Source organism: Lepidochelys kempii, chromosome 13 (genome assembly GCF_965140285.1).
Source record: "Lepidochelys kempii isolate rLepKem1 chromosome 13, rLepKem1.hap1, whole genome shotgun sequence".
Lineage (NCBI taxonomy): Eukaryota > Metazoa > Chordata > Testudines > Cheloniidae > Lepidochelys > Lepidochelys kempii.
In genome coordinates this window covers 1,782,930-1,851,880 of record NC_136392.1, presented here as the reverse complement: position 1 = coordinate 1,851,880, position 68,951 = coordinate 1,782,930, and the positions used below count along the sequence as shown (strand labels likewise).

The window sequence follows — 68,951 nt, the reverse complement described above, 5'->3', positions numbered from 1 at the left end:
AGGAGATGTACTTGATGGTGGAGTAGGTGTCCCTATAGGTGGAGAAACACTCAGTGGGGTAGCAGGTGTCCCTATGGTTGGGGACACACTCAGTGGGGTAGCAGATCTCCCTATAGGTGGAGACACACTCAGTGGGGTAGCCGTTGTCCCAATAGATGGAGATGTCCTCGGAGGGGTAGCAGGTGTCCCTATAGGTGGGGATCCTCTCAGTGGGGTAGCAGGTGTCCCTACGGTTGTGGAAACACTCAGTGGAGTACCAGGTGTCCCTATGGTTGGGGTTACACTCAGTGGGGTAGCAGGTGTCCCTATACTTGATGGCGGAGTAGTTGTCCCTATAGGTGGAGAGACGCTCAATGGGGTAGCAGATCTCCCTATAGGTAGAGAGACACTCAGTGGGGTAGCAGGTGTCCCTATAGAAGAAGATGTACTTGATGGTGGAGTAGGTGTCCCTATAGGTGGAGAGACACTCAGTGGGGTAGTAGGTGTCCCTACAGTTGGGGATACACTCAGTGGGGTAGCAGGTGTCCCTAAAGGTGGAGATATACTTGGAGGGGCAGCAGGTGTCCCCCTAGGTGGAGATCCACTCAGTGGAGGAGTAGGCATTCCTATAGGTGGAAACAGACACAGTGGGGTAGCAGGTGTCCCTATAGGAGGAGATGTACTTGATGGTGGAGTAGGTGTCCCTATAGGTGGAGAAACACTCAGTGGGGTAGCAGGTGTCCCTATGGTTGGGGACACACTCAGTGGGGTAGCAGATCTCCCTATAGGTGGAGACACACTCAGTGGGGTAGTCGTTGTCCCAATAGATGGAGATGTCCTCGGAGGGGTAGCAGGTGTCCCTATAGGTGGGGATCCTCTCAGTGGGGTAGCAGGTGTCCCTATGGTTGGGGTTACACTCAGTGGGGTACCAGGTGTCCCTATGGTTGGGGTTACACTCAGTGGGGTAGCAGGTGTCCCTATACTTGATGGCGGAGTAGTTGTCCCTATAGGTGGAGAGACACTCAGTGGGGTAGCAGGTGTCCCTACAGTTGGGGATACACTCAGTGGGGTAGCAGGTGTCCCTAAAGGTGGAGATATACTCAGAGGGGCAGCAGGTGTCCCCTTAGGTGGAGATCCACTCAGTGGGGGAGTAGGCATCCCTATAGGTGGAAACACACTCAGTGGGGTAGCGGGTGTCCCTATAGGAGGAGATGTACTTGATGGTGGAGTAGGTGTCCCTATAGGTGGAGAGACACTCAGTGGGGTAGCAGGTGTCCCTATACTTGATGGCGGAGTAGTTGTCCCTATAGGTGGAGAGACACTCAGTGGGGTAGCAGGTGTCCCTACAGTTGGGGATACACTCAGTGGGGTAGCAGGTGTCCCTAAAGGTGGAGATATACTCAGAGGGGCAGCAGGTGTCCCCTTAGGTGGAGATCCACTCAGTGGGGGAGTAGGCATCCCTATAGGTGGAAACACACTCAGTGGGGTAGCGGGTGTCCCTATAGGAGGAGATGTACTTGATGGTGGAGTAGGTGTCCCTATAGGTGGAGAGACACTCAGTGGGGTAGCAGGTGTCCCTACGGTTGCGGAAACACTCAGTGGGGTAGCAGGTGTCCCTATGGTTGGGGACACACTCAGTGGGGTAGCAGATCTCCCTATAGGTGGAGACACACTCAGTGGGGTAGCCGTTGTCCCAATAGATGGAGATGTACTCGGAGGGGTAGTAGGTGGGGATCCTCTCAGTGGGGTAGCAGGTGTCCCTATAGGTGGAGAGACACTCAGTGGGGTAGCAGGTGTCCCTATAGGTGGAGAGACACTCAGTGGGGTAGCAGGTGTCCCTAGAGGAGGAGCGATACTTGATGGTGGAGTAGGTGTCCTTATAGGTGGAGATGTACTCGGAGGGGCAGTAGGTGTCCCCTTAGGTGGAGATCCACTCAGTGGGGGAGTAGGCATCCCTATAGGTGGAGATCCTCTCAGTGGGGGAGCAGGTGTCTCTATAGGTGAAGGTACGCTGGATGGGGGAGCAGGAGATACAGTCAGTGCTGTAGCCAGTGTCCCTATAGATGAAGGTGTGTTGGGAGAGAGATCAGGGGCCCCTGTAGGTGGAGATCTGCTCAGTGCAGGAACAGATGTCGCTCTTGAGGGAGGGACACTCAGTGTGACAGCAGGCCTCCCCGTCGGTGGAGGTTTGTCTGTGGGAGAAGATCTGCCTGTCTTTGGAGATTCGCTTCTCAGGAGATATCAGAGAGCTGTCCCACCTGGTGGAGATCTACCTGTCACGGGACCAATTCCCGGGCGAGACATCGGCAGTGCAGGCCGGCTGGGCGCCGAGCTAACCAGAGTGGTAGGGTAAGTTGAATCCCAAATGATGAAACATAAGTAGGATGAAATTCAATCAGGGCAAATGCAAAATACTCCACTTAGGAAGGAACAATAAACGGCGCAAGGACTGCCTAGGCAGGAGTCCCGAAGAGAATAATCTGCGGTGATAGTGGATCACAACCTAAATATGTGTCACTAATGTTACTCTGCTGCAAAGAAAGCAAACATGGTTCTGGGCTGTTTTAGCAGCAGTGTTGTAAGCAAGACCAAGAAGTAATTCTTCTGCTCTACTCCGCGCTGATACAGCCTCAGCCAGGGCACCATGCCCAGTTCTGGGCACCACACTTCGGGACAGATGTGGACAAACTGGAGAAAGTCCAGAGGAGAGGAACAAAAATGATTAAAGGCCTAGAAAACATGACCTATGAGGGATGATTGAAACAATTGTGTAGTCTGGAAAGAGAAGACTGAGGGGACATTAGACAACAGGGTTCAAGTACCTCTAAGGTTGTTATGAAGAGGAGGGTGATAAATTGTTCTCCTTATCCACTGAGGACAGGACAAGAAGCAATGGGCTTATATGGCAGAGAGGGTGGTTTAAGTTGGACACTAGGAAAAACTTCCCAACTGTCAGGGTGGTTAAGCAAAGGAACAAATTACTTAGGGAGGTTGTGGAATCTCTGTTACTGGAGGTTTTTAAGAGCACATGTCAAGGATGGTCTAGATTGAAGCCTCTAGATAATACTTAGTGTGCCTCAGTGCAGGGCACCAGCCTAGATGACCTACTGAGGTCCTTTCCAGGCCAAGGTTTCTATGATTCTAGGAAGCCAGCAGGACAGAGCCATGCAGGCTGTGTCAAGGTGCAGGGAGGGGTCAGTGTGAGAGCTGTGGTTTAACAGATAGTGTGGATTAGAGATTCTGTCCTACTAGAACAATTATGAGGCCCTCTCAAGCCACAGTAGCCACTATGCTGCTCACTACAGCTGCACAAAACATCTTGGGAATGGTGAGGCTGCAGCCCAGATCTTCCTGCTCCAGAAATACAGGACCCAGTCACAGGAGTTTCTTTTACAGGCTGAGAATCGAAGAAGTCACTGCCCCTAACGTAACAGTGGACGTCTTATCTAACAGTGTATTGGAAATTACCTTAAAATTGAAACTACACATTGCAGTTAAGAGGTCAGTAAATATCTGGCATTTTCTTTTGTTGTTCATTAGCAGAAAGACTCCAGAATGGAGCAGGTTGCTCTGTAGATCTATGCTCTTAAGCAAAGTTACATCTACTTTATTTGATATTTGAGGGAAAGGGCCAAATTCTTCATTGATGTTAATGGGTGCAGCTCCACTGAAACCAATCAAGATGTTCCAGTTTACACCACCAAGAATTTAGCATAAAATGTCCACTACTTTAGGAAGAGGTGTTCCAGGCACATAGTCAAAGTTTTGCATGCCAAAGATGGAGTAAAGACATCAATGCAGAGAGACAGCAAACGGTTTTCATACAGACCCTTTTAGTTTCTTGCAAGGAGGTAGCCATGGGTTTGCCATTCTTTTCCGAACCATTTCCTTCTGCACCAAAGGCTGCTGGGAATGCTACTACTGCACCAGAAATCCTAACTGTCCAGTGGTTTAAGGGAGCAATTTCGTAAAATACAGGAGCAATGGAGACAGGCTGCTTTACTCCAGCTGAGGACCTGGCTCTGTATATTCATGGATGGCATTTCTGGGACTCATCTCAACTAGCAGAGAGGGGAAAAACTAGGTTATTGACAGTTGCTTCTTAAAGAGCCCCAGGTTGTGATGAAGCCAGGTAGGCAAATAGGGTTTCCCCCAGTAAAGAAATTTGGCCTGGGGCACCTGGTTGCTAATGAGTTGCCCAGGGTGATATATTCTCCCAGTAGGGCGCTGCCTAGCAAATGTCTAGGGTTGGCAAATGCCAGAGCTGCTCTCAGACCATGGCGTTTGGCTCCATGCAAACAGGTCATGGATGTTGGGCCCTGGATTCCTTTCGATGCTGGATGTCTAGCATGAGACTACAGGCCGTGAGGCACTTTCACTCCCAGCACTCTTTGTGAGGCATTGCATCTGCAGCTGGAGGGGCACGTCGTGAGGGCACCTGCCCCTCACTTATGGGTCATTGTATGGCACTCCACATTTAGTGCCCATTAAATTATCTAGATGCTTTGCCCATCATTGTTCTTAGAGGAGCTTTGGTGAACTGTACTTTTTATGGGGACCTTTCAGTGCTTATGGGTCACTTGGGATATGGCTACACTGAGAAGGAAAAAAAAAAAAAAAAAGACCCAGGATAGCAAGTCTCAGAGCCAGGGGCAACTGACTCAGGCTCACACTATGGGGTTAAAAATAACAATGTGGGCTGTCAGGCTTGGGCTGGATCTGGGCTCTGAGACCCACCCCCATCACTGGGGGGTTTCAGAGCCAGGGTTCCAAGTTCCCAAGTGGGAAGTCTGCAAGCTGCTATTTTTAGTTCTGTAGTGCAAGCTCAAGTCAGCTGACCCGAGGAGCTCTCAGGCTTGCTGCTGTGGGTTTATTTTTGCAGTGTTGTCCTGACCTGTGAGGTACAATTTCCAGTGCTGCATAGGGAAGGCAGCTTGTGGGCCATGTGAAAGCCAACACATGGCAGGTAGGGAAGCACATGCATTTTCGTTTGGATTCATACTTTGAGTGTTGTGACAAACTTATAAAAACCCTTTGTGGGGTCAGTGACAGCCAGTTTTCGGCACGTCCTCGTGCTAGGCCATGACCCAACAGTCTCTCTTTGGAAGAGTCGGATTGCAAGACTGTATGAAGGGCATGAGTTAGGGATTAGTTTAACCCTAGCATGTTTCTTTAGTCCCCTTGACCTCTTAGGTGAAATAATTGAAGTTGAAGTGCTCAGGAACGTCACCATTGCAATCAGAAGGGGAGATACCAGCCTCGTCCTTGAGGACTGCAAAACCCCTCTTGGTTACATGGACATCAAAGTTCTGGAAGCGTAAGTAACAGCTACCTGTCTGGACTCTAGCCGCATTGCTCAGTAAACAGCTGGGGTACACTGCGCTGCAGGGCACCCATCCCGCTTGCGACATCTGACCCTGAAATATTGAGTGACGGACGATTCTTACGCTTAAGGAGGGTTTGATTTCTAGTCAATATTCAGCTGCATCCTGAACTATGGAGACAGTCAGCCTTTCACCCTGGTGTGCGCGTGGAATGAAGGGGAGTCTCAATCGCGGGCCCATGGGAATGCCTTGCCAGACTTGATGCTGCTCACTGCTTTAGGATGAACACATCTCTCCTGTATTGTGACTCCTAACTCCACTGCTAAGCAAGCTGCCGCTATTAACCATTGAATGTTTAACCTACGCAGATCTTCCCTGCCATTGGAGAATGAAATCCTGACCCTCGTAACGTGTGTACTGGACAGAACCCTGCCTCAGATCCTGCAAAAGATTGTAAGTCTAAAAAGAGTTTCCGCTCCAGGTTGAGCTGAATAAGGACACCTCTTAAAAATGCATTGATGGATGACTAGCCTTTCAGTTAGTTCCAGCTGTCACTGACTGCCCAGAGAGAGCTGGCAGGGAATCAAAAGTTTCTTTTCAGGTGTTAAGTGTTTTTCTCTGAATCTCTTCAGAACAACTGATCTGTGCTGAGGTTTTGACCATTCAAGATGGCAGAACTATTGTAATATCAGCAAAGCTCATGAGATTTCCACTAGTTCGACATGAAGTCTCATGGGAGCAGTTGATCTCACAGGATGTCAGCAGCTCTCCAGAATGTAAACGTACCCATCCCAGGACGAGTGCCCGACTGCACATGCATGATGCTGGGGTCATGTGTGAACTATGTCAGAGTATTTGTGACTAGGCACAATTCTTATCTTAAATCCTGAACAATGGCTGCTTGCATCTGTTGCAGCAGTTGTGTGCAGGGCTTGACCAGGAGACAGCCACAATTAGACCCTAATAGCACCTCACTGGTGGAAAAACCTAAGTGAGACCCAGGGTGGGAGGGGATTCCCAGGAGGAAACGCAGCAGAACCCCCAAAGCACCAGAAGAGCAGAGCTGCTGTGGCGATGGGAACATCAGGTCAATGACAGCAACCTACAGGAGGGGCGCACTGCGAAGAAGCTCAGTCTGATTTCATGGTTTGAAGTCAGAGCTGGTCAGCCTGCCGGGATGCCCCATATCAAGTCAGCTTCCTAGGTCATCCCGCCTGTCCCCGGGCCCGGGCCAGCTTGTGCCCTAAATTGCACCCCATGAACATCGTCAGGGTCACAGATTTATTAAGAAAAAGGCAGTTGTGAAGGAGCTGACTGGCACCTTCCCAGGCTTAACTTAAGAAAGCTTTGGTTATGACGTGCCAGTGAAAACACATTGGGAAATACAGACTCAGAGGCTCTCCAAACTGCCTGCCTGGGCCACTGCCCTTTAACCCGAGTTACCTGAGGCTTCGGAAGCAGTGCAGACTCCGAGTTGTATTCCTTTTGTTTAATCAGTCCCTTGATTAAACATCTCAGTGATAAAAACAATGGCAACATTACTAAACCGCCCCAGTGTCATGTCCGCACTGCTGTCTGGGCACCATGACTGATTAGCGGTGGCTACGCTTGTGTTACTTTGTGTTACAGCTGTGCCCAGTGATAAATGCTGTCGTGTCCGGCTTGTATGACGCATCCTTAAGCACAGCAAGACGTAAGTTCCTTCTTTGCTACTTCTCCCTCTTTCTTTTCAGGGCCCAGATTCTGCCCCCCCTCCCCATCCCTCACCGCTTGGGCAGTAAGGTATTACCCCAAAACTGGTACCCCAGAGACATTTACAGTCTCCTACTCCTGGGAGAAACAGTACCAGGGCCTGAAGAGCAAAATCCTTCAGTGGATCAGGTGTTTGGGGGCGGGCTCTGAAGGGGGCAATAGTTTCTCATCTCCCTCTCTCAGGTCACTGCTGAAGCCCAAACCAATCTGCTAACCTGCACTAGGACTTTCATTTCTTTATGCCTCCGAGAGTTCAGCAGCTGCCAGGCCGCTTGGCCACATTCATTGCTCCTGTGCGCTTTGTGTCTCTGCAGGTGTGACGTCCCCTCCTGCAGGAAACAGCCCATCTTCCGTCTTTAAAATGTCGTTTGACCCTGACATCATCGTGCTAGAACTGACGGTAAGTGCTTCCACCTTGCCTAGGCAAAGGTGTGGTGGGCACCTCTTGCTGCAGGGCTCGGGCTTTATGAGCTCCTCATGAGGGGTCTGTTGGACTCGCATAGGACTTCCTGGCCCAGAAGGAATCAGCTAATTATGGAGGGGCAGATCCAGAGCTGTTGTCAATTCGCTCAGCTCCACTGAAGTCAACAGAGCTACAGCAGTGGAGGATCTGGCCCATATGCTAGGGACTGGAGACCGAGCGTCTGGGGACTCCCAGCTACCCTGTCAATGGATTTGCTGTCCCAGAGAGGCTGGGCTAGGAATAACATGTGTTTGCTCCGATGCAGACACAGCGAGGATGTTTCCTGACCCAAGAGAGTCTTCTGTTTCTTGGAGGTGCTGCCTTGTTCCCTGTGGCTTAGAGGCAGAGAAGTCCCAGGAACAAGTAGCTTCTCCTTGGCTGCCGTTGTGCTCAGTGCATCACTTTCCAAAGACTGAAGACTTGATCCAAGGCGCACTGAGTTTTTCCACCAGTGTCTGGGCATTGGCTCCGGCCCAGTACAACTCTGTCCTGAAGCTCAGGCAGAACCGCACACCAGCTGCTCCCCTCTCACAGCGTTAGTGGTTTTATGATCTGGGGAGAGGACCCCAGGCGGGGTGTCTCACACCTGGCAAGGAATTGCCCCAAACTCACTATGTTTGTAGCAAATAAAACACTCCCTTAGGGGGTTTCTTTTCAGCAAAACACTTTCCCTCTTCTGCCTGCTGTTTTCTTTTTAATATGAGCTGTGGCTCCCAGGGGAACGCGCCCGTACGCTGCTCTTCCCAGGAGCTCTGGCCTGGCGTCTCATCCGCCACAGAGGAACAGCCCCACTGCTGACCTGGTGCTGCCCGAGAGAGTTAACAGAGCCATGTCTGGCTTGCACACCGCTGAGCTCCATAACAATCGCTCCCACGTACCTGGCGGGGAAGCGCGCGGCCACTGAGCGTCCCTGTTATCATTCACTCCCCTCTGGAGATGCCTGAGCATGCAGTGACCCCTTCCCTGTGTGTAATTCGCTGTAGGGGCCTCACTGGCCCTTTCTGTCAGCTTGCTGGATTGAGAAGAACTGCCTTGTGCCTCCACGTTCAGGGCTGGGTTCCGTTTCTCACGCCAGGCAGGGATACAGATGTAAGGCCCATTACCGGATCGCTGGCCCTTTAACGGGGGCTCTGGGTCGGCCCCACCTGTGCTACAACCAACGCTTCTCCCCGGGCGGGGAAATGAAGAAAGGCATGTGACCCAGGCAGGCCTGGGGAGAGACTCCGGACAGGAAGGCTGGCTGGGGGGCTGCAGGCCGTTAGAAGGGGCCCACAGGGTACCGTGAGACACCGGGGAGCAAAGACTCCAGGCAGGCAGGGCTGGGAGTGGCTGGCTGAAGCGTGCAGGCGGAAGAACTTACTTTTGCTCTGGACGTTGAGGACTTTATTTTGGAACCGTTTGCTCAATGAACCAGACCAAGCAAGTGGCTCATTGGCAACGAGACAGCCTCTGAGGCTTCAGTGCGGAACCCTAAGGAGAGGGGAGCTGAGGCATGGGTGCTGACGGCCATGAATTGGAGCTCGGGAGGCAGTGACTTGGTACAGGGCCAGCCTGCGGCCCAGTTCACCTGCACAGAGACCAGGCCAGGGAGGTGTGTCCAAGGGCGCGGTGCAGGGTCCTGCCCAGGAAGCTAAACAGAGCGCTAGCTTGTAACCACACGGTCTCTTTTATTTCACAGGGTCGCAGTCTTATTGAACAAATACTGCCGCTGCTTCCCGAAAATACCACTGAGGTGAGTGCGTTGCATTTGTATGCCACCCGCTCGCTCCTCTCTGGTGACAGGCTTTTCCCACGGCGTAACTGCTTCAACTTTCCCGTTCCCTACCATGGAAACACAGAAAACCTTTCAGAACCGCTGTGGACAGGTGGCACTCCTAGAAACCAAAGCAGCTGGAGAACCATGTCTGACCAGTTGAAATCTAACCTGTGTTATGTATTGGGAGGGGAACACTTAAGCGGGACCTACTGTAGAGTTGCTTCCAGTGGTTGCAGGATGAATGTCGGCCGGATGAAGTGGTAGGTGTCCTGAGCAAAGTACAGCTGCTAAAAGAGAACTGCCAGAATCCATGGCCATTGGTGTAACATAGTGTAACAAAGGGTGCGTTGGTCTAGCACAACAATACAACTCAGAGCTCCCTGAGTTTATTGTTTATTCGATGGCTAATTCTCCTGCAGTGCAGACACACACAGCCTAGCAACCATACCAGCATTAAATGTGCTTTCACAATCTGTATAAAGATATTTGCAGGTTCAGTTTGACACCATTAAGGACACAACCAAGGACTGAAATAAACACACAGCAGTCTAAGGATGTAGTGGCTCGGCTGCTGCCAGTCACTTTGTTGTCCTGGAAGCCTTGTCTTCTGTCCGTCCCTGTGCTGGAAAATCTGCCCAATGGGAATGGACATGTCTGATTGCGGGCAACACTTTAATAATGGTTCCCTTCCAATTTCCAGTCATCGGCAGAAAAGATCTATCAGGCTCATGAAACAATACAGCCAGCTTTCTTCCGCTGGGGCAGAAAGAAAAGCCGAACAATACAGCCAGCTTTCTTCCGCTGGGGCAGAAAGAAAAGCCGTATTTGTTCATTTCAGCTAAGCTAGATCAAGGGGTCCCACTGCCAATTGCAGAAGGCAGTAGCTCTGGCCAAGCAACGATTGATTTCCTCTCCCCTGGGAGGTGTTTGTAATTTTTATCTGTAACATTATCACTTGCGCCCTTTTTGTACTTTTTCATAATGAAAACAAAAATTACGAACACCCATTTCTGACTTGCGCCATCACCCAGGATGCTGTGTATCATAAAGGTGCCGTTGTCAAGAAGCTCCAAATGTCTCTGGCATGTGAAGTGATTGTGATTGTTCCTTGCTTTGCAGAATGCTGCCCTGCTGCCTGTCCCCCAAGACTGAGCCTCAGTACCAGGGCCACCATGTCTGGAGACTGCTGAGCTGTGTTTGTCCTGTTGCCTTAACATCGACTTAAGCCTTTCACGCCTCCAAAATGTTCCGCTGTTGTGAACCCTTAAGGGTATTTCTTGGAAACAAACATGCTTCTTTATCTTTTGAATCTTTGGAAATGTATGCTAAATGTGATCATGAATTCTATTCTGGTGTTTGATCCTATGAATTGTCTATATAAAATTACAGCATCGACTTCTACCCTGAACAGTAAATTGTCATATCATGGATGATGATACAGTATTTCTCCTTCAATAAAGAGGCTATTCCCTCTTCCTCTCTACTTACCTTTTCCAATGTTTCCCAAATTCCTAGAGTCTTATTATTAGGGCCTGAATCAAAATTCCAGATCCTAACTCCCCTGTTCAGACCTGTGTTCAGAGCTCAATTCCACCTCTGCCTTTTTCTCTATACGTGAGCGTAACTGAAACATGGGCCCTGGAATGCCTTAAACGTTCAGAAACATTTGCATCTGTATTCATTCAGGACTTTGTAGCTCTGCTCCTCTCTCATTGTCTCTTGCTGGTCACAGCAGTGTTTACACTGATGTCTGAAAACTGGCATGTAAATCACTCGTACGGAAGATGCCAGGAATATAATAAGGGATTCAATGCACTTGATTCTGAGTTTACTTACGCCAGTATTGCGAAGATATAGCAACTCCGTTGACTTCAGTGGCGGTACTCATGACTGAAGTATGATGAGAATCAGGTCCAATATATGGACACTGGGGCAAAAAGCAGCAACCATGGGTTTATTAGACACCGTTTGGGCCAGGCTAATCTAACACCTTTCAAAGCGACGACAGAGGGTGAGAGTCTCCAACCCATCGTTACAGTGAGCGGTGCTGACTCTCACAAGTAGTCTTATTGGCTTCACTGAGTCTACTCTGGTGAGTAATGTTGGCTGACCTACTGATTGTATATTGATTATATTACTACATTACTCCCCCTAATTAGCACTCTGAAAGTTGGTAGGTTCCTATCCCAAAAGCATGCCCAGTGTTATCAGAATTACTGTCCCAGTGTGCATGGCTGCAACCCTCACACTATCATTGTAATCGTTTTATTAGTACAGCCATCAAACTCCCAAACACTCCACCCCAGCCAGGCAGGCAGCACGGCGCATCCCCGGCCTTACCCCTTCCCCTGCCAAACAACCTGCAGTGTTCGTTCTCAGCATCCCCTCACCAGGGGTTGTCCTCCTGACATCTCCCCAGGGTGACACCTCCCGGCTCGCAGCACCGCGGGGATACATAGAATCATAGAAGATCAGGGTTGGAAGGGACCTCAGGAGGTCATCTAGTCCAACCCCCTGCTCAAAGCAGGGCCAATCCCCAACTAAATCATCTTCCCTCCACCCTGTTCTCTTCTTTGTAGTGCTGGGGTGTCCCCCTCCCATAGGTTACTCATCCTGTTACTTCCAGCTTATTAGCATTAACATCAGTCAGTTACCATTCTTGTGGGCAGACTTTCCTGATGTCCCTAACTAATTATATCCTAAGCTGCTAGAAACTAGCACTGAGGCCCCCCAAACTATGGGGCGTGCCCCCCAAAGGAGGCACACCAGAATCTTCAGTGGGGCCCAGGCCAGCCCCCATGGGGGACAGGGAGGGAGCATGACCCAGCCCCGCCCCGAGCTCTGCTCCGGCCATGGCCCCTGCACCTGGCCATGGCCCCAGCCTCGGCGTGACTCTGCACCCACGGGTGGCCTAGCTGCCAGCCCCCCACCATGGCCCAGCTGTGGCTCCGCTCCCGCCTCCTCAGCCCCTGGCCGCAGCTCTGTCCTTGGCCCCATCCCCAGCTGCAGTCACAGTCTCGGCCCCCTTACCCCTGGCCGAGTCTCCTCCTCCCCGAATCGCAGCCCCACTCTTGGCCTAACGGGTAGGGCATGTGGATGGGGTAAAGGGGAGCATGAGCCTCAAAAGTTTGGGGACCACTGAACTAGCCCCTTGTGATACCTCCCACCAGTCCAGTCACTGCAGCCGCAGTGGGGTAGCTGAGGAGCTAGGGTTACTCTGGGGTACAGTTACGCTAAGGGTTTTGGGGCCTTCTGCCTTGATGAGTTTGGCTAAACTAGTGTCTTACAGGCCTTGAGGCCCCACCTGTACCTCACCGAGCAAACACCTAGAGGGACAGTCATTGCTAGGCGTTGAAGGGGTAAAGCCTCCGGCCCGGGGTTAGGAGGTGACCTCGATGTGCTCTGTGTGTGTCAGCTCACACATTCGCTGCCTGCCCCTCGGCACAACGCTCTGCCCAAGCACAAGAGAGTGGGTCAGGCCCAGCAGAAGATGGCAGCCCTGAGATGACCCCCGCCCCCCCCACACACACTCAATTTTGCCAGGCAAACATTCTCCCAGCAATGTGCTGCACTGGGCAGCGGCCTGGGTGTGCCGATAGCAGCCCCCTGATTGCAAAACGGGGGCGGGGGTTGTCCAGGTGCAGAGTTAGAAGGAGACTGGTAGGGGCCCTGCTAAGACAGGGGGAGGGGGACCTGAGGTTTGGGAAGGTGAGAAGAGAGCTGAAGTGGGTGGGGTGGGGGGGATGTGAGAAAACCTGGATTTGTGCAGGAAATAGCCCAACTTGATTGTCATGCACATTGTGTAAAGAGTTGTCACTTTGGATGGGCTATCACCAGCAGGAGAGTGAATTTATGTAGGGGGGTGGAGGGTGAGAAAACCTGGATTTGTGCTGGAAATGGCCCACCTGATGATCACTTTAGATAAGCTATTACCAGCAGGACAGGGGGGTGGGAGGAGGTATTGGTTCATATTCTCTGTGTATATATAAAGTCTGCTGCAGTTTCCACGATATGCATCTGAGGAAGTGAGCTGTAGCTCACGAAAGCTTACGCTCTAATAAATTGGTTAGTCTCTAAGGTGCCACAAGTACTCCTTTTCTTTTTGCGAATACAGACTAACATGGCTGTTACTCTGAAACCTCCCCTTACTGTGTGCCAGACCTGGCTCCCTCCAGACAGGGCCTGAGCTTTGAGACATTGTCTTTTTCTCCAGACAAATTGCTCCATCTCAGCATCACAGAATTGCACCACTGAATTGTGCAGCTTTGGAAGAAATGGGGGAACCAGCCCAGGATTAGGGGAGTGCAAAGGAGGCCTGAAGTAATCACTCGCCGCAGCCCCGCGTTGCTGCAGGTCAGGCTGTGGCCATTATGTGCAAAGCTTTGAGCAGTGGCCGGTTATTACAAATTTCAGCCAACTGAGGGGGAAAAAGTCTTGCGAAAGCGTCTGCTAATTATTGTTTTACTGATGTTCCTGAATCTGCCAAACACATATCAACTAATGTCGCCTTGGGGCTCAGGCCCCAGCTTTAAATAACACAAAATACGAGCTAAATCAAACAGCTGGAAGAAGAAGAACAGCCCACAAAGCAATGGGCTGGCATCACTAAAGCGCTGGTGGGCCTGTCAGGCGCGCTGGGAAACACGCAGAGCGGGGGGGGGGGGTGGGGGGGTGGCATGCACGGGGATCCATCTGCGTGTCACACGCGTGTATAACGGAGCCTGGGAAGCCCAATGAGCTGGTCAATACCAGCAGTTTCTGCACGGCAAGTCAGTGCCCTGCGCGCGACATGTGCCGAGAGGCCACGGGCAGTTAGGAAAACCCCTTGTAATGGAAGACACTTCATGTGCGAATTCAAGGGCAGCTTTTTTCACCCTTATAGTGCGTAGCACTTACTCACTGGAGCAGGCTCAGCATAGCCAGCGAGCCTGAACCCTAGCACCGTGGGGCTGGCAGGGCCTTCGTGAGGGCCTGTAGCCCCCCCCCCCCCCCAGCGCCCCGCAAACACACACCATGCATTAAGTGCAAAAGGCTGGAAAACAGCTCAGGGTGCCCCCCCCCCCACGCCCCCTAGCTACCCCCTCCTTGCACCCTGAGCTACTCCCCTGCCCCCTACACATCGCCTCGCTACCCCCTCCCTGCACCATTCCTCGATACCAGCTATCTGAGATCCCTGAGCTCCCCCCCCCGGCCCCCACACAGGAAGCTCAGGGTGCAAGCAGGCTGTAGCTAGGGGCCGTGTGTGGGCAGGGGCATCACAGGGTGCAAGGCGAGGGCTAGCTCAGGGAGGAGGTAGCTAAGGGCTGTGCACGGGCAGGAGGGGCTAGCGAGGGGCTGTGTGCCCGGAGGGTTCCTCTGTTCTCTGCCAGCCCCGGAGCCATGGTGGGGGGGCAGGGAGTGGTGCTGTCCCCAATGCTACTCCCAGGGAGTCGCTCAGGGTGCGGGCAGGGGGGTAGCTGGGGGCGGGGGGGGGGGCTGTGTGCGGGCAGGGAGATAGCTCTGGGGGTAGCTGGGGGGGGGCGTGTGTGGGCAGGGGGTAGCTGGGGGGCTGTGTGTGGGCAGGGGGTTAGCTCAGAGTGCAGCTAGGGGCTGTGTGCGGGCAGGGGGATAGCTGTGGGCTGTGTGCGGGCAGGGGGATAGCTGTCTGGGGGCTGTGTGCGGGCAGGGGGTTAGCTCAGAGTGCAGCTAGGGGCTGTGTGCGGGCAGGGGGATAGCTGTGGGCTGTGTGCGGGCAGGGGGATAGCTGTCTGGGGGTTGTGTGCGGGCAGGGGGGTAGCTGGGGGCTGTGTGCGGGCAGGGTGTGTAGCTCAGGGTGCAGGTAGGGGGTAGCTGGAGGCTGGGGGCCCAGAGGGCTCCTCTGTGGTCCCTGTTCTCAGAGGGCTGCCAGCCCCAGAGCTGTCCCCAGTACTATCCTGTTCTTGCATTGCAATTTTTTTTGGGGGGGGCAACAGCCCCGTGCCCCTCAACTCTGCCCGTGGGCTCCGGGCTTCAGCCGCACACGAGTCCAGGGGATCACAGCTTCAACTCCCGACGAGGCGGGGAAACGGGACACTGGCAAGCAGATTTTGGGCTTCAGCCGGACCGCTGGTTGAGAACGGCTGACCTAGACCATCCCCGACAGGTGTTTGTCCAACCTGTTCTGAAAAACTTTCAATGACAGGATTCCACAACCTCCCTTGGAAGCCAATTCCAGAGTTTAACCGCCCTCAAAGTTAGAAAGTTTCTCCTAACATCTAACCTGAACCTCCCTCGCTTCAGATGATGCTGGTTATGGTTTGTCCGCCCTCCAGCTCAGATGTGTCAGAAGTTACCATTGTCTGAAGAGACAAGTATCTTCGCTGTCCCTTGGTGTGAGTACAGGGACGGGCTCTTGTCCTCTATCCAGTGATGAGCTGTCACAATCTTAACAACTGGTTCCCTATAAAAAGTTCTGATGTAAGGGATGTGCCCCAGTATGTATTTTTTGCACCCACAGGGTTACCATACGTCCATATGTTCCCGGGAGGAATTTTTAATATTTAAAAATTCCTCCCGGATGGCGATTTAAGAACCAAAAAGCCTGACCTGTCCAGGAAAATATGGGTGTGTGTTAACTCTGCCGAAAGCTCTTTTTTAAAAAGATGGGCCTGAGCTAGAAATGAGCTCCGTTTCCCATGTGTGGGGCCCTGCCACTCCTTGGGGCTGTGCTAGGGGGACCAGATGTCCCGGTTTTGGGTCTTTTTCTTATATAGGCTCCTATTACCCCCCACCCCTGTCCTGATTTTTCACACTTGCTGTCTGGTCACCCTAGGGTGTGCACATGTGGGTCCCAGCTGCTCCCTGCCCCCCTCCTTGAAGCAGGTGTGCAGGGTTACTGCCCTGGGAACTGCAGGACACCAGTGGACGTGGGGCCAGCTGTAGACAGGGGCATGGGGCAGGGCCAGCTGGAGGCAGGGGGTGTGGGACTGGCTGCGGGTAGGGCAGGGGGTGTGGGGGTGGCTGGAGGCAGGGGCTGGTGTGGGCAGGACAGGGGGTGAGGGGGTGGCTGGAGGCAGGGACTAGCTGCAAGCAGGGGGTGTGGGGGTGGCTGGATACGGGGCAGGGGGTGGCTGGAGATAGGCTGGCTGTGGGCAGGAGGTGCAGGGGTGGCTGGAGACAGGGGCTGGGTGCGGGGGTGGCTGGAGGCAGGGAGTGGCTGCGGGCAGGGGGAGCTGGAGACAGGGCAGGGGGTGGCTGGAGGCAGGGGGTGCAGAGCTGGCTGCGGGCAAGAGGTGCGGGGGGTGGCTGGAGGCACGGCAGGGGGTGCGGGGCTGGCTGCCGGCAGGGAAGAGGGTGCGGGGCTGGCTGCGGGCAGGAGGTGCAGGGGCTGGCTGCGGGCAGGAGGTGCAGGGGGTGCGGGGGTGGCTACAGGCAGGGCAGGGGGTGCAGGGCTGGCTACAGGCAGGGTGGGGGGCGCTCACAGGCAGAGTGGCTCAGAGCAGCCCAGGCCCAGCAGAGCAGCTGGGGACCCACTCGGCAGCAGCGGGAGCCCCAGGGCCAGGGGGCAGCCCACATGGCTCCCGCAGCGCAGCGCCCCCAGTGGCCAGAGGAGGAATCACATCACTTCCCAGCCAGAGCCCAGCGAAGCCTCAGCGCCCCCTGCAGGGAAGCGGGTTAACAACCGGTTCTAACCACCGGGTCGCGCGAACCGACTCCAGCTCCCCACCACCTCTGTCCCTCCTTTTACCAGCCTTGTTCTCACCCCAGCTGTGCGGCACACCAGGCCATCTGTTCCCGGCCTGGCTCTGCTCTGTGCGTCCGAGTCGGCCCCCCTGAAGTATGCCTGATGGCGACACTGAGCCCCGCCACCGCAATCGCCACCCAGGTGTTCGAAGCTCTGCTGGCCGCTGGCTCCCGATGCCTGTGGCTGTTGCAAGCACCGAGATCACTTGTTGGCCACGATCCAGTCTCTGGGGGAGCCTGCTGCCCTGGGACGGCAGCCTATGGCCTGCTCCCACTGCTGGGAAGCGACACGGGACAGGGTATGGGGCGTGTTACAGCTGAAGGAAACGTGCAAACCCCCTACCAGGAATACCGAGCTCCCATCACACACCCCAGACCGCGCCTGGTGAAACAGCTGCTCTGGGTAGTGCTGCCCGCCTCAGCTGCCAAGGGTCACCGTGGAAGCCTCCTAAATGCTTTAAAGCCCCAAAGGTCACCCACCAGGCCTTTAACACTAAGCACCCAAGCTGGGCGCTGAGCTGAGCGTCTGCGGGCGGAGAGACGATATACACCCAGCTCACCCCCTCTTCACATAGTTACAGCCAAAGAACCTCAGTGTCCAGCGTGACGGGGAGACAGCACCTTCCTGGCTGGCTCGCTCCTTGTGGGAGTGCTCAGTGCCGTGGGAGCAGGTGCTTCTGCTCCGAGGGGAAAGGCCATAGCCTGCATGGAAAGGAGGGTTCAATCCCCTTCCATGACGAGCAGCCCTAGTGGGACTCCTGCCCACAGCCAGCCCATCTCCAGGGCAGCCCGTCTGCCTCCTTTTTCACTGAGGAAATGAGGCAAAGAGCATGTTTTGGTTCGTTGAGAGAGGGGGGTGTTTGTTTAGATGCAGCAAGCAAAGAACCTGAGAACCCTGAGAACCCTGAGAGGAAACTGCTGCTGCTCCCCCCGAGTTTGGAAGCTGGGGCATGGCTGCCCCTTTCTGCAGAGAGAACATGGGGGCAGGAATGCGGGACGGACTCTGGGACATTCCCCTCTGTGATTTGCGCCTCAATTATTTGGAGGGAGAAGGAAGATTATTTGCCCATCCTCCAGCTGGCAGCATCTGTGGGTCAGGCCCTGGGATCCACCACAGACCTAGCCCCATGGCCAGTGAAGCTGTGGAGGCTCTGCCCCTCACTCACCCTTCCACCGCCCTGTCAAGGTGATTCCACACTCCGGCATGGTGCAGGCTCAAGCTCAGGGACGCGGAGCTCTGAATTCCCTGCAGCCCAGCCTGGGGCTCTCAGGTGGGGCCCAGTTATAGGGTCGATTCCTTCCTACTTTACAGGGAGATGAGCTGTTGAATTTTCCATACGAAGTTCGCTACAGTTTTTAGCTTGCCACAGAATTAAAAACACAACACATTTCATAGGCGGTGTGAATCTTTTATCAATGTCCTCACCTTCTGGTCATTATGCCCTGTGACCCACTGCAGGAATTAGCTCAGCCCCACCTAACAGGTACAGGTATTGATTTGATTTCAAAACCCTGCTCTGCCCCACAAACCAGCGGAGAACCAGCGAGGAATTCCCAAGTCAATCTGGGATTCCGATGGACGTTAACAATTCCTTGGGCACAGATTGCTGGGAATAATCTCCCAGCTAAGCGGCTCTGGCTGCCTCCGCACCCCCGTGAAATTGCCCAGTAGGATGGTGTGGTGTGTGAGCTGCCTCCAAGCCCAAGAAGGCGCAGCCAAGATAGCAAATGAAAAGCAGGAACAAAACACTTCCTGGCTGTGGCGATTCTCAAAGGACTCCAAGCAGCTCTGCCCAGGGCGGCGCGGGCGCACGTGTCCGTCGCCTTTTGCTCAGGAGTTTGCACGGCTCCAGCTGAGAGGGCATCTCTGGGAGTAAACACCAGGCCCATCTCCACCCCCATCCGGCCCGGGGAAGAGTCGCTTGCCCCTTGTGCGGCGTCAAAGGCGCGCTGCTGATTCTCTGAGGGTGGTGCGGCGAAGCAGAACTCCCTTCAGGGTCTGGGAGCTGGCGGAGGTAATCTGAAAGGCAGCAGCATGGGATGGTCACTAGACGAGCTGGGAGCGGGGGAGGGACGGCCCCCCCCTTGCAGTAGGGAGCAGGTCAGGAGAGCCGGCTGTGTGGGGCAGGGCAATGGCCCAGCTCTGCTGGTCAGAGACAGATTCACGACAGGGAATGCTGAAGGAGGACGTCTGCTGGAGTCCCAGCCCTGGAGCTGGCAGGAATGAACAGTGCACAGGCCGTGTGTGAACTTCCCAGCCTCACCCCACCAGGCACCGCAGGGAGCCGGGCAGCAGCGCTCGCAGTGGCGGGCGCTCCCAGCCATGCCAGAATCCCTGGGAGAGGGAACCCGCAGCACCCCCAGCACCAGGCAGGCGGCAGTGCAGCTCGTCTGCTCAGCTTTGAGCTCACTCTTGGTTTGCAAGCGCAAAAAAGCACACGCAAAAAGGGAGAGCTGGCCCCGGCCCTTTGAAAACCACCCTCCTGAACGCCGCTCCCTCCTGGAAACGAGAGCCACACGAACCTCACCTTCACCAGCACATAGTCCCCTGGCTGGGCTCTGACCAGAGCCCCTGAGCCAGTGCCGTCCTCCATCTCCGTGTCGGGGAAGACCACTCTGATGTTTCCGTCGTTCCGACCGCACAGCTGGGCGGCAGAGCGCTTGCTGGGCTGGGAGGGGGACAGGGAGCGTTATCTGCACAGCATCAGCCTCGACGCACGGCTGGACTCTACTGCCCGGGGGGTTGAGCGCTGCGGCCAGTATTAAAATCCACCTTCCGTGTCGTTAAGCAAGAGCTCTGGCTGCAGCAGCTGTGCTGGGAGAGGGACACCGAGGATGAGGCAGCCAAAAAGCCTCCACTGATTGTGGGTGCCCAACCTGAGACATGTTGCAGTGGGGGAGGTTTAGATTGGATATTAGGAAAAACTTTTTCACTAAGAGGGTGGTGAAACACTGGAATGCGTTACCTAGGGAGGTGGTAGAATCTCCTTCCTTAGAGGTTTTTAAGGTCAGGCTTGACAAAGCCCTGGCTGGGATGATTTAACTGGGAATTGGTCCTGCTTTGAGCAGGGGGTTGGACTAGATGACCTTCTGGGGTCCCTTCCAATCCTGATATTCTATGATTCTATGTCTAAACCCCACCCCCAGCGGGACTGTCAACTCTTCAGGGCAGGGACCCTGTCTTCACATCTGTCTGTAACGCATCCAACGGACAGACATATTATACCAACTCCTCCAGTCTGGGCTCTTGTCACCTGACAAGCATCCCCTGCAGCCACACCCTGAAAGAATTCTTCTGCAGCCTGCCAAAAGTCCTATTTCACGACCTCCCCAAAGCCAAGATTTTCCAAACCAAGTGCATGGAGTTATGTCCCTACAGAAAAGTGGCCTGATTTTTAATGGGTGCTTCTAAGTACTTTGCTCTGCCCTTCTGAAGAGCAGGGCACGTCTTTAGGTACGTATCGCTGGCCCTGGACTCGAGGGCGTATGTGCTGGGGAGGTCGAATGGCTTCAGAGCCTCTTGGGCCGGGGGTGGGAAGCAGACCCAGCGTGGTGTTAAAGTTCCACTCACCCCCTCCACCAGCACGAGCTGCGACCGGCCCACCATGGCCCCGTTCGCCCTGGTGGCCTCCTCCCGGAAGACGGAGATGAGTTCCTCCAGCCGCCTTCGCTTCACCTCAGCCGGTACGTCGTCCTGCAGCCGGTGATAAGCCCGGGTTTTCTGAAACAATAAACAGATTAAAAGCCCTTTCTCGGCCAGGTTGCCAGGGGTAGGAGCCCTGTCCTGTCTGAGCCAGCGGGGCTCAGATGCCACTCAAACCAGGAAAAAACTTTGCACAGGTGGCCAGTTAACTCCCACCCCGAGGAGGAGATTTATCTTCCTTTGTCCCCTTCAGCCACTGCTGACCTCCCGCCTTCTTTCCCACCACCTGGCACTCCTGGGACAGCCGCCAGGAGACCTCCTGCCTCTTCTGCCAAAAGCCGACCAGTTCCACGTGCAGAGGGCTGATACCTGGCTACGCACTGCATCTGCAAAATTCCCCTCCAGCAAAGCCAAATGTGCTGCGATCAGCCCCCGAAGCTCAGCTCGGGGGCCACACCTCATGCTGGGGTGCAAACTGGGCTGCAAAACCAGCTCCCCCAGCTGGCAGCCTGGATGCTCACATGGCGTTTCGCACGTGGACTGCGCTGAGCAAGGGCACAAATTGCTTCCGGGAAAGGCTGCCCCACGGGCTGCTTCGCTGAGCTGGACTGTATCAGCTCATGCTCCACAGCCATAATCCCCGTGGGCTGGGAACATCCTCACTTGGGCAGCACAGCCCCACGGATGCTGACAGTGGGACTGCACACAAGCCATTCACGTGCACGGTGCTGTCCAAGAGACTGGGACTCAGTAACACCGTCACTGCCATTCGCTTGAGGGGAGGGAGGGGGAAACAGGCAAGAGCTGACACGGACCAGGATGACCACGCGAGGGACAACGCAGGCTTCTCCCCCAGGCCCCGCACTCACCTGCCTCATGCTGTAGGCAAAGAGGAAACCCACGTTGTAGCGGACTTGCCTGAGCAAAGACACTGTCTGCTGGTGATCGCCCTCGGTCTCGCCGCAGAAGCCAGCGATGAAATCGCTGCTGAGACTCACTCCTGGCACCGAGAGGCACACGGTTACACAGCCAGGGAGTGGACCCTTCGCCCCACAAAGCACAGAGAAGAAGGGAATACCCAGGGCAGCTGTGAGCAGCTTTATTCCCCATCAGCCCTACCTGCCAGGACCCTTTCCCAGCATGCATAAGGACAGAGCGAGGCCAGGGGCTGGCTTTGGGTGCACAGTCACTGCCATGAGGAGAGGGTGAGGGTCGGGCAGGCCACCCCGCTGATCTCGTTTCATTTGGAGGAACATCCTGGTTCTTCCCTTGGGCCCCTTCAAATGCAAAGCCCAAACCTTGATCTAGCCAATCCCAGCACTGCTGCCCATGTGTGAGGATGAGCGAGGGATTCTAGCAGGGGAAGTGAGACACAGACAGGTCAGGTCCAGGCGAAAGGAAACCCTTACCTGGTATGGAATCCCGCACATGCTGTATGAGCTCTAAATACGCTTCTCTTGTGTAGCTGTCAGGAAACGCACAAGGACGGGTTGGTTATGAAGCTCTGATGTCATCAGGGAGACAGGAAACAAAAGCAGCATCTGCAGGGTCTCCCCCAAACCCGGGGATTCCTCTGGCTGGACCCGAAGCTCAAGAGGAATGGAGCGGGTGATTGCGTCTCCTCCATCTCCCTCCCTGCCGCACTGGGCCAGGCGGGCGACACGCCCATGACAAAGCTCAAGGCACCATTACCACAGCCCTGCAATCGCTTGGGGGCCACACAGAGGGGGGCACCGGCCTTTGCAAACACTGCGAGGGGAGGTGCTGAGGCAGAACCAAAAGGGCATGGAACAAAATCTGGCCGACGGAAGTGAACACTGCTTGGAGAGGCGTGACTGCAAGGCGTGTTCGCCACGTCAGGACTGAGACTCAGACAGAGCCGGAGAGGCGCTGCCGGAATCCCCCCCCCCCCAAAATGTCGGGGGGGGGGGGTCGTTAAACTGACAGGCAAAATGTTCCCCCGGGCCTCTGAACTAGCCTTTGCTGCCATCCCACGCCTGCCTGGCCAACGCACAGTCATTACACATGCCAACAGCCATGTCTGAGGAGCGTGCGGCTCCTCAAGCTGCGTCTGGCCGAGTCGGCGGCCCTGGAAGGCTCCCGCTCCCCCATCTCCGAGCCGAGGGGCAGGCTGCAGTGCAGCCAGGAGGGGAACGCGTCCCCTCAGTCAGACTCACCCTCGCCTCATGGCCTCCAGGATTCGGGAGCTCCCGCTCTGGGCCGGGAGGTGGAGCTGTTTGCAGATGTTGCGCCTCTCCTGGATGAGTTGCAGGACCTGCCGAGAGGAGAGCGGACGGGAGGTCACAGAGCTGCCAAGCTGCACACTGCTCTGGCCCAGATAAAGGGAACAACCTCCCTAAGCAACGGGGAGCAAACAGCAATTGCAAAGACACAGTTCCCGCTCGGCATCAGCCGCTGGGGATGATCTCAGCCTGGCTCCCTTTGAAGGGAGCTGCAGCTCCCATGGCGAGGAGGTGAAATCCCGCAGCTGTGTGCTCCACAGGGAGGGATCCGGGCAGTCCCTTCACACGCACCTCGTCAGGAAAGTCCTTGGGGTGCGGGGAGGTGAAACGGATCCGCATTTCCGGGTCGACTCTGGAGACCTGATCCAGCAGATGTGTGAAGCGCAAGCCCCCCTCTTTAGCCTTGTAGATGGTGCTAAAGCCGCGGCTCAGGCCAGGAGCGGCTGCCGAACGGAACTGGACCTCGGAGGTGTCTCGGAAGCTATTGACGTTTTGACCCAGGAGGGTCACTTCTTTCACCCCCTGTGGAGCCGTCAAGACGAGTCAAAAGGGAAATATAAGCCTAGCCAGCAAACCAAGACAAGCCTCCGGAAAAACCCCAGCTTTGCAAAGCCATCGCCAAGGGGGCAGGTTTGGTGCGCTGGTGGGAAGGGGCGGGGGCCGACGCCTGCACTTCACGCACAGACCTGCCAGAGCCCTGGGAGCAGCAGGACGAGCTCACCGCCCTGCCGGTGTGATGCCCTCGAGGGCCAAGGGGCAGCTCCCTCTCCACGGCCTTGTCAAGCCTTGGCCTCTCGGCCAAGACCGTCCAGCCTACAGGAGCACAGACCGGGAGGGAGGTTTTGTGACGTAGACGGCTCTGCACCCGGAACAAGCCGGGGACCATCCAACCTGTTCCCATGGGCCATCGAACAGATGGGAAGGATTCGGGGGCGCCACCGGCCTGGGCTGGATTTGAAGAGGTGACTGCTTCCGTACCCCATCACAGCACAACTCCCTGAGCCAGCTGGTCCCAGATCCTCTGCTCTGCAGCCAGCCCCCCTCTCACTGCCCAGGCCCAAGGGCCCCGCCCTGTAGGGGGGACAGGGAACCGCCTTTGGTCACTCCCTTCTGGGCTGTCCCGTAGGGAGAGCCATGGCTCTATGTTTATCTAAAGAACCAGCCCCAGTGAGCACTCGCCACTGATCCCCGAGCGGGGCTGGTCACCACACGCCTCCGGGGGCTTGGCTCAGTGCGGCGCTTGGGGCTGCTGGCGCAAAGATCAGCACTGCCAAGCAGCCTGCCCCAAGAGCTCCCACTGCCCCGGGGCTGGGCCGGGCAGGGTGCAAAGGGCAGCGCACCTGATCAGACAGCATCTGCACTTCCCGCAGGATGGAGGCCACGGGCCGGCTCCTCTCGCGGCCGCGGGTGAAGGGGACGATGCAGTAGCTACACATGTTGTCACAGCCGCGCATGATCGATCTGCGGAGGGGACACGCCAAAGAACGGGCGCCGGTCACGCTAGGAAAGCCACTGGCTGAGCACGCTCACCACACGGACCCACTGCCTCTGGGCAAACCTGCGCCACACGGGAGGTGCCCACATCTTCCTCCCTCCCTCCCAGGGCAGGGTGGTAACCACCCCGTCTGTACCCCGACGGCACATCCACACCTAGGACATGGCTTCACAGCTGGGCGGCTCCGTATCAGAAAGGGGGGCACTGCCCTGGAAGGAGCGATGTACAAGGCAGGATAAAATACGCACAACTTGGGTGCCCAGGACCGGGCAGGGAGGGCGAGGCAGCCGCCCACCTGGGAGAAGTGCAAATATCAGAGGCAGGGGAATCGCCTGGAGTGGTGCTGGGGTAGTGGGACCAAGCACTGGAAGGGAAACCAAGGCTGGCTATTTGGAAAAGCTCCCTGACAGTCAGAACTGTCGGGCAGCCTCACCAGGGCGGGTGGGAGTCCGATCACTGGGGATAAAGCAGGAGCGACTGTACAACAGGCTTGCATCAGCTGGGTGATGGCCTGGGTCCACGTCGCCAGGGACGAGCACGGTACAGAGATGAGCTGACAGATCTCTGCCATCTCTCACGTCTGTTTCCCCAAGACCCTCAGAAATCAGAGCCCTGCAGAGCAGGGCAGGTGGGAGAGAGAGACTCCTCGGCTCTTACACAAACGCAGAGGTGGCATCCGGGCTGGTCTGGACAGGCAGGACATCTGCATACGTCTCGTCTAAGGAGAGCAGGACGTTGGCAGCCTGCTGGCCCGATTCGGCCACAGTCAGCAGCCGGGGCAGGTCACGGTAAGCATCAGGGCCTGCCACGATATCCACCAGCTTCTCCTTGTGCAGGATCTCCTCCCTCAGCCTCTCAGCCATGCAGCCTGCGGCCAGAGGAGAATGGTCAGTGTCGAGAGGCCCCTCACCCTCACACCCTCCCGCCCCCCACAGCTGGCTCTTCCCCGTCAGAGAAGGCTCAGTGCCCCATGAAGCCAGCATCCTGGGATGTAGCTTTTTGTCCCCTCGACAGTGGATGTAACCCCCACCCACCTCTTGCCATGGCCACGCGGGAACTCTGTACATACGGCCACGTACCTAGAATCCCGATGCGGAGAGGTGCCTGGGACCGCAGCCGCTTGGATTTCAGAGCCGTGAGGTGCCGCAGGCGGTTCCAGATCGCCTGCTCAGCCTTCTCCCTGGGGAGCCATGAGAAACGGCAGTGAGTGACGCCTACGGCTCTTCCCATGCTCCGTCCAGCCACGGGCCCCAGGCACTGGTTGAACACTGGGAACTAGAGGCAGGGAAGGTTATCAGCCTCCTTCCACAAACAAGGCACCTGGCTGCCGAGTGACACACCCACGTGTGACACGGCCAGGGAAAGAGCTCAGCCCCCATCTCCGCAGCCTGGACCCTGAACCTCGTCCACTGTAATCACACCCCGGAGCCCTAGATTAGGCCAGAGGGACCCTTTCGATTAGCTGGCCTGTCACATGGGCCAGAGAACCTCACCTGTGCCCTTGGCATCCAGCCTGCAGCATGCGCTGAGCTGGAACAGATCTACTGGGCAAATATCCAGTCCTGACTTAGGGCATCCGAGAGACCAAGACCCCAGCACATGCCCAGGTCAGTTGTTCTGATGGTTAATCCCGCACCCCTGGTAAAAGCCTGCACCATCTCTCTAGGCCCAATGTGTCCAGCTTCATCTTCCAACCATTGAAACTCATGAGGTTTTGTTTTGCTAGATTAGAGAGCCATCTGCTATCAGAAACCGCTTCTCCATGTGGGTTACGTGGGACGTACCACGACGAAAGCACCCCGTACCCGCTCTTGGATACAATAAATAAACTGAGGAGCTTCTTAAATCACTCATTAGAAGGCCTGTTTTCCAGACCTCAGACTCTTCTTGTTGTTCTTTCCAGAACCCTTTCCAATTTTTCCCCATTCTGACCCCACGAAAATGAAGGAGGATACTTGTAGGGACGGAGTGCCATGGCCTGGGCCCGTTGTGCAGGGTGGGCACGGTTACAGCGCACAGACGGCATTATTTCGGCACCGCATCACCACGTGCTGTTTTGTTTGCTTGTACAGGTATTGCCAGTAGGCCGCAGCGACACGGCGGAAATTCTTCTGAATCAGCGAGACTGAGGTCTTTCAGAGGAAAAATCGGACTTTACTGGTGACACAAACTGCATCCCAGCTGACAATCAGCATTCTGCGATGCATTCAGAAACCGCATGCAATTTTACCACAAGCACTTACATCCCACGAGCTATTGTGACGAGAGGAGGAGATGGAGAAAAGAGGCGAGAAGCAGAGAAGCAAAAACAGATGCAGATTAAGTAGTAAAAAGAAAGTGGCTTCCTCCTGTAGAAGGCTGCTTTAAGTGTCTCTGCTGGTGAGTGTGTGTTGTGGGGCCCTCTCGTTACTGATTGGCAGAGGAGAAGAGTTGTCACAGGTCCCACCTACAGAACCTTCTCTCTTTAGCTCAGACTGTAGCAACTCGACTTCTAGCTCGGGAGCTCCTTGGTTCAGTCGCCAGCGTGTCAGCCAGGATGGCAGTCGTCACAGGGACACCCGTTATGTTAAGCACATAAGAGCGGCCAGGCTGGGTCAGACCAAGGGTCCATCCAGCCCAGCATCCTGTCTGCCAACACTGGCCAATGCCAGGTGCCCCAGAGGGAGTGAACCTAACAGGCAACGATGAAGTGATCTCTCTCCTGCCATTTCATGCTCACTTCGGGCCTGCGCGACAGCAGAGACCAGGGTGACCACGACGGGGAATGCTGACGTGCCACAAGGCTAGCACCGTAATAAGGTCAGTCCAGCTCTTTAGGTGGGCAGTTCCAGGTCTCCAAGCTCCTGGCTCTGATCTCCGACACCCAGGGACATTCACCCTCCACGGTTTCCAAATAACCCTTTCTAAGAAAGCAAAGTTCCTTACCTGACAGAGCAGGTGACCAGGAGAATCACGTCCGCCTACAGTGGAGAAGACAGCAGAAATGAGAGAAGGAAGATCAGGTCTCCACGCAAGCTGGAACCCAGGCACCACCAGCATCACAGCTCCCAGCTAGGTCAGCGATTGCTACGACTCCACCCAGGGATCCAGGAAACAGAGCGGAGAAAAAGCATAACGGAAAACAGGCAGCGTGCTCCACTGAATGGATGAGCGATAGCCCGGCCACCTGCTTCACGCTGGGCCCACTCCCCTTCGCAGCCAGGACAGACGCAACAGTTAAAAAATATAAATCAAGCTTTATTATTGTGCCCGGCACATCATTCCATTCCCGCTGCCGAGCAGGGCTTCCCACAGTTAGCACTTGAACCGGCAGGATGCTCTGCAGAGGAGACCCCACTGAGGGTACCTCAGCATCTCGCAGGATCAGACCCTTCATGTAAAGTGCTTCTCGACCCATGCTGGGAGACTTGGCCCCAGGGGTTCATGGTGCAGCACCATAGCAAGTCCTTGTGCAGAGCCTGGATGTCAGGATAGCTAGCACAGTGCCATACCTCCTCCAGCTGGCGTGTCCTCAGGTAGCCACTCTTCTGTAGGATGGCCCAGGCAATCTCGGTGTCATTAACGTTCATTTGGCAGCCATAGGTCTCCAGATACACTGCAACTAAACAGAAGGCAGCTCCCGGTCATGACCGGGACAGAGAGGGGAGGGTTCAGCTCCAGTTTCCTTGCCCAAAGTTCTGTAGCCATTCAGCCATTCAGGCTGGGGACAGCTATTAATATTTGCACTTCCTCCTTGAGGGGAGGGATACCTCAGTGGTTTGAGCACTGGCCTGCTAAACCCAGGGTTGAGAGTTCAATCCTTGAGGGGGCCATTTGGGATCTGGGGCAAAAATTGGGGATTGGTCCTGCTTTGAGCAGGGGGTTGGACTAGATGACGTCCTGAGGTCCCTTCCAACCCTGGTATTCTATGATAAACTCTCCAAATCCTGACCCCGCAGAGCAGGCAAAGCAAGGCTGCACCTGTCCCTGCTGATTGCAGGGGGCGTTCGGAGACTCACCCATTGGGCAAACCCGCTCAGTGGTCTGCCGAAAGATTCAGACAAGTTGTACCCTAACCTGGGTGCGCTGCATGAACCCAGAGAGCCAACGTAGCCTAATGACAGTGGCTTAGTGAGGATGGAAATCCTGCTGGAATGGCGAGGAGGCCAAGGATGTAACAAACTGGCCACGTGTGCTCAGACCCCAGCTGGGCCTGGACCTGCAGCCCTGAACACACGAGCCCCTTCCACCTGACCGACAGGCATAAAGTGGTTGGCTGCACAGAGGCAGCAGCTTCTGGGGCCAGATGCTGGAGGGAGACGGGATCCCATCACTCAGCCCGTCTGTCACATTTGGCTCTGCCTTGTGCCTCTCACAGCCAACCCGCTGCTCTCCCACCTGGGCTCAGATTCACGCAGACAGCACACCAATCGCCTCACCCTCCACGCTGGCTCCTTCCACCCCAAGACACAGGGGAAAGGGCAGTCACATTTTCCTAATTCCAGACAAAGAAATGAGCAGAACAGCCCCTGGCCGGGCACTTCCCAGCGAGTCTCAGCGCGGCCTAGCCCTGGGACTGATTACGCTAGCCCATCGGTCACTGGTTCGCAGGGCGAGACTCGCTAGCCCCCGATGACAGCCTAGCTCTAGGTCACTGACGGCTGGACTCTGGCACGACCGCGGCCTGTCACAACGTCCAGGATGTGGGGACAGGCGCACGGGAGAACCAGACAGCTGGTGCAATGAACAGGTGTGAGGCAGCCCTGAGGAAAGGGGTGAGTGGGGCCGAGAAGGGGCGCAGACAGGGCAGTAACACTGACCTTTCCTCCTGGCTTCCTCCAGGATGCTGGAGGTGAGATAGGGCGCTGGCTCCTCCGGCTCCTCCAGCTGATGGCGAGTTCCCTGAGCTGGGGACGCATTTCTTAAGAAGTGCCGCAGCGTTGGCCCCGCTGCCAGCCGGGCGCTGAAGTCCGCCAGGCCCCCGTCCCGCTCGCCCGGGCCCCGGGTGGACAGGCGAGCTCGGCCCTCGGAGCCAGCGGCCCAGGACAAGGGCCTCCCGGGGAACATCCCAGCTGCTCCCAAGACGCGTTGTAAGGGCTGGAGCATCGCGGCCGATGGGCGAGAGACCAGACACCCTGCAAAAGCCCAGAGAGCCGGGCATTCACTAGCCAGCCCCACTTCACTGACAGCCACCTGCGATGACCTGGGCGCAATCCCCGGCGTGCGGGTTTCAGGACACGGGCTGCGCTCCTGCCCCCGCATCTCGGCGGGGACGGGCTGGGGGCGCCAGTGGGGCGCCCCGGCCCCTGCCCAGGCGGAGCTCGCTGCAGAATCGGGGCCTGACAGCCTTTCCAGTGATGCAGAGACGCGCTTCCCTGGGGCCCGTGCAAACGGAGAGGGGGCCAACGGGGGGGGGCGGGGGCAGTGCTGGGGAGGCCTCCTTGCCAGTCGGGTCCCGGGTGGCCGCTGGCCTCGCCCCCAGCCCAGGCGGGCGCCGGTTCTCCCGGGGCGAGCTGCCGGGCCCCGGCCAAGCCTAGGCAGGGAACCCGGGGCGGGGGCGCGCCCTCTGCGCCCGGGGCGGAAAGGCTGCAGCGAGCCTGGGGGCGCCCCCGAACCAGCCCCGCCCCGGGGCCCGGCTGGGGCTGCGTCGCCCTGGCGAACGGGGGCCAGGCCCCCGAGCTCCCCAGCCCGGCGGCCCAGGCTGTACCTGGGCGAGCGGCGGCTCCGCGGCCCTGCTGCCGGCTCGCCCGCCCCGGCCCGGCGCTGCCCTGCCCGGGCGGCCGCCGGCCCCGGCTCGTGGCTGCGCAAAGGGCTCCCCGGCCGCCCGCCGGCCCCGGCTCGTGGCTGCGCAAAGGGCTCCCCGGGCGGCCGCCGGCCCCGGCTCGTGGCTGCGCAAAGGGCTCCCCGGCCGCCCGCCGGCCCCGGCTCGTGGCTGCGCAAAGGGCTCCCCGGGCGGCCGCCGGGCGAGCGCAGTTCCTGCCTGCCCGGCTCCGCCGAGCCCCGGCGAGGGGGCCGCCTGGTGGCACCTGGGAGGCGAGCACGCTGGCGGCGGGGGGGCGCTGACAGCTGTCCCCGCTGGGACCCGCTCTCGGGGCCGGCGCCCAACGCCTCGCTCAGGGTCTGCCCTGGCCCCTGTTCCGAAAACTCAGCCCGTGCCCCGCTCCCCCGGCTGTGGGGCAGACGGGAGGCCGAGCGCCCTGGGGCGCCGGCCAGCTCGGCCGTTCCCAGGAACAGAAACCTCCCCTGCTGCTGGGCGCCTGGCACAGGGGTTCTGCACTCCTGGGGCGGGCAGTGGGCTGACACTTGCTTACACGAAAGGGCCGTCCCCGGACCCCTAGCCTGGAGCTTCCCCCGGCCCAGCACGGCCCCCCAGAGTGAACATCCACCCCCAGAAACCACCCCCGCAGGAGAGCGTGGGGCGCAAACACCCAGCAGGCCAGGGCCCCTCCGCACAGGCAGGGTTCCCGCTGTTGGGTTGTAAGATGATCCTGAATTCAATGCCAAACGGCCAGCGCTGGCCCAGGGGCCCGGTTGAAAGGGAGGTGACTGTCAGTGAGGCGGGCCTCGCCTAGGGTGACCAGACAGCAAGGGTGAAAAATCAGAACGGGGTGGGGGTAATAGGAGACTATATAAGAAAAAGCCCCAAATATCAGGAGTGTCCCTATAAAATCGGGGCATCTGGTCACCCCAGCCTCGCCTGCTTCCCGGGATCCCAGTTCTCCCTAAGAACCAGGCACCTCCCCGCTTCGTGGCTCCACCGTCCCTCTCCTACCGGCTCTGCCCAGAGAGTCACCTCTCTAGGCTGGAAATGGGACTGTTCTGGATCACTGGAGTCGAGGTGAAAGCAGCCGGGGGCGGGGCGGGGTGGGGGCGGCACCATTTGGTTCCTGACCCTGGCAGTGGCCAGTTGCTGTGTTTGCCCCTCTACCCTGCAGCTCTCTGCCCAGGCTAGTGGCCATTTGGCAGAGCGTTCCACCGAGTGCACAGCTTTGCCTTTGTCTCCCTCTTGTACGTCCACACGTTGCTGCTCACAGCCGTCCCCCTGGGCTGGGCTGGGGCAGTGCAGAAGCCGAGGTGGGACCGGAACCAGTGGCCGGCCTGCCTCTTGCTGTGGCTAGTTCTCACGCTCCTCAGCTCCCCTTTGTTGATGTGCCAGGCCCCTGTGTTCTCGGTGCCTTTTCCCAGAGAGGCCGAGCCTGTCCGCATAGACTCTCCGTTGCTTCCAAATGTCTCTGTGTGCCGGAGCACGCAGCAGCTGGGCCAGAGAATCGGAGTGTGGGGCCAGCGGGGGCCATTGCCGTGGTTCAGACGCAGACCTCCACAGGGTTCACGCCTCACCCATCTCAGCTCCACAGCACCTGCCTCCAGGCCCCATGGCCTGAATCCCACCGCCAGCAAACTGGGCCCCTGAAACCTGCCTCTAAGCGCTGGCTGCAGCCTGGACAGCCGCACTGGAAACCATCTCGCTGCCTGTGACCTGCGGGCCTGATGTTCCAACGCAAGGTCTGTTCGTCCTGCTGTCGGCTTTTTCATGCCTCTGACACCCTGGCTGTGCCCACCTTCATCACTGCCTGCCAGGCAAACCTCCCTCAAGCCCTGCAGGACCAGTGTGGCCACAGGGGCATCCTTCTTCCTCCCCGGCATACTTCTGGCAGTGCGGGGTCTGTGTGGGCTGCTTTGCGGGAAGACAGGGCCCTGGTCTCCAGCATTGCCTACACCAAGAGCTCCCTGAACCGCCCCCTCTCCGAGAATTACAGAACAGGTCTCGGGAAATCAGTCCCTACCCTCCTCAAGAGACTCTCAGGCAGAAGTTACTGTCTCGGGACTGCTCTGAGCGACCCACGTAACACCAGAGTTCAGCAGTGGGTGGGAAGGTTAATCTGCGTTCAAACTACTAAAGAAAAAATATCCACTGAATGCGGGGTTAGTATTTCCTACAGATTTGTGTGTCGCCTGGCAGGTAGGGGAGGGGTCTGAGAGTCAGGACTCCGGCGTTTGATTTTTGGCTTTGCTCTAAAACCGAGCATGTGACTTAACCACTCCGTGCCTCAGTTTACTCACCTGTAAGGTGGCTGCCTACCCCCCAGACATTCTGAATCAGTCGTGCTGCTTGGACAATGATTCACCCCTCCCTTGACAAATTCTGAAGAAAATGATTTTTGTTGTTTTTCTTCTCATAAAAAGTCTTAATTTTTTTTGTTTTGTTGAAAACCTGATCATCAAAAATTTTCATTTTAAACAATAAATTAATTAATAAATGCACTTGGTTTTTCGTTACTGAAAACAGAAAATTTGTTGGATTTCATAGTTTCCCCCCCAAAATTTCCTGGATGTCAAAACATTGTTTTTCATTGGAAAAAAATGTTTTTTGACAGAATGTTTTCAGTCAGCTCTGTTCATTACTGTGTGTAATGGAGCTTTCAACTGCTTGGATGAAAGCCATTCTGGACCAGACGCAAAACCCACCGAAGGCAGCGGAAAATTTCCCAGTTGGCTCGTGTGTTACACGCAAACGCTGGCGTGGTGTATATGAGAGGCATGTAAGTGTAAAGTATTATTGTTACATCAGGTATTTCCGCTGAGTAAAAATTCTGCTGAGGGGCCACGGAAATAGATGACAAACCCCTTCTGCAACCTCTGCCTTTATCAGAGTGTTTTATTTTCCAACAACACAATAAAATGTGTGTTCCTCTTTCTAACATACTTTCGACTGGAGCACGTTGCACCGTGAATAAATAGCTTACAGCTGGTCGGAGCGAAAAGTGGATCGGGGGAGATGCGGGGCTGGGAGCCCTGTTCTGAGGAACTCACAATTCCAATGCGCCCTTTTCCCAGGATTTTCTCATCATTCCAAAATGTGCAGCAAGCTGGCAGGTCAGATGGTGCTAGTTCTCCTTCTCCCACCCCCCATCATTGCCAGCTGCTACACTGCATTAAAAAGGCAGCAACAGATACAGTAAATGTTTCCATGTGTTACTTATCCATGAAAAGAACAGGAGGACTTGTGGCACCTTAGAGACTAACCAATTTATTTGAGCATAAGCTTTCGTGAACTACAGCTCACTTCATCGGATGCATGCAGTGGAAAATACAGTGGGGAGATTTATATACACACAGAACATGAAAAAATGGGTGTTACCATACACACTGTAAGGAGAGTGATCACTTAAGATGAGCTATTACCAGCAGGAGAGCGGGGGGGGAGAAAAACTTTTGTAGTGATAATCAAGGTGGGCCATTTCCAGCAGTTAACAGGAACATCCGAGGAGCAGTGGGGTGTGGGGCTGGGGGATAAACATGGGGAAATAGTTTTACTTTGTGTAATGACTCAACCACTCCCAATCTCTATTCAAGCCTAAGTTAATTGTATCCAGTTTGCAAATTAATTCCAATTCAGCAATCTCTCGCTGGAGTCTGTTTTTGAAGTTTTTTTGTTGAAGAATTGCCACTTTTAGGTCTGCAATCGAGTGACCAGAGAGATTGAAGTGTTCTCCGACTGGTTTATGAATGTTATAATTCTTGACGTTTGATTTGTGTCCATTTATTCTTTTGCGTAGAGACTGTCCAGTTTGACCAGTGTACATGGCAGAGGGGCATTGCTGGCACATGATGGCATATATCACATTGGTGGATGTGCAGGTGAACGAGCCTCTGATCGTGTGACTGATGTGATTAGGCCCTGTGATGGTGTCCCCTGAATAGATATGTGGGCACAGTTGGCAACAGGCTTTGTTGCAAGGATAGGTTCCTGGGTTAGTGGTTCTGTTGTGTGGTGTGTGGTTGCTGGTGAGTATTTGCTTCAGGTTGGGGGGCTGTCTGTAAGCAAGGACTGGCCTGTCTCCTAAGATCTGTGAGAGTGATGGGTCGTCCTTCAGGATAGGTTGTAGATCCTTGACGATATGTTGGCCGTCATGTGCCAGCAATGCCCCTCTACCATGTACATTGGTCAAAGTCTGTGGAAGGGAAGCTCGTTTGCTTGGTTTTTCTTTCTGTTCAAATGCTCATGCTGCTCCTCTGTCTATCCAGTGCCCAGTGATCCAGACTGAGCAGGCAGGGGAGGAATTTCTTTGGAGACAAATCACATGTTTTTTACTCCTGGACAAACAGCTTTGGTAGCAGTGAATTGCTGGGGGGAGGAGAGAATCTGGAGCCCTCTCTGGGCATGAGGATGGGTGCGGTGCAGGCAAAGAGGAAAGGTGGGAGCCTGTTATCCATTCACAAGGCCAGGTGCTGCTCAGGGGAAAGAGGAACGTTGTCTTTTCGTATCAGTTGTTTCTTTCAGTGTCTCGTCCTCAGCGTCTCTACATGTAACGAACATCTGCTCCAAACAGCAGGAAGTTCTAGGAGAGAGATCATGATGTAAGCCACTGGCAAAGCCTTTCCTTTGGTCACAGAACAGCAGAGCCCACCTGCATTCGGCGGTAAATGCCGGGCTCTCTTTAATCAGGGAATATGTACTCTAGAGCAGCAAGCCGGTAAGCATGTGTGTATGGTGCACGCTGCAGGCCATGAAGAGTGTGAGTTGGCTTCACATCAGAGGGAAATCCATGTTTCTCCCCAGCTATTGTTCCCAAGTTTATATTTATTCAGCATTGTGTGAGCAGCTGTTTCTCTGTTTCTGTCATTGGCACTTTACTCCTTCGCCCTAGGCTGGACGTGCTGCAATAGTCACAGCACTGACAGTCTCATGCTGCTTTGCTTTGGAAGAGCTTTACAAACGTGCCTGGCCAACACCCAATGGACTCAGTTCCTTAACATGTTACATTTCCTCAGTTCCTCTCATGCTGAGGGATCCCAACTACTTCACAAGGTCTGGGCTCGATCCAAGCCCCGTTGAAATTAACAGGACTCCTTGCGCTGATTTCAGTGTGCATTGGCTTGAGCCCTGTATGTGCACCCAAAGCCACCAGAATGCAGCCACTGCTAACATGGGGGTGGGGACAGGGAAGGATGCCACCCAATAGAAAACCCACACATAGCACATCGCAAGACTTTGTGTTAGTGGTGGTGGGAATTTAGGGCCAAAAATCACAGCAAATCTCTGCTCTTTATAAATTTCTTTGGAGACAAATCACATGTTTTTTACTCCTGGACAAACAGCTTTGGTAGCAGTGAATTGCAGGGGGAGGAGAGAATCTGGAGCCCTCTCTGGGCATGAGGATGGGTGCGGTGCAGGCAAAGAGGAAAGGTGGGAGCCTGTTATCCATTCACAAGGCCAGGTGCTGCTCAGGGGAAAGAGGAGCGTTGTCTTTTCATATCTGTCGTTTCTTTCAGCGTCTTGTTTTTAAGGTCAGGCTTGACAAAGCCCTGGCTGGGATGATTTAGTTGGGGATTGGTCCTGCTTTGAGCAGGGGGTTGGACTAGAACCTCCTGAGGTCCCTTCCAATCCTGATATTCTATTCTATGATTGAGAGCTGTGTGAAATTTAAGACCAGATTTTCAGAAAACACAAAACCACATGTACATTTGCATGCTGACTCTGAACGTTCAGTTCTGGGATTGGTGTGCAACTATACTTGTGCAATTGTGAAAATCTGGACCCTGACGCTCAGGGCTGAGACCAGCTCAGTTCCTAAGTTCTTGTCTGAGAGACACTTCCCACCCCCGTCTGCCCACTCCCAGTAAATCCCAAGGAAATCCAGGGATGTACCTTGGGTAGACCGAGGGCTTTATATGAACCTGGGCACCCATGGAGTCTGTGTGTTGCTTGACCACTGACACTTGGACTCATGATCTATCCTGTCTGGGAACCTCTCATTCTCCTCCCTTAGTACAGACCAGCTTCTCCCTGCCAGCTAGCACCAACTAATCAGGGCGATTCCTGCCTGTTCCCCTGCCTGTGAACGGCACTGCTCCTCCTCACAGCACTTCCACCAAGCTGGGTGTCAGCTCAGAGACCCCTTCCTTCCCTCTCCCGCCCTACTCACCCCCCCGCAAGAGCTTCACTAGTGATGAAAAGGGTTTATTAGGCCACCTCGCCTTCCCCTGCCCTTCCCTGGGCCTATACTAAGGTATCCAGTGGTGGTTGCTCCAGGCATGGCTCACACCCTGCTCCTCACTCTGATCCGTCCTGCCGTTGGCATTAGTTGTTGCCCCAAATTATTGCCCAGGTGCCCCTTTGCCCAGCACAGGGGATTGTGTTCACTGACCTGGCGGGGCTGTATGACGAGGTTGGAGAGCTGGACGCGAGCCGGCAGTGGGAGAGGGAAGCCCTCCCTGAGTAGCGCTGCAAAATAAAACATTCATGAGAGCAATGGTGGGGCAGAACAATCAGAGTCGCTGTGGGGTTGTGCAGCGAACCGGGCACCATCGACTCACACCTGCCCAGCCCTGCCCCCATGTTAGCACCCTGCTCCCTGGGGGAAGGAGCTGGGAGCCCCCCCAGCAGCTGCCTAAGCGGGGGAGACTTCTCGCATGCCGCTCTGCCCCTGCACACACACACAGGCACTGGTCCCAGTGCTCTGGCCCTGCGAGCTGCAGAACGAGAAGCAGCACGTTAGGGAGACGGGATCTGGAAGGCATTACGACGTGCGCCGTTCACATTCTTTCCACTGTGTTCTCTTCTCTGCGTGTCACTGCTCCGAGATGGACTCTATTCAGCCCCCCACCCTGTGTGTGCAGCAGGCCCAGGATGCTGGTGGAAGCTCCGGGATCTAGGTCTCCTCTGCCCGCAGCAGCTTCTGCCCACTGTTGATAAGTGAGGTGTCAGGGCTCTGGTCTGATACAGATACCCTTGGACCCGCCAGCCCCTCACCGTTAATGCGCGGGATCAGGATGCTGGAGCCATAGAAGTTCATGAGTGCTTGCAGCAGCTGCACCTGGGGATGCAATGAAGAGTGTAACCCTCTGCGGCTGGCAGCAGAGGAGGTACTGGGAGAGGGGGTGGCTGTACGTTAGGGGGCCAGGAACTCAGGTAAGAATCTGCTTGAACCAAGGAGACGAAACACAGGGGCCGTCCTGGAAACTAACCGAGTCCAACAGACTGCAACATCCTGGGCTAGGGAAGCATCGACCCCGGGCCCACAGGCAGGCCCGGTGGGGGTGCACAGGCTCCTGGGTCTCAGGCGGCATGTCTATACTGCACGCTAAGCCTGGCTGGGCTGGGGGACTCAGTGTTTCCAAGCCCATGTTGAGCAACCGCACTGCCCTGTAACCCTGGGCTTGTGATTACTGCACTGGGGTCTCCCAGCTGGGCTAACGCATCCACACTGCTCTACGCAGACCGTCTGACTCAGGCCTGCAGCTTGACCTCCACCCACACTGCAAAATGACAGGGCTTTGACCCGAGCCCCCGAGGGGTCCCAGAAGGGGACCCAGTCCCCTAGCAGGGTCCCAGGACCCGGGTCCTGAGTGCTTGCTGATGGAAGGAGGGCTGAAACCTGAGTGCCAGCCTGGGCTGAGGGTGCAGTGTAGACCCACGCACGCACTCCTGGTGCTCAAGGGAGGAGGAAGGGATGGGCCTGCGGAAATTTCCCAGAAGCGCGGACCCAGCAGGTGGAGGAGGGGTGCAGCGTGGACATCACCTCACCGCTTCAGATCGGGCTAGAGTCTTCCTGCTGGCGAGCCCAGCTTGGGACCCCCGGTGGCTGGAAGGGAGTCACAGTGCACCAGCCACTGGCAACCCTACTTCCCGGGGGCAGGGTGGGGGGCACCTCTGAAGCGACGATGGAGTCCAGAGCGTCCTGGGAGATGAGACGAGCCCCGGCGGTGCAGCTCCTCTTGCACCCTGGCTGGAACTTACAGCTGCCCTGGCCCGGCGGCACCCCCACAGAATGGAGGCAGTGGGGCGCCATCTCCCCTCCCCCGGGAGCCCTCCCTTGGGGGCACACCCAGAGGTGTGAATCAAGCCCAGCAGCTCCTCCAAGCAGAGCCTGGGTGAAGTCCCTCCAAGGAGAACTCACAGAGAAAGGGCCGACATCCGAGTGCTTCAGTGACAGCTGCAGCCTGCAGAAAAACACGGAGACTTGGCACGTCCATCGCGCCCTCGCGCAGGGAGCTCTACTGTCAGGGCTCGGCCCCAGGAGGGGGCTCACGTCTGAACCCCACCCGCAGCCAGCCCGGCCTTTAAAGAGAGTGGAATGGCTGCCAAGCAGAGCGCTGCCGTCCCTCTGGGATAGCAGCCGGCACTGCAGTGCGGCCAGGAGCAGGCCCTGGGCAGTGATGGGCACGGCTGGCTTGGGTGCGGGGTGTGGTGCAGCCAAAGGCAGGCCCTGGGCAGTGATACTCGGGCACTGTGGGGAGGCCGGGGGCGGGCCCTGGGCAGGGATACTCGGGTGCTGTGGTGATACTCGGGTACTGTGGGGTGGCCGGGGGCACGCCCTGGGCAGTGATACTTGGGTACTGGGGGGCGGCCGGAGGCGGGCCCTGGGCAGTGATACTCAGGTGCTGTGGTGATACTCGGGTACTTTGGGGCGGCCGGAGGCAGGCCCTGGGCAGTGATACTCAGGTACTGTGGGACGGCCGGGGGCGGGCCCTTAGCAGGGATACTCGGGCACTGTGGTGATACTCGGGCACTGTGGGGCGGCCGGGGGCGGGCCCTGGGCAGTGATACTCGGGTGCTGTGGTGATACTCGGGTACTGTGGGGCGGCCGGAGGCAGGCCCTGGGCAGTGATACTCAGGTACTGTGGGACGGCCGGGGGCGGGCCCTGGGCAGGGATACTCGGGCACTGTGGGGCGGCCGGGGGAGGACCCTGGGCAGGGATACTCGGGCACTGTGGGGCGGCCGGGGGCGGGCCCTGGGCAGGGATACTCGGGCACTGTGGTGATACTCGGGCACTGTGGGGTGGCCGGGGGCGGGCCCTGGGCAGGGATACTCGGGTACTGTGGTGATACTCAGGTACTGTGGGGCGGCCGGGGGCGGGCCCTGGGCAGTGATACTCGGGCACTGTGGTGATACTCGGGCACTGTGGGGTGGCCGGGGGCGGGCCCTGGGCAGGGATACTCGGGTACTGTGGTGATACTCAGGTACTGTGGGGCGGCCGGGGGTGGGCCCTGGGCAGTGATACTCGGGTACTGTGGTGATACTCAGGTACTGTGGGGCGGCTGGGGGCGGGCCCTGGGCAGGGATACTCGGGTACTGTGGTGATACTCAGGTACTGTGGGGCGGCCAGGGGTGGGCCCTGGGCAGGGATACTCGGGTACTGTGGTGATACTCAGGTACTGTGGGGCGGCCGGGGGCGGGCCCTGGGCAGGGATACTCGGGCGCTGTGGTGATACTCGGGTACTGTGGGGCGGCCGGGGGTGGGCCCTGGGCAGGGATACTCAGGTACTGTGGGGCGGCCGGGGGTGGGCCCTGGGCAGGGATACTCGGGTACTGTGGTGATACTCAGGTACTGTGGGGCGGCCGGGGGTGGGCCCTGGGCAGGGATACTCGGGTGCTGTGGTGCGGCCGGGGCTGGCGGTGCACTGTGAATCTCAGTGTTGTGTTTGCTGTAATGCCCAGGCATGCTGGGAGGAGTGAAGGTCACATACCAGGGGAGCTGGGAGTTTGAATCCCACAGCTTTCATCCCAGCTTCGTCAATCCCCCGCCCTCTGCGACCCCTGGCCTTCACCGGCAGGTACAGGGCCAAATTCAGCTCAGATGCAAGCCAGTGCAACTGGCCTGTCGCCAATGTAGCTTACACAAGGGCTGCATTTACGCCATGGCCACAGCTAGCCCACTAGCCAGCGGGGAGTCTGGCAGCTCTGGGATGCTTCTCAGCCTCCTTCTCACCCTCTCCCTGCCCTCACCCCCAGAACGGAAACTCCGACACCTCCTGGGCCCTGCAGAAAGTTTAGCCGTATCCTCTGGCAGCGCCGTTCCCCAGGATCCACGCTGCTCTCAGAGATGCCCTGCTCTCTATCAAGCCTTTACGAGCCTCTTATGACCTGACGTTGGCTTAGCAGGGAAGGACAAAGGTTGAACTCCCCTCCACCCCCACCCCCACCCCCGACCCTCGCTGTGGCTCCTACCTGCCAAGCTCCAGGGTCCCACCTATCTGGGCAGAGGTCACCATAATTTTGACTGAAACGCTGCTGGTCTAGGAATAGGAGAAGTGAGGTCAGTTCCCGTGAGACTGGGACTGTGAATGCAAAGGCCTTTCCCTGGGATCGGGGAGCCAGGAGAGAGACCTGGCTCCTGCAGGGGAAGGGCTGGGCACAGCCTGCACTGTCATCTTGCTGACAGCACGGGGAGGAGACCAGAGCGGCTGTGCTGGGAAAGGCAGACAGGCAGGTTATGTGGGGGGTCCCTCTCCTCTCCTGCTGGAGGAATGCAGTAGGGTTGCTGCACTTGGCAAAGGGATGGGGCCCAGCTCATGGCCAATCCAGTCCCAGCCGATCCCAGCAGGAGTCAGCTCGCTAGAGGGGGAGACACAGGGATATGCGCTTAGGAGAGCTAGCAGCTATTCCAGGTCCATATGCCAGATCCCTCCTCTATCATCAGTAGGGCAACTGCACTAAGGTCTCTCCACCCAGGGCCAATATCCATAAGCCATGCCCAGACTTACCATGCTGAGGAGGAAGATGGGGACAAAGGAGGAGTTGGGTAGGATAACGTATGCTTGGATATCCACAACAGGTGTAAGCGACAAGTTCCCAGGCGCGATGGTCAGGAACGGAGCAGAAGAGGTTTTAATCCTGAGCTTCATCAGCTTGTCTGGGTACATCTTCTCCAGCTGGGGATGGAGCAGAGGAGAGCCAGTCAGCACCAGGGAAGGTGACGACAGATTTGCACAAGCTCGGTACCGTGATAAAGCAAAGTCCCTGAGAAATGGAATCTGATGCAGCCCTTAATCAAACAACACATCATGTTCCTCCTGTGACCATCGCCCCACCTCAACATTTCCAAACATGTCTTTCCTGAAGACCCCTTTCCTGAGGCCACCCCCAGCAAACCACGGTGCCCAGTCGTTTGTGTGTGGCAGGCCGGCAGCTGGCTCAGCACCGACGCTCTCTCAGGGGAGCAGGACACGTACCTGGGGAATGAAGGCTGAAAAAGTGGAGGTGTTCAAATGGAATTTAAACTCCTTCGGAATCTGTGGCAGGAGAAACACAAATGGTGCCGGAGGGTCAATTCAACAGAGCAATGACCTGCCGTATGGAATGACAAGTGGAAGAGCCGGAGGCAAAATCAGCCACCAAACCCACCTCCGCCATCCTCAATAACCTAAGCCTACTGCTGTGTAAAGCCGGGCCCGGTATGAACCTGGTACGTGACCTGGTCAGGCAGGGAAAGTGACGCTACACCTGAGGTGGGTTATTAGACTTTCCTGTCCGACCTAACTCCACTGGGAGTGGCATGTTTATGATAGGCCTGTCACACTGGAATTAAGACCTGCAGAGGTGACCACAGCTGATGCCCAGGGCCCCGTCTGAGAGTGAGAGAATTGCCTGCATTCATCCTGAGGGCGGTTGCAGCCCAAGGCCTGAAAGCGGATGGGCTCAGGGGTGCCATTAGCCCAGGAACTGTGACTAACCACCCCACCTCCTTCTCCAGCAGCCATAGCCCAGGGTTTGTGGGACGAGCTCTCAATCCCATGTCTGCCAGCAGCAAGGTGGGATCTGCCTCTAAGGGCGGGTCCCCGTGAGATCTTGCCTTTTACCCTGTCAGGGGATGACTGCAAACACCACATGTGGTGCCCGATGAGAGAGAAAACATCCCCCACTGACTTACCCCAGCACCCCTGCCCCTACCCATCTTGTACTCATATGGCCCTCACCACCAGAGTCCGAGCGCCATGCAGTCCTCAATGGGTTGATCTCACCCTCACCCCATGCAGTAGGGTGATTCAACCATTTCACAGATGGGCCGGAGAGACTCAGCGACATGCCCAAGGAAGCTTGTGGTTGAGATGGGAATGGAACCCAGGTCTCCTGAGTCCCACAACCCCTTACCATGGCATCAGTGATCTCAAAGAGCAGGACCCCGGCCTTGTGGTACACAAAGCCAGCTGTGTTGAAGAAGTAACTGGAGGCTGCGAAGTAAACCATGCGGTCATGATCCACGGGGAAGGCCAGTATGGGAGGAGCAAAGGGGACGGCAGAGCGATGGGCCAGGGAAAAAAATTCACCCTAGTGAGGAAGGAAAGAAAGAATGATGCCTGGGGGAGGGGAGAACAGGGGGAGCTGGAATTCACTTGGTTTTCACTGTCCCAGCTTGGGAGCAAAGCGTTCAGAGGAAGAAAATAAAAACCGGGTCTACCCACCGCTCTCCCCACCCTGCACTCACACCAGAGCATGTTAAAAATAACCCGGGACTGGATCAATATAAAGAATGCTAATGTTTTGGAATGGCCTGGAGCTTGTCATGGGAAGGAGCTCAAGTGCCCTGTACATGACACGAGAGAGGGGTGGATTGCATTTTACTCATTTTACCCATTTTTAGCTGCAGCTAAGTCACTGGAGGCACAGAGAGGTTAAGTGACTCGCCAATGGTCACAATTCCACACTGAGAGTCAGTGGCAGATCTGGGAACAGAATCAATGAGGCCTGAGTTTCAGCCCCTAGCTCCTAGGATGCTCTGGCACCTGGTAGTTGATGCTCCAGGCCCTCGGTAGGCAGAAATGCTAATGGAACGTACATATATTCTTCACTGATCCCCCCAGGGTTGTGTGTGTCCCTCAGTTCCCATCTCACCTTCAGATTCACATCCAGAGATTGGGCTGTTGCCGCGGGAGGTGCAACCAGGGAGTAATCAATCCCAGCCACCTTGTCTATCTTTGCTGTGACTACAGAACAGGAGAGACACAAAACCGATGGGCTGAGATGCCAGTGGAAATCACTGGGGGGTGAGCTGTTCCCTCTCTCTAGCTGGGACTCACAGAGCAGCAAGCCAGTGAGGAGTTACCAGTGGCATGGGGAGTTAGGGAGCCAGGTTTATTCTCCCTCAGCTCAGTTCAGAGCAAAGAGACAGGGTTTTTCTGTAGCTACCAGCTCTGGGAACTAGCCCTCAGCCGGGAGAGTCAAGCTGGGTCCTTTCTGCTAAGGACACCTGCAGTCCCAACCTCTGGGGAGCCCTGGGCCTGGTCCCGCCATGCTCCCCAGAGGGAGGGGAGGAGGCAGGGCTTTGCACCCTCCTGTCCTGAGAGCAGCTGACTACATACAGAGGGGGACAGCCTCCACCAGGCAGCTCACACGGTCCCTTTGGGGTGATGTGGTGCCCCATGGCCCTCATTGTGGGCCAGAGGCTAAATGCGGGGTGAAAAACAGTGTCCCATGGCATGTGCCTGGCCTGGGGGAAAGACTTGTAAAAATCCAAAGCCATCATCGTGTTGTACCTGGCAGAGTCTGGAGATAGGGCTGCAGCTTGGTGGTGACAGAGCTGGTCACTGCTTCGCAGACCTGTGGAAAACAGAGGTGACCCCTTGGTGACTGACCAGCAGCTCTGTCTGAGTCACACACTGAGTGGCAAGTCCTCAAACCGCCTCTCAGTTTCTGCAATGCTGCACAACTTTTTTACTTATGCAAAAGCCTGTGTTTGCACACGCAAGTGACATTTCTGCCTGCAAATGAGGCAGTGGTCTGGCTGACTGCCCAACATGCATGCATCGTGCGTGTGGGGGGGGGAAGAGAGGGGGGCTGTGTGCGCAAATATTTGCTCATGCAAACAACTCCAAGCACAGCCTAGTGGCTCAGTTGAGCTCCTTTGAAAAGGGTCTCACTTGTGACCCAAGTCCCAGTTCTATGTTCTAGACTGGACATGTTGGAGAATATGTACGTGGAATCCAACCTGCTTTGGATGAGCTCTGATCACTGGACCTCTATGTCCAAAGCTCCACCATGCAGACTGGAAGTTTGGCTGTTCACCAAATGCAGCACTCATGCCCCAGGCAGCACATGGGGGACGGGGGTGTCTTTAACTTACTGCTCCTGGGTAAGCCAGGCTGGGTAGCCAAGTTTTTAACCTACCCAGGCAACCAGAAAGGGCTAATTCAGCCTTGCCTGGGGAGGGGGAGAGAAACAGCTCGATGGAGTGGGATGATAAAACCCAAAGGGCTCTGTGCTCTCAGCGACAGCACGCTATTGACTCTCCTCGCCCAGCTCCAGGGGCTCGGCAGAAATGCCACTTCGGTGTTACTGGGAGACTGAACCAGCGTGTACAGCATGGTTGGAAATGGACTGCAGGGAATAACCCTGCCAATGCACTAGAATACCTGCTGGGGATCTTCTCCAGTCCCGTTTCCCGTAAGGACCCAGAAACCGCCCCGCTGGATCGGACCATTGGTCTTTCCAGTCTAGCCTCTGGCCTGCAGCAGTGGCCAAGAGCAATAGCCAGTGCTTCACAAGACAGGGGCATGGTAACCAGAAAACAAAGAGCTGAGCACAAGGGGGGAATTCCCTCGAGAGGTAGGAGGCAGGAGCTGTCCGGTTACTATTCTAGTCCACGGGTCCCCGTTATCCATCATGTGGTCAGCTCACGCTCACGCCTGTTAGTTGTCAAACCAGTTCTTTTCCCTCCTCTCTGCTGTACAGCTTGTGAACGGGAAGGTGTGTTCCTTCCCCCCGCTATGCAGAGACAGGACACATCCACGCAGGGCCCTGGAGTGCCAAACCCTGGCCTGAGACTGATGGGGAAATGGGAAAGGTTTGTTGGGGGCTGAGTCATATAACAGCCCTTGTGCATGCACATACCCTCCTGGTGCACAGAGTGTCAAGGGGGAGCCAGCCCAGCGGAGCGTGGGAAGGGGAGAGAGGTCAAGCAGCGGAGGTTCAGCTCTGCAGGGTGTGGGCAAGTCCCTGAGACGGACAGGGAGCTGGGGGGTGCAGGGAGTTAGGGTGAGAGACGGGATGCACCCCCTGTTCTAAGGAGGGGAAACAAAGCATCTCCGTGACTTCCTTGGGACAGGCATGAGCAGATTAACCAGGGAACATGGGAACCGGTGCTATAGAGCAGGGGGGCTAGGCCTCTGCCTACGGGAAGTTTCTGGCATGTGGTGATGGGGACCCTGACGTGCTGCAAAAGGAGCAGGAGGGGAGTTACTGAGAGATTCTCACCCCGTCTCCAAGGTTCCCCAGCAGTGTCCCCTCCAGAGAGGCAGGAGACAAAAGCCTTAAACAGAAGCACCTCTCTGATTGGCCCGGGCTTTGCTTCGAATGCCAGCCCATCTGCTCCAAGGGCTTCCAGATGGCCCTTAAAAAGCCACTAGATGGCACTAAAAGTAGCTCAATACAATCAGTCCAGCATTTTAAATCTATTGTATAAATGGACTTTTCCCTGTTCTCCAACTGCCTCCTTCCTGAATGAGGTTCACATCAAGAGCTGTAGCAAGTCGGGCCAGTTAGCCATGTAGCAATTATTTCTAACAGCTTGTTTCCACGTCTTGGTGCAGGTTTCCTGAGGGTAGGCTATTGTACTGTGCTGTAGGTACCCGGGTGTTGCCACTGCGCCCCATTAAAATAAGCCAGTAAATGACTGTAAATCCAGCAATGAGAATTTCTACCCCAAAGCTCCTAAAAATCTCTACGAGTGACAGGCCGTTGAAAGCCTCGCTCTAAGTGGGCTCTGTCTTTTGATCTGAGCTTGGCTGAGGCATGCGATCTAATTAACGACCCCGGGAAAAGAAAAGTCTTTGTTAATTGAGACCAATGATATTAGGCATCGGCAAATGTTGCAAGTTTAGAATTCCGTAAGAACTGTGCACTGCCGAGGTGACTGCAGTTTATGTGTTTTTCACGATACTTTGCAGCACTGATCTGTGTACCGCACACCTCTCCCCAAGAACTCGAGCTCCAGGACACCCCCCGCGCCCCGAGCTCTTGCCTGAGAGCAAGAGCGTGTGGACACAGGCCATTTGGAAATCATGTCAGTGCCGCAGGAGAGCTGGACAGTGGACGAGGGGTCACTATCAAGAGTTGGTATTCTGTGCTCCTAGCATATCGTACCTTGCCTTCCATGGTCCTCCTGAAGCTGGACTCAATCTTCTTGTGAAAGAGATTGTACAGCCAGCTATGGAGAAAAACACAGTGCGATCAAGTCATGCTCCTGCCCATGGGAGGATATCGGAGGAGCGTTTCCTTGGAAAGGGGCGACACTAGAGAGGTGTGTGACCGCTGGGCATGTTGTCCCAGGATGGTTTGGATTGAAATCTTTGGTTGCTTTGCTTTGTTTTAATACAATGGCTGCATTTGCAGATAAGCTTGCAAAATGTGCACACCCAAATTTAGAGATGGGCTGAAAACATGTCTCCTAAAGGGACAACACCGTGGGCCAAATTCAGACCTGGTGCAAGATAATTCATTAGCTCATGATTTGGTTCTGTATGTTTATTTATTAAATTCGTCTTTCACCAACCAATCTCCTGGGCAGTATCAGAGCTTTTCCTTAATTAGCCTCTCTGTGCAGCTACAGGGCCTCTGGGCCAATTACTTCAGGACTCAGTTTACCCCGCTAGCATTTTGTGAAGGAAGGCAGAATTGGAAGGGCCGGCAGTGCTGCTTACAGACCTGTGGGTGCAGCAGAGAGGGGCTGAAGGTAACTTATATCCCTGGAGGCCCTTGTAGAAGATGGGCTAATCAACATGACCCCCAAGCCATGACAATTAAGGGCAGTTACATACCCAAACCTGCCAGAAATGTGCACCCGAACGTTGGAGATGTGGGTTCCACACTCCGAGGTGGTAATGGTGGGTCTCCCAGAGGCGTCGCTGCCCAGCTTCAGACCAACAGAGATAGAGAGACCCTCAACCTTCAGGTCAAATGAACCACTGTCCCTGCTAATGGGAAAGGAAGAAGCAGAAGAGATTGCATTTGCAGGCAGGGGCTCTCCTAAAACCCCTGCACACGCCATATGCTGGTGGAAAGGGCTTGTATGTTAATCCCTGGAGCACTGATTATTCACGAGGAACATCCCTGAGGCTGGAGCAATATTCGGGATACACAGTCACCCTGCGGTTTCCTTTGTCCATCATTATAGCAGGAATTAGAGAGTGGGAAATAACCTGTAAGGCCATTGGTTCCATGCCCAGGATGGAGGCTCACTGCAGGATATTCTCCAGTGCTTCTGACTAACCAGCTCAGAGCATCAGCTCGGGGCTGCCCCATGTCACCTACTAGCTATTTCTAAAGAGGCAGTGGGGGAGAACACAGCAAGAAATTCCCTCCACACTCATCCCCATGGCTCTTCCCCCTGGAGCCACGCGACCGAGCCCCTCGACGGATCACCCAGGGCTGAAGTGCAAAGGCCAGGCTATGTCAGAGGCCAGAGCCTACGAGGGCTTTAGGAGTGACTCTGGAGGAGATCCAGAGAAGAACACAGCCCCCTGCCCAGCACTGCGAGAATGCTGCCCTCCGGAAATGAGAAGCTGGGCTTGGGTACTGCCCTCCAACCATCACTGTGAATACTCACGCCAGGGAGACAGGCCCTATGGGTGACCCCCACCCATGGGTGGGTGTTGGGGCCTGCCTCTCTGTGGATGATGGACCTGATCCTTCTCTCGCTTACGCTAGTGTAAATCCGGAGTAACCCCACTGATGTCAATGAGGCAGCACTGGTGTAAAACTAGTATGAGAGGAGAATCAGCCCCCTACACGTGGGAAACAAGTTAGTGGGGCAGGAAATGACAAGGAGAAACAAGTGTGTGTGTGTATAGGTGCGCGCAGGGGGTCGGGGAGGGGAGATAAAAGAGATGGGGCCGTTTTGGGACACAAAGGGTGCACAGAGCCGGACGGCGCTTACAGAAATCTCTTCTTCACCTTCCACTTCCCCGTCAGCTGGGCAAAGGCGTTGGCAATGGAGACCTTCAGGCCCACGTTGGGGATCAGGGCAATTTGCGAACTCGGCAACTGGAAACTGCGAAGGTTCAGACTGCAAGAGAGAGAAATTCTATCAGCAGAAAACCAGAGCTTCCCCGGGAAAACCCTGAGCACAGGCCTCCGTGTCCCCACAGCCACCAGCACTGCTGGTTGCACGGGGTCGAGGACCGAGCAGGTCAGGGTGAACAAACTCCTTTCCTCCCTTGCGAGTGACCCCTCCCAGACAGACTGAGGCACAAGAAGGGGCTGTACCCCTGGGGCTACGCCCCCTTCTGTGAACACAACGCTCTGCCGGCCACCCGCCGTTCTCTCAGCGTAGCAAGGTGACCTCGCTCCTGGGAGAGAGCCACAAAGTGCTTTTGCCATCACAGGAACCTGCTTGTGTCAGACGGGCTGGAGGTGGGGGTGGGCTTATTCGCGGTCTCCTGAAAGGAGAGGTCATCCCAGCAGCGCTGGGAGCTCTAGTCAGTGGGCTCTGCTCCCCGGGGAAGGGCTAGCTGTGGAATCAGGCACGGACAAACTGGACTGGGGGTACGTTTTCTTTTTGGCAAAACCCATTTGGTCTGATTTTGCACAAACACCATCCCAACCTTGAGTGCCTGGGCTCCAAGTCACATATTACCTGGCTCCGGCTGGGAGGTTTGGATAAATGGGTTTGGCAGAACCACAGCAATTCACTTTCCATCAGGAGCTCTTGCTCCACCTTATTGAACCCTCTTGCACCTGGCTCTCCGGCGGGAGAGGAATGGCCCCCAGGGACATGCCCCACCCTGGGAAGGACTCTGCCCCGCAGCTTGCACTCAGAGCTCGTACTGGGGGCGGGGGACGGCTGCACGTGGAAGCCCCAAGGTCTCACCTGTAGAATGTGTAGCGCACCTTCCCTAAGATCTTGACTTTAAAGGACCCCGAGAAGTCTGGCAGCTTCAGCTTGGCTAATTCCTTCTGCAGGGCAGTGATGCCCTCCTGACGAGCTGCAGGGACACAAAGCGCACGTCACAGGCTGGCCCTTTGCGAGCCAGCTGGATACAGCCCTGGTATATTTGCCATCACACGAGGAAAGTGTCAAAAGGAACAACCAGTTAGTAACTTACCTGCTGATTCAGTAAGTGAAGGGAGCTGGTTTCCATCTCACGTGTGATTATTAGTGCGAAGCCTCAGATTGCGAGAAAGAACCCTAACATTACAGCCTGGGCTGCGCTAAGTGACATTGATTAACCTGGGCCCATGGGGGAAGGCAGCAGCAAGGTGGACAATTGGCACAGGGCAGGCTGCACGGCTGCCCAGGGGAAGGGAATCCAGGAAGTGGGCTGCATGCCAAAACGTGCATGAATTCCAGCTCCTAATGGATGCTAGTGAGCCTCATTCTTCACAGCCCTGTACTCTGGACAGTCATTTACACCAGTGCAGAGCAGGGGGACGCTGGTGTCAAAGAGGCCCCAGATCTGAGTGCTCGTGCACGGCACTCACTTTGACAGTGCAGAGCAGGGGAACGCTGGTGTCAAAGAGGCCCCAGATCTGAGTGCTCACACACGGCACTCACTTTGACGGTGCAGAGCAGGGGAACGCTGGTGTCAAAGAGGCCCCAGATCTGAGTGCTCGCACACGGCACTCACTTTGACAGTGCAGAGCACTGCACAAGGCACAGCCGAGCCGGGTAGGATGGGCCCAGGGTTCTCCTGAGATCAGCCCAGGTGTGTGTCCACTGCAACCGGAGGTGGGACGGCTGCTTGCTCTAGCTTGAATTTAGCTAGTGCGGCGAAAAGCAGCAGCGAAGTGCGGCCGCATGGCCCTGGCATGGGTTAGCAACATGAGCATGTACCCAGGCTTTCCGGCGGGCTTGTACAGCCTGCACCAGGCTCCGTGCCGGCGTGTGCTATTTCTAGTCACGTGACCTAGACGAAAGCTAGTGCGAGCTGCAATCACCCCTCTGACTGCAGTGTAGACAGCCCCCGGCTCTAGCTGGGAGGGAAAGGCACTTCCCGCTCTCCAGATAGCTCTTGGGGGGTGGGGAGGGAGGAACTGCGTCTCGTTCAATCCATAACAGGGCTGCATAAGAGCTTGTTCTGTGATTTCACTTCAGTGACGGACTCATCTCAGCCTGGGAGCTCATTGACCTGGGTGAGTCTCTCTGCTCTTCGGGAGCTGGTGTCATGCACTGAAGGAGCGAGACACCTCGCCAGCTAACCAGCCCCATGCGCTGCCAGGATGGGAAGTACACGGGGCAAGAGCTGGGGGCCAAAGGGAGACAGGGAGGGGTCCCCAGCCCCAAAGATCCCTCCAAGCCGGGTTGCAGAGCGCACTCACTTTCCGCCACACGCAGAGAGAATGCAGGGAGGATGCTGCCCATGTAACCACCATGCACCCCACAGAGAAGATGCTTGGAGAGATGCAAGTTCCGAGTGCCCTAATGGGGTTGCCAGGTTTCCTTCCCCGCCTTCACAGGGAGACATTGCCATGAAAAGGCCCATTCCAGAGACTGCCCCAGAAAGGGAACAGGCCACTCCACACGGTCCTGGGACCCATCCTCACAGCCGTGACTAGCACCTGCATGTCATGTCCATCCCACTGGCCGACTGGTTCCTATTGTACTCCCCTTACAATGCATTTTGGGTAGCTGCCCACCTGGCCCCCCTCGCCAGGCTCGGTGTGAGACAGACACAAATTAGACTGGGAACCTACCGTAGTCCAGGCCTTTAACAGTGATTCTGGCCACAAAGCCGGGGTTAGTGGCCCTGGTGAGCACCATGCAGATGGCCAGCACCGAGGCAGCCAGGGCCAGGTGACGCGTTGCCATCCTTACAGGAGTGCGGAGGTACCGTCCAGCCACCAAGATGTGCTGAGCTGGCTGCTGGCCGATGCTCCCCTCCGATCCTGCTGCTATAACCGGCGTGTTTATAGCAGGGTGGAAAAGGGAACTGATAATGGGTGCCAAGAAAGCAGGAAGTTGCTTTCACATTCCTCTGGGGGCCGTCCCCACTTGCACAATTCTCAGCCATGTCCTACTCTAGGTTCCTCCTCTTGGGGCTGGGGCTGGGCCACACCCCAGGGGACAAGGCTGCTCGGGGCACTTGTGCTTTCTGCTTCCTGGCCTGGGGCTCGCTCACTCCTCACTTTGAGAGTTGCTGCTGGGCTCTTGCAGTGTGGGTGAGGCCCGGCTCCACGAACAGACACCTGCTGACAGCAGCCCTGCAAGCCACAGGAATGCAGCTGGAAGAGTCTCCATGGATACCAGGGTGGGTTGGGGGAAAGGAGAGGCAAGGACTTTGCCTTCAGCGCCGTGCCAACCTCAAATGCCTCCTCACTGCCCTGCCAATTAGAACAAGCGCCTTGCTGGCTCCTGGAGCAGGCTCCGGGATTCAGCCGGAACTTGGATCTGATTGCTTTCTTGCACTATATTTTGCCCATTCCACTTTTGCTCCATTGACAGAGGGCAGGGAGCAGGATGGAGGAGTTTATATCTCCACAGGGACCTGCTAGGTGCTGCTTTCACTAGAGGTTTCTCTGGGCATTTTCTCGCTCGTGAGGAGCATTTTACATCTTGTCAAGTCCCCTGGCTGGGAGCAGCTTTTCCCAATTATTTCTCTCCTCCTGCAGCTTTCTCCTTTTCACAGCCTCAGCAAGCTCCTCCTGGCCCCAGCTCCAGTAGCCAATGGCCTCACCAACCAGCAGTGGCCAGTAAGGGTTCTGTGAGGTGGCCCAGTCAGCACGGAGTGAGCACTGGTGGATGGCATGGGCCAGTCCGGGGAGTTAAGTCTGTCGCTCTTTTACCCCCTCTGCACCCTGGCTAGGCCAGCGAGCAGCCACATTCACTGCACGCGTCTGTGCAGGAAGCCGGTCGGGGCCCGGGATGCCAGGCCTGCAGTGCCATTCTGAAGCCAGGCTGGTAAGGTCCATCTTCACCACAGACTTGCACTCGCTTCTTGCACTCGCTTCTTGCACTGGAGCTAGCTGCATGGGTGCCCCAGCCCGATGAGCCCGCACCCAGCAGTCCCCGCAAGTGTCGCCCTGCCTTGTGCTTTTCTGTCCGAAAGGTTCCTGCATAAATCTTCCAAGCGGAGGTCCCGGGAGAAGCTGAAGGGTTCCGTGGGACTGGGCCAACAGCCTGGGTAGCGAGAGCTCATTAAAATATGTCACTTCCTGCTCACTGCCTCCGAGGGATGGACTCCTCTGTCTGGCTCCACATCCTGCCTGCCCTTGACCTGGGAGAGGTGTATTATCCGCCCACGGGGAGGCTGCTTTATAAATGCAGAGAGCACTGCCCCTTTCCCATTTCTGCTCCCGGGGATGTCCCCTCCCCGCCTTCCGAGGTCCCTCCTAATTCAAAGCCCCCCCTCCCGTGTGAAAACAGAGCTGCTTTCTTCATACAGATATTGTTATGATATGATTATGGCATAATTGTGATGTATTTTACATGAGATAAGGCATGATGAGGCTTTCTTCTGGCAACTCGCATAAGCTACTAGATCGCACGCCCTGGTTCTCATGGGTGACTTTAATTTTCCTGATATCTGCTGGGAGAGCAATACAGAGGAGCATAGAGAATCCAGGAAGTTTTTGGAAAGCGTAGGGGACAATTTCCTGGTGCAAGTGCTAGAGGAGCCAACTAAGGGGAGAGCTTTTCTTGACCTGCTGCTCACACACCGGGAAGAATTAGTAGGGGAAGCAGAAGTGGATGGGAATCTGGGAGGCAGTGACCATGAATTGGTTGAGTTCAGGATCCTGACACAGGGAAGAAAGGTAAGCAGCAGGATACGGACCCTGGACTTCAGGAAAGCAGACTTCGACTCCCTCAGGGAACGGATGGGTAGGATCCCCTGGGGGACTAACATGAAGGGGAAAGGAGTCCAGGAGAGCTGGCTGTATTTCAAGGAATCCCTGTTGAGGTTACAGGGACAAACCATCCCGATGAGTCGAAAGAATAGTAAATATGGCAGGTGACCAGCTTGGCTTAACGGTGAAATCCTAGTGGATCTTAAACATAAAAAAGAAGCTTACAAGAAGTGGAAGGTTGGACATATGACCAGGGAAGAGTATAAAAATATTGCTCGGGCATGTAGGAATGAAATCAGGAGGGCCAAATCGCACCTGGAGCTGCAGCTAGCGAGAGATGTCAAGAGTAACAAGAAAGGTTTCTTCAGGTATGTTGGCAACAAGAAGAAAGCCAAGGAAAGTGTGGGCCCCTTACTGAATGAGGGAGGCAACCTAGTGACAGAGGATGTGGAAAAAGCTAATGTACTCAATGCTTTTTTTGCCTCTGTCTTCACTAACAAGGTCAGCTCCCAGACTGCTGCGCTGGGCATCACAACATGGGGAGTAGATGGCCAGCCCTCTGTGGAGAAAGAGGTGGTTAGGGACTTTTTAGAAAAGCCGGATGTGCACAAGTCTATGGGGCCGGACAAGTTGCATCCGAGAGTGCTAAAGGAATTGGCGGCTGTGATTGCAGAGCCATTGGCCATTATCTTTGAAAACTCGTGGCGAACAGGGGAAGTCCCAGATGACTGGAAAAAGGCTAATGTAGTGCCAATCTTTAAAAAGGGAAGAAGGAGGATCCTGGGAACTACAGGCCAGTCAGCCTCACCTCAGTCCCCGGAAAAATCATGGAGCAGGTCCTCAAAGAATCAATCCTAAAGCACTTACATGAGAGGAAAGTGATCAGGAACAGACAGCATGGATTCACCAAGGGAAGGTCATGCCTGACTAATCTAATCGCCTTCTATGATGAGATTACTGGTTCTGTGGATGAAGGGAAAGCAGTGGATGTGTTGTTTCTTGACTTTAGCAAAGCTTTTGACACGGTCTCCCACAGTATTCTTGTCAGCAAGTTAAAGAAGTATGGGCTGGATGAATGCACTATAAGGTGGAGAGAAAGTTGGCTAGATTGTCGGGCTCAACGGTAGTGATCAATGGCTCCATGTCTAGTTGGCAGACGGTGTGAAGTGGAGTGCCCCAAGGGTCGGTCCTGGGGCCAGTTTTGTTCAATATCTTCATAAATGATCTGGAGGATGGTGTGGATTGCACTCTCAGCAAATTTGCGGATGATACTAAACTAGGAGGAGTGGTAGATACGCTGGAGGGCAGGGATAGGATACAGAGGGACCTAGACAAATTGGAGGATTGGGCCAAAAGAAATCTGATGAGGTTCAATAAGGATAAGTGCAGGGTCCTGCACTTAGGACGGAAGAACCCAATGCACCGCTACAGACTAGGGACCGAATGGCTAGGCAGCAGTTCTGCGGAAAAGGACGTAGGGGTCACAGTGGATGAGAAGCTGGATATGAGTCAGCAGTGTGCCCTTGTTGCCAAGAAGGCCAATGGCATTTTGGGCTGTATAAGTAGGGGCATAGCGAGCAGATCGAGGGACGTGATCGTCCCCCTCTATTCGACATTGGTGAGGCCTCATCTGGAGTACTGTGTCCAGTTTTGGGCCCCACACTACAAGAAGGATGTGGATAAATTGGAGAGAGTCCAGCGAAGGGCAACAAAAATGATTAGGGGTCTGGAACACATGACTTATGAGGAGAGGCTGAGGGAACTGGGATTGTTTAGTCTGCAGAAGAGAAGAGTGAGGGGGGATTTGATAGCTGCTTTCAACTACCTGAAAGGGGGTTCCAAAGAGGATGGCTCTAGACTGGGAATTGGTCCTGCTTCGAGCAGGGGGTTGGACTAGATGACCTTCTGGGGTCCCTTCCAACCCTGATATTCTATGATTCTATGATTCTATGTTCTCAGTGGTAGCAGATGACAGAACAAGGAGTAATGGTCTCAAGTTGCAGTGGGGGAGGTTTAGGTTGGATATTAGGAAAAACTTTTTCACTAAGAGGGTGGTGAAACGCTGGAATGCGTTACCTAGGGACGTGGTAGAATCTCCTTCCTTAGAAGTTTTTAAGGTCAGGCTTGACAAAGCCCTGGCTGGGATGATTTAATTGGGGATTGGTCCTGCTTTGAGCAGGGGGTTGGACTAGATGACCTCCTGAGGTCCCTTCTAACCTTGATATTCTATGATTCTATGTAAGGTATCATTGGAAAGGTTATTGATTTACTGAATATGATTATCCTATTTGTATGAACGTATCATTTTGGTAACGAAGTTAGGAATATTATCTATGCATCGATTAAAAATATGTTTACACCTGGGGAATGCAATCAGTCTAGGTGTCTGGCTGGGAAGGGCCATTAGGGAGAACAATAAGTCTTTGAAGATGCTAATCACCCACTGAGAAGTTTTCCTGGGGACACTGCAAACAGCCTCTGAGTTATGGCTGTAGGGTCAACAGCAAAGAGCCTCCTGGGTGGTGATGGGGGGGAGGGACAAAGCAGCTGCCCCTCCCCTGGGGCTGTCAGCAGTGGTTGGGTCCTGGCCACCTCTGGAAACAGAAAAGCTGGATGAGCAGACAGCCGGTGTGTGTTCCCCACCTTCCCGGGATGGTGGGGTTCAGCTTCAGCCCTAGAGTGGTGGGTGGCAGGCTCCACCCATGGGGCTTTAGGCTCCATCCCCTGGGCAAGGGGCTTTGGTCTCCATTCCCTGGCTGTATGGTGATGGGCTCAACCTCTCCAATCACCCCTGGCCCATGCTGCCTCCCCCAGTGCCCCATTGCCCCACTGCCTCCATAACCACTTCCCCATCCAGGGCTTAATTTGTCCCTGGGCTTACTGGGCCTGGGTAAGTTTGCTGTGAAAAGTGATATTTGTATGTTTGTTAATATCACTTTTCACAGCAGACTTACTAGCTAGCAAGTCTTAAAAAAAGAAAAGCAATAAAAAAGGCAAAAGAAACAATAAGAAAAAAGACAAGAATATGAGAATGTGCAAAGCACCTTATTTGTATTTCTATTCTGTTTAGATCCAAAAAGGAATAGAGACAACTGTACATTATTTTTATTATTGAGTCTGCAAAAAACCTTACATAAATAAATTACAATGATTTGGACATGGATATATTTTAGGAAAAATTGTCAGAGCAGCCATCAGCATTTTTTTTGTGAGCACCCCGGTCTAGTCTGTGATTGAAATATCTGAAGTTTTAAGCTGTAGGCAAGTGCAGCTGGCCTTCAAGAATCTCTGCCTAGAACAACAACATTTAGGGTGAGAATTTGCTACTTATAACCAGTTTCTTTAGTATATTAATCTTAGATTGTGTTTTGTTTTATTTGCTGGGTAATCTGCTTTGATCTGTTTGCTATCTCTTATAATCACTTAAAATCTACCTTTGTAGTTAATAAGCTTGTTTTTGTTTTGTCTAAAACCCAGTGTGTGGAAATCATAACTGGGGGACAAAAAGCTGTTGCATCTCTCTCTCCATATTGAGGGAGAGGGTGAATTTCATGAGCTTGTGCTGTACAATTCTCTGTGCAGTGCAAGACGGTATAATTTTGGTTCTACCCTCTAGAGAGGGGCGTGCACTTGAGTACTGGGCAATTCCTTGGCTGAGTCTTCCCATGCAGATCTGACCTCAGCCTCAGTGTGTAAAGCTGCAGCTGAGTGTGTCCCTAATTGTATGTGTGCTGGTAAAGTGCAGTCTAAAGCTTGGAGGGCTTGCCTCAGCAATACAGTGTGAAGGGAGCCCAGGCTGGTGGGTCAGGCGGGCTCAGTGGTACCTCAGTTCCAAGTGGCACCCCAGGAGGAACCCGTCACAATGGGTTCCGGCCCGGGGTGAAAGTAACTGAGGACACCTACCGGTACGGGGTGGGAGGAGGCCCTCGGGCGGAAGGGGCAGGGCTGGGGGGACAGCATCCCCCAGCCAGCCCTTCCATGCCACATGGCCCATGCCGCCCAGGGCTTCCATTGATTTAAAGGGCCCGGGGCCTTTTAAATTGCGGGCCACAGGACAGCTGCTCCCTTTGCCCCCGCCCCAGGCCCGTCGGCGGCCGGGGGAACGGGGGGCAGGCAAAAGGGGCAGGGACGTTAAAGCGCTGCAGGGCCCTTTGCTGCGGCCCCCCCCCTTTAATGTTGCTGTGTCCCACGCCCCACCTCATCAGCGGCCCTGCTGGTACGGACCCTACCAGCAGGGCCGCCGAGAGGGGAGGCAAAAGGGGCGGGCTGGGGATGGCCCGGGGCGGGTTCTTACCGGTACGCCGTGCTGGCCCCTACCGGCTCACCTTCCCCCCCGGTTCCGGCCCCGTTTCAGTGGCACACGCTGCCCGCGGCGCAGCCAGACCGAGCTAGAACATGTGGTAACAGCACGCTGCAAACAAGACACTTCTCTCCAGCTTCCGGCCTCCACGGGAGAGCTGGTGGGTGGAAAAGAGGCTGGTTAGCATGAGAGGGTACGTAGGGCCAGCAGGAACACGATCCCCGCTCAGCCCTGGGGCTCTGAGCAGCCCGCCATCTGGAACCACCTTCAGCTCCTCCCATGCCCATCGTTTTAGTCACTAGTAACACGATGCAGGCCCTTTAATGGCACCAAGTGCAACATCAGCCTCAGACCAGCCTCCGGACGTGACCTCAGCACGGTGTAAAAGAAAAAAGGACGCACAGTGCTCATGTCCCGCAGAGACCACCTGCAGCAAGGACAAGTGATCACATGGGAACAGAGAGGGCTCAGACGGGGTGGGACAAGAATGGGACACCATTATAACCCCTCGCATGGGGGGCTAGACTGCATGAGAGTTGCTCTGCCCCTTCTCAGTCCTGACGGCTGAATTCCAGTCCTGTCCAAGAGCAGCCGCGCTCGGGAAAGGTGGGGCCTGAAGCCTTGAAACCAGCTGCAGACCCAAGCTGCAAAGATCCCAGTCACCAAGGTGCACTCAGAGCAGGGGGTTTGCCTCAGCCCCCTGTCCTTCTAAATTATGCCCTGGAGGCAGCTTCTCTCCTTCTGCAAACCACAGTGCTTTGGCCCTGCCATTGAAGTCCAGCAGATAGGAAGATTCTACGCCCATTTCAGAAGCGGCCATGGCTTGCTTTGTGCCGAAGCACATTTCCAGGGGCCCGAGCAGGCCTGCCCCTCTGCAGAACTGACAGTCACAACCGAAGGAAGGAGAAATCTTTTCAGAAACTTTCAGTTCTCCTTTTGTGATGAGCTCCAGGCAGAGCACAGGAAATCCGTGGGCACCGCTACATGTGCATTGCTACATTCTGTGATTCCCATGGAGCAAACAGGGACCAGAGGCAGCTCCCCTGAGCTTACGGCTGCTAACAAAGGAAGACATACAGCAAACCAATTGCGCAAAAGTTGGTGGCTCTAGATGATCAACGGCCTGCATTTTGTATGTGCATGCTGGAGACCAGCTACCTGCAGATTTACCATTGCCCCTCAAAACACCCAGGGCACGAACGGCATCATCCAGCTCACTAGCAAGTTTTGGTGGCGCTGGCCCGAGAAATGGGGTGCCCTCCCTGCAGGGGTCTGGCATGCTGAGGCTTTGTGCCTGAGAGGCCGGAAACCCACAGCCAGAGTCTGTTTTTCCTACCTTTTGAGAAAAAGGCCCATGCAGTTGGGTGCCCAAGGAACTTGTGTGCAAACGTGCACAATTTGCATGCAGAATTACTGTATTTCAGGGTGCAGTTGTGGTAAGTGAAGGTGCAAAGAGCCAATTCGGTGCCTACTTGGCCAACTGCACCTCCAGTAAGACGTGCAAATGTGGGTATCTCTGCTGCACGCTGGGTACAATGTGAGAGCTGCCCTGCCACTGGCCTTCATCCTGCTGCAGCTAGAGGGGATTCTCCTTTGCTTGACGTGAGAGACACCTGCACTTTTGGAGCAGAAGGACTTGAGTTCTATCCCTGCTGTCTGGCTGTGAAGCCCTGGGAGTCAGCGGCGACTGGCCGACAGCAGCAGGAAACACAATGAAAGACCCACCCAAAAAGGGCAGCTGTTGGCCGTTTCCTTGTAGAGCAGCGGGCGGATGAGCCAGCACAGAGCTGTGCTTCCCGGGGGGCAAAGCCCCCTGGGATGGTTTGGGATCCCCAGCGAGGAGAACCCCAAAGCCTCTCAAATTGTAAAACTTCATGCGTCAGCCACACGTGACGTGTCTAACAAGCAGCTCTCCGAAGCCCCTGCCGACAAGTCACCGTGGGGAGGGGAAGGGGGATCCTCTCTCTTGTCGCTCAAGTGGATGAAGCCTGTTAATTCAGAGCCAAAGGACATGACTCCTCTAACCCACTGCCCCTCCCGCTCCCCGTCCCAGGAGGTGCAAGAGCGCAGTGGCATGGTGTAATTTCTCGGCCCGACCCCCAATTTGCTATCGATTGAGCAATTCACCAAAAAGCCACTGAAGGCCTTGGTTTGTGGCACTGCAGACGTTTGAGTTCAGTTTGGTAACAATTTAATAAATATGCAGAAGTGGAGCATGTAAGAACCAGAGATCCTGCTTCCTACAGAAAAGTGGGGGGAGAAATAGAGGAAGTGTAAATAGACAATTTTCCACCGGCGCTCAGGAGTTTTCGGAAGGTGAACTGCGAACCTTTCCACATCCCTGTGTTTGTCACACAACAGCTGGTGACATCACTAGCACCTAGGGCAGAAGACTGTGGTCCTTACCCAGGTCTAAGTGCTGGCGAGGACACTGACTTGTGCAAGAAAAACATTTTGCTAACAATCCCCAGGGTAAAAAGCCGGGGTATGGTCTCACCAGTAGATGGTGATCTCTCTCATGCACCACCATGTCTTCTCACTCTGCTTATGACGGCAATGGCTGCTCCAGCCCAGAGCAGACTGTAACCTGCCGAGTGTCTGTGTGTTCACTGCTAGCATGATAACAACCCTGCGCAAACACGGGAACACAGCAGGGTCCTTCTGAGCAACTCCCCCTTCACTCCCCCACCTACACAACAGCGACTGGCCTTGTGCCACCCCCAGAAAATGGCCTAGCGGGTGTGAGACCTGCAGAGAGCCGCCCAGCCTCAATGGGCTTCCACTTCCCTTATTCCTCATGAGCACCTGGCTGCGCAGCAGGGAAGCCGTCCACTGCCTGGCCCCAGCGCGCTCAGACAAGGACACGGACGCTCTGCACGGTGATAAGGCCAAGCCCTTTACTAACAATGAATTAAGCTTCCGACCCCTGGGAGGAAGGTGAGTATTACTGGCCCCTGAGCTATATCCAGGGAAACTGAGGCATGTAGGAATTCAGCAGCTTACCCAGGCTCACACAGAGAACAGACCTGGGACTACAACCTGAGAGTCCAGGCAGCTCGACGCATACACCACTCTCGCATTTCCAAGCTTTGACAACAGGCTTTTTTCAGACCTTTCCCCTCCCTGCTGGGGTTCCTGGGTACGTGTGGCCCCACATGGCACAGACTCCAACAGGGCCAACAAAGCGCCTTCGTTCCCAGCCGGGCAGATCTCTGCATTATTACTGCAGCCAGCCTGGTGCTGCGGGAACCTATTTCCTTGCCCGTCCTCCGGCTAGACCAGCCCGACTTTTGGTTTCTTTCTGCTCTAATCCACACCCAGGCTGATGCAACATCAGGAGAGGAGCGCTGGGGAAGGGTCATGGGATTATGCAGCAATCTGGGCTGAGAGAACATTCAAATACTTCCCTGGCTGCTGCCCTTTCAGCTGCAGGGAGGCTGCTGAGCAGTGCTCATTCAAACCCTTGCCCTGCAGCAGCTACCATTCAAACTGAACTGAGCTGTCCAGACGCAGAGCCTAACTGGCCACAGGTATGCCAGACCAGCCTGTCCTCTCCCAGGGACCATATCCTGGGCCCAGGCCAGATGGGTGGTGAAAGCCAGGTCTCCCCCCACTGCCACCCCAATCGTCCATAAAGCTGCACCCAGGTCATGAGCACGGAGACCCCTGCAGCAACGCTTGGAAGTCAGCTGTGGCTTTGCCAGGCCCAGCGGCCCAATGGGAATTCCTATTCTCACTTGCAGGCAGCACAGTCTGATCTGCCAGAGGGGGGTGAGGTGCCCAAGGGCCACACACAAGCCATTCCATGCTCTTTAACTAGAAGTTGCATTTGCTCAGCTGCCCCCCTCTCGCTGCTGAATACAGGGTCTGCTGTGCAGACAGAGAGCAGAAGGGATTCCAGGGGGTGGGAAGGGGAACAGGTTGTTCTCCTATGAGAGTCCACCGCTATTTAGATTTGCAGCTGTAGGTCATGACTGGCTGTCTGCAGCCTTCCACAGCTCTCCTGTCCCAGGGGCTGTGCGCATGTCTTGATTCACAGTCTGGGTGTGGCTATGTCATGTTACTGCTCATGTGGGACTGGAGGGAGGTCTCGGGGTTCTATAGGGATCTGTTCTGGGTCCAGCGTTGTTCAACATCTTTATTAATGACCTGGATGTAGGTATAAAGAGCACCCTGATCAAGTCCGCAGATGACACAAAGCTAGGGGGGTTGCCAATACTTTGGAGGATAAAGCTAAAATTCAGAGGGATCTTGATAAATTGGAGAACTGGGCTGTAGACACAACCTGAAATTCAGCAAAGAGAAATGTAAGGTGCTCCACTTAGGCAAGAAAAACCAAGTGCACAAACACAGAATGGGGGATAACTGGCCTGGCAGCAGCACGGCTGAGAAGGGTCTGGGAGTTGTGGTGGGTCACAACCTCAACATGAGTCAGCAATGCGAGGCTGTTGCAAAAAAAGCAAGTGCAATTTTCAGTTGCATGAACAGAGGAAAGCATACAACTCACAGGAGGTGACGGTACCACTCAACTCGGCACTGGTCAGGCCTTAACTGGAGTCCTGTGTCCAATGTTGGTCACCAGTGTATATAAAGGCTGTAGAGAAACTGGAAAGGATCCAGAGGTGAGCGACAAAGATGATCAAAGGGATGGAATCCAAGCCATAGGAGCAAAGGCTGAAGGAACTGGGTATGTTTAGTTTGGAAAAAAGAAGATTAAGGGGGACACGATAGCAGTCTTAGATATCTGAAAGGCTGCCACAGAGAAGCTGGAGAAAAGCAGTTCTCTCTGGCCACGCAGGGCCGGCCAAGAGGCCATGGGCTCAAACGACACACAGCAGACTGAGATTAAATCTCAGGAAAAACTTCCCAGCTGCAAGAACAGAGGACAACGGAACAATGCGCAGGGGGGTCACGGAGGCTCCTTCATGGGAGGTTTCCAAAAGGAGGCTGGAGCCATCTGTGTTGGATGCTCAGACACACCAGACCTGCATCTTGGCCGGGGTCACACTAGCTGACCCTTGTGGTCCCTTCTAACCCTATGGGTCTATGTCAGCTATGACTCTCCTCTGTGGACTTGGCAAGGTGCAATCACATTGCTGCTTCGGCACTGCAATCCCTGCATGTTCTGTTGTACAGTCTGGGGGCTGAGCATTTGCCCGTTCTCTCTGCATGGGAATCACGCGCTCTGTGTTTTATTGGCTCATTCTCCAGGCCACTGTCAGAGGCTCAGGGCCACAGTACAGCCTGGGTCAGTTCACTTTCTGGGGTTCAACCTCCTTCCTGCTCCCTCCCAAAATAGGACAAAGAGAGCTTTCCTGGAACACCCGGCCTCTTTGCCCTGGGGGATGCAGCCAGCTGCTGACTGGGCACTGAAGTCCTTAGGATGACGCAACCCAGACATTGGGGACTCTGGTAACTGTGATAGAAAGTAGCTTTCTCAGTCACTGGGGCCCTGGCCTGGTCTGAGGCTGTTAACTGAGGCCAAGCCAAGCAAGTCAGGAGTGAGGGGGTGATGTGGACTGAAGCCTGGTCTCCCTGACAACCCACCCAGGACTGGGAATTCCCCCGGATTGTGCTGTGTGTGTTGATGTCGGGGGAATGAGATCTGCTGTTGCGTGGCTAATCTCCAAACTAGCAGATACGTGCTGTGCAATCAATAACAGGGCCGGGCTCGGAGAGCAACCGCAAACCTGGGCCAGGTTCACAGGGAGCTGGGAATAAGAAAAGCCTGCAGCTAGGAATAAAACAGTGTCTGTCTGGCCCTGCCAGCCAGGGCAGAGATCTCACAGGGAACCCTGGGACAACAGAGGTCACTCCAAATGTAGGGGATACTTGCCAACCTCTGGGGAGATGTGGTACCCTTTCCCGGGGTACTTGCAGAGGGATAACACTATTCTTATACTCCTAGCCAGAGACGCACACAAGTTCCTTGCCGGGATGCTCACAGACCCAGAGCTGAACATTTCCAAAGGGTTCAGTCCCCAATGTGCTGACCCCCCTAATCTGGCCCCTCCAGCCAGGGCACAGCCAGTTTAGAGGTGGGATTTCCATGTTTTATCCCCTCCCCCCAACACACTACAAAGAAAGCCCAGGAAAAGGTCTGGGCCTGTCTCCTGACAAGGCAGCTGGACTCAGGGGAGCAGAGTGGGAGTTCAGGAGAGCCTCACACAGCACCTCCTAGCAAAGATAAGGCAGAAAGCCCTTGATAACAGAGGCTGATCTAACAAAGGACCCTGGAAACGGCCCAGATTGTCCCGGGTGTCACCTCCCGGTCTCTGAATCGATCCAGCACGTTCTTCCAAGGTCACCTGGCGGGTGTTACAGGGATCCCAGAGGTGCTGAGAGCACTGGCTAAAGGGAGGTAGAGTGCCAGCAAGCATCTTCTTGCCACCTCTGTCCTCCCCTCTGGACCCCACATTGGTCCAGTGCTGCCCTCTCACACCCCTCTGCTATGCTGAGTGTCCCGCCCAGCCACATCCCCTCGCTGGTGTTTCCCAGGCTGGCACTGTCCCGCACGCGGAGAGGCGACACATGTGGGGGGGGGGCGGGTTCCTGAGTGCAAGATGAGATGGAGCCCCCCAAATGCCTAGCACCTGTGTGACCACAGCCGGATGCAGACGAAAGACTGGTGCATTCAACTTCTGGGCCAAGCTGCCTTTGCATGAGCTGGACCGAGGTGCCTTGCCCATTACCTGAAGAGCAGGATGTTGACTGATTGGGAACCCCCCCCCCCCCCCCCGCCCGCCTGAGCAGGCTGCATTCATGCTCCCCATCCCCCGAGAGGCCATCTGGGGCTGAATTTAAAGAGAGGAAAGAACTGCTGTATGGCAGCTCGGGGACAGTCCCCCGGCCTCCAGCAGGACTCAGGGACCTACATTCCCCAGGCCAATAGCCAGAAGAACTGGGGAAGAGTATCTGGGGGGTAGGTCTGCCTCCACATCCATCCCAGCAACTGCTCCCCTGGCCTGGGCTCAAGGCTCAGAGCCCTCGGGTGTTCTCATGGCACCCCGACAACTGGGGGATAGCAGCCCAGCTTCTTCTCACACCTCCTTCTGTTTGGGCCCCTGGTTAAAAATCTAGTCCTGAGGGCATTCTGCACCAAAAAATTAAAAATTCGGTGCCAAAAAAATTTAAATCCTGCACACAATGTTTTAAAATTCTGCAAATTTTATTTTTCAAATAAATGTGGAGGCTCCAGTGTGGCACTGGGGAGCACAGGTCATTGGCTACACAGAGGTGGGAGATCACTGTGCAGCTCCCACCCCCTCCCTGGACACGGCCTCAGCAGTGAGGCTGCACCAAACCTGGACACAGTGCAAGGACAGGGCCTGCCCCAGAAACACCCGAGGGCCCTGCCCCTCCAAGCCATGTGCACCAGGTGTGGGCAGGCAGGCTCAGCAAGGCAGATCCAAGTGTGGAGGGGCTTAGTGTGTGTGGGGGACCAGGTGTGGGTTGAGAGGGTTCTGTGCGGGGCAATCTGGGTGCAGGCAGCTCAGTAGGGGATCCGAATGCGAAGGAGATCTGGATGCACAGGGGCTTGTTGCGGGGGTCTGGGTGCAATGGAAATGGGACTCTGCAGGGGGGTCCAGGTGAAAGTGCTTGGGGCTCAGTGGAGGGAGGGGTCTGGGTGTGGGGGGCTCAGTGGGGTGGGGATCCAGGTTTAACTGGTTGGGGCTCGGTGGGGTGGGGATCTGGGTGTGGGTGGCTTGTCGGGGTGGTCCAGGTGCAGGAGCAGTGGGGCTCATCGAGGGGGTTCTGAATGTGGGGGGGTGAGGCTCACCGGGAGGGTCTGGGTACAAGGGGGTCTGGATGCATGGGGGTTGGTGGATGGGGGAGCAGTTCCCTGTACAAGGATCCCTCCCCTTGCAGCTGAGGAGTGATGGGTGCAGGAAGCAGGGTGTGGGGAGGTTGCAGAGCTTCCTGCAGCAGGGGGAGAAATCTGGGGGTGGGTCTGACCCGGCCCTGGATGCCATGCCAGGGAAGAGGAAGTCCTGTCCTCCCCAGTCCAGCCTGGACTAGAAGCTGAGCCCAGCACAGGGTCTTCCCCAGTTCCACCTCTTGCTCCACAGTGATTTACCTCTCTACCGGTTGCCCTGTGCACCCGGAACATACTGCTGGGGAGGGTCGCATGACCACTCTTGTGGCTTCCCTTTGCTTCCCCATCAGAAAGTCATTTTTCTGTGGGGAAGCAAAGAAATTTGCGGGGGACATAAATTCTGTGAATGCGCAGTGGCGCAAAGTTCCCCCAGGAGTAAAAATCTCCCAGGAGCAGAATGTAGCCGCACTGCTCTTGCTTTTGCTCTATCTCTCTGCTGTTTCCAAGTTTGATTTACCAGCCACAGCACCACCATCAGCTGTCGCTGCCTGTACAGCCACTGAGCTCCATTCAGGTGATGTCTAAAAATACACAGTCTTAGCAGGACGGGGTGGGGGGCTTGGGGTCCTTTTCTGCTATTGTTTTCCCAGCTGCAGGATCAGTCTGTCTCCTGAGCATGACCAGGGTTCAGCCTGTTCCTGGAAGCTGGGGGGGACGTCCCTGGGATGGGATGATGTTACAGAGTGAGACGAGAACAGCTGGCCAGGTCATCAGAACTCCAAGAGACCAGGAACCACTTGGGGATATGATAAATAAAGAGCAGCTGGGACAAAGCATGCACTGGAGGCAGGGCAGGGTTTGCATCTCTTATATAAAGTACAGGGATAGTCCCAGAATGCTGGGCTCATCCTCTGGGGAGCTCTGCCAGGCTGCAGCTCCCCTTGCATATGTCTGGCATCTCTAGGGACAGGGCATCCTCTCAGGGCTGGGTTAGGGGGCATCTGCCACACATCAGCCAATTAATCCTCACTGTGCCTGAGCGCGGCAGGCCAGCGTGTGTCATCATCCTCATTTCACAGAAGAGGAAACAGACAGCCAGGCAATGTGACTTGGCTGAGGCTACGCGGTAAATCAGTAGCAGAGTTCCTGGCTTCTGGCAAGAGTTAAGGATGCACATTTCTGGGGCCAATAACCAAAGGAACGGCTTTGGACCCATTAGAGATGATTTAGTGGCTGAGGGGCACCTAATCCGAATGTAGTCAGGTGCAGCTCCGTCGGGCACGAGTCAAGAGCCTGTACGCTGCAGGAGGTCGGACAAGGGGCTGGAGGAGCCCTCACTGGAAATGCCAAGGTCAGGCAGGCTGCAAAAGGGAGAGCAGGTACTCCCAAGGCTGATGGGTAATACTGAAGTTAAACTCCCTAACCAGTCACAAACTGTGCTCCTGATCCCCCACACTGGTTATCAAGAAGCTAGAAAAGAAATCACACAGCCCCCTTATTGCATTCCAGTTCTCTGGCTCCCAGTCAGCGTAGGTGCAGTAAGGTGAGGAGTTATTTAAAAACTCTTCTCACTCTACAAAATGTTCTTCAGAACCCCAAAGGGCCAGTCACATTGCCAGGTGAATATTAGGTTGGATCTTACCCAAAATACCACACTGCCAGCTTATTATAAAGAAAAAAGACCAAGAAGAGAGCTGTGAAATGGTGAAGCAGTCACATACACACAGACCTCAGAGTCCATATGTCAAGTTCTTAGCAGTACTGGTGAGCTTGCTGGCTTGAAAGTCCCTCTGGAACACATCCACAGCTTGGATGGGTCATTTTCAATCCTTTGACCAGAGCTCTGTTTGTAGAAAAGTTACTCCAGAGGTAAGAAGCAGGAATGAAGACAAAATGGAGATGATGCAGCTGCCCTTTATATTCCTTTTGCCATGTGTTTGTACTTCCTGAGTCCCAAACACAAGCTTCACAGCACATGGCATTGAAAGGCCTTTGCGTTCTGTCCACCAGCATGCCCCTACATGCCTTGCTGAGTCATAAGGTGTATCCCCTGGCTCCGTTCAGTGGGCTCATTGTACAGCTGATGTCCCTTGGTGGACCATCAAGCAGGCCTAGTGCGGATGCCAATCTGTCTGGGGCTGTCACCCAGAAACACAGCACAAGTATGGAAATACAGACATACCCTACATATCTATAACTCACAATACACAGGTGATACAAACATATAAACAAGCTAGTCATACTTGGCAATTTATAACATTTTCACAGATACCTCACACGGCATAGCGGGTCAGATTCCTTGCAATTTATAACATTTTCGCAGATACCTCACACGGCATAGCGGGTCAGATTCCTTGCAATTTATAACACTGGTATCAACAATATCACAAAGTGTCCCACGTATTCCACAATCAGAACTGCCCCTTCTGGCCTTATGTCCTGTGGGTCTGATGGAGCAGGGCCCAGACACGCATGCAGGGCGGGAACTGAGGCTGCAGCCTACCCCAGAAGATTCCACAAGGATCATGCAATGCGGCTACAGGAAGGCTGGGCTCAGGACTCTCACAGTTCGGGTCCAACACAGAGAAAGGCAGAAGCCGTAGCCCCGGGACTGGAACATGGCTCTTGGCTCTAGGGTTGAGTTCACATCCATCCCTACCCCAGCTCACCCCCCCCCCCCCGTCCTTGGCCACAGTGCTGAGATGTCTGAGCCTTACGCCTGCTCCCCACTGGTCAACCACATGTCAGCGAATGACGTATTCTAGACACACCACGGTGGTGACACCATGCCCCGAAAAATACTCTGTTACCACGTGGCCTGTGCTGCACCCCTCTGCCCCGTACACACACACTCCCTTCCACTCAGTGACGGGATGCCCAGGCCCCACTCAGGAGACAATAACAACCCAGAGCTGGGAAGGACGATTTTGCAGAAATAAAAATAAAAATGCAGGAATGACGACCTCAGGGAGACCCTGGCGGGAGGGCTCCAGCTGCCCCATTGGCCCTGAATGGTGGCTCTGTGCCTGCGAGGAGCGCAGAGAGAAAAGCCACATACAGGCTCTCAACAGCTGCTAGGGCAAAGCCAGACAGAGAAGGGGGAGGGTGAGATAAAAGTGAGGGAGAAACAGAGAGACCCACACAGAGACCCTCACCCCATACCCTCCCTGCAGGCAAACTCTGGATGCTCCTGGGGCGCTCTGCCTGTCTCCAGCTGGATCTCATCTGATTTCTGCAGAGTATCCCTCCTTTCCACTCCATCATTGGAGGTCCAGGGGGGAGATGGCCCAAGCTGGTAGTGGCCTGTATGAAAGGGAACCATGCTTTGCTGTCACTCCCTCCTCCGTCTGCACACTTCTTACCTGCAGACTCACTGCCAGTCGGGCAATGCCAGTGGCCCATGCCAGGGGTTCACTCAGCCCGGAGCCTGCCTCTGGCACTGGAGTGGCTGGACAGGCTCTGGGAGCTACGGCGGACTCCTACCTGCTGCTCCTGGTTTCACCAGGGAGTTCTTTCATGCTGACCGCTTTGCCCCTCCTGCCCTGGGCTGCTGCTGGTTTGACCCCCTTGTCCCAACCTGAAGGCTGTAACTACTCTCGATCCCCCCTCGAGGTTTTGCGCAGCCCCTTGGGGAGCTGCAGCTGTGCTCCTCACACTGGACTCACCATGCAGCGGGCGACCCTGGCTCTCCTGCGACGTGCCGTTCTGCAGAGCCTATACCTCTGGGATCAACACCCAGCCATTGAGATCTGGGGTTTCTCCTCTCCCCAGTGAGCAGCGGTGGACACTGCATACGTCAGTCTGCCTGCGTGTACGTCTCTAGGGCTCCGGGAGATAAGCTGAGCTGCTTTATGATTCTTTCCCAGTGAATTGTGGGAGAATGTGTCTGTCCTGGGCACCTGGGGGGAATTGTGGGATGGCAGCATCAGCACCCGAGAGCTTTCACCTGGGTCCTCACTGCAAACCAGCCTGTGTGAAAGCAGAGACTGGGCTCAAAC

General features: G+C 55.4%; 2 protein-coding genes across 8 annotated transcripts; both read right to left on the bottom strand.

Annotated features, from left to right (window-relative positions):
- Window positions 1–18,363: 18,363 nt before the first annotated feature.
- Window positions 18,364–30,655, bottom strand: CDK5RAP1 (CDK5RAP1 mitochondrial tRNA methylthiotransferase). 6 transcript variants are annotated; one of them, XM_073308772.2, is made up of 14 exons: window positions 30,362–30,655; window positions 29,156–29,470; window positions 27,848–27,957; window positions 27,282–27,316; window positions 25,436–25,536; window positions 25,014–25,224; window positions 24,202–24,322; window positions 23,153–23,383; window positions 22,796–22,893; window positions 22,028–22,083; window positions 21,488–21,618; window positions 20,547–20,696; window positions 19,504–19,644; window positions 18,364–18,995 (listed from the first exon to the last, which is right to left on the bottom strand). In XM_073308772.2, exons 2-14 carry the CDS (start codon window positions 29,439–29,441, stop codon window positions 18,915–18,917), a joined length of 1,752 nt encoding a protein of 583 aa, XP_073164873.1. In that variant the 5' UTR covers window positions 29,442–29,470; window positions 30,362–30,655; the 3' UTR covers window positions 18,364–18,914. The 6 variants fall into 6 exon arrangements, with proteins under 6 accessions (XP_073164873.1, XP_073164872.1, XP_073164871.1 ...); XM_073308771.2 differs by lacking the exon at window positions 30,362–30,655 and adding an exon at window positions 30,043–30,340; XM_073308770.2 differs by lacking the exon at window positions 30,362–30,655 and having other exon boundaries at window positions 29,156–30,018.
- A 2,697-nt stretch (window positions 30,656–33,352) lies between these two features.
- On the bottom strand, window positions 33,353–51,067 carry LOC140896905 (bactericidal permeability-increasing protein). Of its 2 annotated transcripts, XM_073309000.2 has the most exons (15): window positions 50,747–51,061; window positions 48,924–49,038; window positions 47,991–48,119; window positions 46,873–47,028; window positions 46,199–46,262; window positions 43,594–43,657; window positions 42,953–43,044; window positions 42,212–42,388; window positions 41,293–41,352; window positions 40,825–40,992; window positions 40,289–40,356; window positions 38,237–38,279; window positions 37,090–37,153; window positions 36,485–36,561; window positions 33,353–34,675 (listed from the first exon to the last, which is right to left on the bottom strand). In XM_073309000.2, exons 1-15 carry the CDS (start codon window positions 50,859–50,861, stop codon window positions 34,637–34,639), a joined length of 1,431 nt encoding a protein of 476 aa, XP_073165101.1. In that variant the 5' UTR covers window positions 50,862–51,061; the 3' UTR covers window positions 33,353–34,636. The 2 variants fall into 2 exon arrangements, with proteins under 2 accessions (XP_073165101.1, XP_073165102.1); XM_073309001.2 differs by lacking the exons at window positions 33,353–34,675; window positions 40,289–40,356 and having other exon boundaries at window positions 50,747–51,067.
- Window positions 51,068–68,951: the final 17,884 nt, after the last annotated feature.

Coding starts and splice junctions, on each gene's coding strand:
- CDK5RAP1 (XM_073308770.2), bottom strand. CDS start 29,597: ATGCGGGGGCAGGAGCGCAGCCCGTGTCCTGAAACCCGCACGCCGGGG. Junction 27,317..27,847: donor GGACACGCCAGCTGGAGGAG/GTATGGCACTGT, acceptor TCTCCACTGTAG/GCGGACGTGATTCTCCTGGT. Junction 23,384..24,201: donor TGCAGATGCTGTCTGATCAG/GTGCGCTGCCCT, acceptor ACGGCTCCACAG/GGGGTGAAAGAAGTGACCCT.
- LOC140896905 (XM_073309000.2), bottom strand. CDS start 50,861: ATGGCAACGCGTCACCTGGCCCTGGCTGCCTCGGTGCTGGCCATCTGC. Junction 43,045..43,593: donor CTATCTCCAGACTCTGCCAG/GTACAACACGAT, acceptor CCTGTTCTGTAG/TCACAGCAAAGATAGACAAG. Junction 42,389..42,952: donor CTCTGGATGTGAATCTGAAG/GTGAGATGGGAA, acceptor CTTCCTCACTAG/GGTGAATTTTTTTCCCTGGC.